Source organism: Saimiri boliviensis, chromosome 2 (genome assembly GCF_048565385.1).
Source record: "Saimiri boliviensis isolate mSaiBol1 chromosome 2, mSaiBol1.pri, whole genome shotgun sequence".
NCBI classification, from domain to species: Eukaryota; Metazoa; Chordata; class Mammalia; order Primates; family Cebidae; genus Saimiri; species Saimiri boliviensis.
The window spans coordinates 179258499-179330587 of record NC_133450.1 but is presented as its reverse complement, the minus strand read 5'-3'; positions in this window follow the sequence as shown (position 1 = coordinate 179330587).

The following is a 72089-nucleotide window of genomic DNA, read 5'->3' as shown; positions in this document are numbered from 1 at the left end:
TTAAAGAGGTCAATGAATGCTAATGTAACAAGAACCTAATATTAATCATATGAAGATTTAATATTTGTATAGAGTTGGTATGAATTATACAGAAAGATTTTATATCTGTTCCTTTACCCTTTCATCTGTGTTTTAACCAGAAGTCTTTGTGCATTACATATTCCCAAAGGATGAATTGACTTGTAATTGCTTTTTTTTCTTCTTCAAGTTAAGTTAAAATTTTTATGGTGAAAAATACATTTCTCTTTATTCTGTATCTTTCCTTATGTCAAGGCTAATTTCTGCCTTGGATTTTAATGGTTATAAAACAGGAGAAAAGTATGTTTTTCATCTTTGTTGTGAAAAGTATGTGAAAGAAGATTTTTGATGCATACATACTGGTCCTTATAAATAAAATATAAGAAATTACAGTATTCTGACAAACCAGGAATTTGGAATGGTTAGAATAATACTGGGCTCTATTTAAAAATTTTGCACTGACACAAAGTCAAAAAGAAAATCAGACCACTGACAATGAAACCTTCAGTGTTCATAATTTTTAGGTTATTTTAGTGATGGGGTGGGGGAAGACATTGGGAGGTGACAAACCTGTTGTAATATTGGCAGGGCAGCTAGAGAAAATATTATCTTTTTTCCTACTGTTTTTGAGATGGGGCTGAGTGGTTTCAATTAGGGTGATAGGTAAAACATTATCAGGTCAATTAAACCTCCCCAACACCACGGATCCAATTGGCCTATAATCTTCCCTGTGATATATAGGATTTGTGTGGTGGGGGTGGAGGGATAGGTAAAGGAGAAAAACCACTGGTATTATTCTGGAATCTATCTCTGCACTGCTTTAGGAGATACTGAAGTAGATATTAGTTTGAAAGTTCTTTGGTAATCTTTTACTCATGACACTTTAGTATAGTAATGTGAAACTGGATTAGTATGTTATCTGTCTCCATGAAATTGCTGTAGAGTTGTGTTCTGGGAACTGAATATATTCTTTATATTCTCTTACATACATCTGTGTGTAAATGTACATATAGATGCACACATTAGTGAAGAGTTACAGGTGTTTTATGCCACTGTTTAACTTACACATACGGTAGTGACTTTAGAGATCTAGAGATCTCTGTCCAGAAAATCCCATTTAACAACGAGGACTTCGACTTCCCAGGAAGGAACACAATGGTAATTGTAATTTGCATTACAGTATGGGAAGGCAGGGCTGGAACTACAAGCGCAGTTCTCATTTTTCCATACAACACTGTGTGTGCAAGTTCATGGAGGCAAGGGTACAGGCAGATACAGGTATACAGCTGTAACACAAAACTGATTGGTAGTAATTGCCAGTCAATCTACTATGAAATGAGAACCACTACTTTTAGTTTGAGCTTGAGTCTAGGTGGTTGATTCGTTTTTATTATTTTTCCATGCTGAACACATTCATCCTGTAAAGAAAAGGAAACACTTAAAAGGCTAAATAATCTCAATTATTTGCTATGATAACCAATGAAAAGGCATTTCAATAAGTGCCCTAATTTCATACACTTTGTGTAATAAGACTTTCTAACCTTTAAGCACTTACCACAAAGTTTTTCTTGTAAATAGTACTCAGTAAACTTATGCCAATTTGTTGAAAAGCTGAAATGGAGGCATTTATTGACAGTGAAGAAAAAATCATTTGTCACACAGTTAATGTGGAGCTGCTATGTGGATAATTGTATTTCTATGTATGTACAGGAAAAAGAAAATAAGATATGTTATAATGTCGTTTTCTCATTTAATCCTCAGCACACCATATTGTCATAAGAATATCATCTCTATTTACAGATGGTAAAACTAAGGCTTATATCAAATAACAAGAAGAGGTATGGTTAGGGTTGGAACCAAATTCTGTCTTATCACAAAGTCCATGCTTTTTCCATAGTAGAGTCAAATCCATAATATCATAAAGAAGCTTTAATGTGTTTTTTTTTTTCTATGGCTAATTGCAAATGTCTAAGTGCTTTTGTGAGGCAGGAGAGAAAGGAAAAGAAAACAGAGTCCGATTTTAAGTAGAAAAAATGTTAATCCAAATGGTATATGCTGTTTTTTGTTTGCATGATTTCAGAATCCATCCAATACTGTGTGACTTTGTTCTTCTCAAGATATATAGAAAGAGTTTTATGTTTTAAACAATTAGATTTGACAGTGGTATTGTTTCTTTCTTATTTAATACCCGTCAAACCTGGAGTCCAGCCAGAATCTGCATTCTGTCTTCAAATTTAATTCTTATTCCTTTTACATATCACTGAGTTGTCGGAAAACAGCAACTTAATGACATTTTCCGCTGTGTCTTAGGATCGTCTGGGTTATGTCACTTTTCAGCTGACCTGCTTAGTTCAGAGGGAATAAAGTTCTCTGTCTAATGATCTTTTGGGGGCTTATATCATTTGTGATTTTACTTTCCAAACCCTATGTTGTTCTGTAAATATCATGAGATGACAAGATTTCTAGGTATTAGTTTGTTTTTGCTCAAAGGAAAAAGGCAATTATAAATATGGAAGAAGCAGAGAATAAGGATATTATAGAAAAGAAACTAGCGAAGTCATATTTGGTGCGTAACGTGCTGGTTTGGCAAGTCCAAAAATCCAGGGGAAACAGAAACAAGGGCTACAGAGTGAGCAAAAATATATCTCTACATTGTTGTGTATCATTTCAATTCAGTTAGATTCAATTCAATTCATTCCAATTCAGTTCAGTTCAGTTCAGGTTCAGTTCAGTTCAACTCGACAGATAGTTCTTTGAGCTCTTTGTAAGGAGTAAGTACTGTCATAGGTGCTGAAACAACATAGCTTTCCTTAGGGATTTGTGTGGTTAAGAAAACAAGACTATTCAGGTGAATAGCTTTGAGAAAGTCATTTCACCTCCTTGGACATTGGTTTCCTTGTCTGTTAAGTGGTGACCTCTTTCTCTACTCACATTTGGTGGCAATCTTCATGGGAAGGCAATATGTTGTAATAGAAGGAGCACTTGCTTTAAAATTGCTGAGGCATAATTCAGTCCTGGCTCTGCTACTATTTAGCTGTTTGAACTTGGTAAGTAACTCAACTTTTGGGGTTTCATCTGAGGTCATATGAACTGATTTTGAAGGTTGCTTTATTGGCACATATTTCTACGAGACTGGATATAATCCCACTTGTACATATTAATGCTTTGCCTAGAGTTGCAATCAAATAATACATATATTTTTTGTTCTTGAAACTAATTTTTGTCCATTACTCAAAAGTGATGTATTGGTATGATCTGTAAAGCATTGCCACATAGATATGCAACTGGTGTCTGGGAGAAAACATGGTTTTGAGACCAAAGGAGAGTGATTATAAAAGTCAACGTTATCCAGAAGTAAAAATGTTTTTAAGTAACAGAGAAGTCTATGGGAAGATTTCAACTGGTGTGGGGTTTATATCTGCCAACTGGCAGCAAAGTAAGATTTCCTTAAACTAACATTTATTGAGATCTGTTTTAATAGATATTACTGTTCATTAAGTATTTTACTTTCCCTCTCTGTGGTATACTTTTAACATAAGAATTTTCTGCCTGATTGACATAAACCTTTGCCACATGACTTGCCTTAGTCAGTAAAGTATGAAGAGTAATTAGATGTGCCATTTCTGAATGGAAACCTTAAGAGGGCAGTGAACCATTACTGTGTTCCTTTTTCATCTATCTTGAGATCAGCAATGTTCCAGAATGTAGGAAGGGAGGCATCAGACTGGGATTCAGCATGAAAACACTGTGATGAACATGTACATAGTATAAGCAAGGACCAATCTTACTTATGTCACTGTAATCTGCTAAAATTTTTTTTTTAGTTGCATTGTAACCCAGTTCACTTTGACTATATTGTGCTTGCTACTGAGAAAATACAGGGCTAAGCAAGGCAAATCTAATCTTAGGTCCTTCATGGATATCTCAGTCAAGTAAGATGTTACAATAATGCATTATATATATATATATATAGTAGAGGAAGTAGGAAATGAGGAATGTATTGGAGGAAGCAAACCCAGACTTGAAGTCAGAGACGCCTTTCTCCACATTATGCACTTAAGCTGACAGTTCATCAATTAATAGGAGTGAGGCTGACCAAGGGCCAGGAGGAGTAAGACGGTATTGCAAGCAGAAAGAAAATCATAGATCAAGTTACAGCAACAAGGAGGATCATGGGGGAGTTGAGAAACGCATTGTTGAGTATGGCTGCCTGACAGAACAACGGGGGAAACGGAAGAGGAATTCAGCTGGTGAGGTGACATTAATAATAATGGTACTGAGCATTTATGGGCTTCGTGCCAAGTGCTTCACATACATTTTCCTCATGATTATTGTCACCACTTTATAGATGAGGAAATTGAGCCATGGAGAGGTTTAATAATGGCCTGTAGCTGCACAGCAGGAATGTGCTCTTATCTGATGGGCAATAGGAAGCTACTGAATGGTGTTACACGGAGGAGCCTCATGATCAGATTTACACCATAAAAAGATAACTCCGGCTCTGGTCCCCAACTCCAAATCCTATTCTGGTTTGGGTGGGTGTGGAACCTCAGTTTCTTCTGTTCTTATCCATCTGACTCCATTGGCCAAGGCAGATGACGGGAAGGAAGATGAAAGTTGTGGTATTGCAGGAAATGTGATGTTTCTGAAGGGCATCGGGATGGTATGTGTAATGAAAAATGTTTGTGGTTACTAAGATCATTAAGATTTGAGCAATAGTTTTAATGACAATATAAATACAATAAAATGATCCCCAAATGAGCTCTTATACCTAATTTAAATAGTAGATGTAATATTACATCAATAATTTGAGCATTTCAATTTTCTTTTGACTATAATGCAGATAATATAGTGGGTAAATTAAAGGCCAAGGTAAAAATCTTTAAAGCAGGCTTTGTTAGTGGTTTGTGTATTCTTTCTTCCTTGTTGACCGAGGTTGAATCACAGGATAATAATTTGTGTTTCTCTTGGTCATTAATAGAGACGTACATAGACTGAGGGAGAAAGAGTTCTTCATAGATGGCTGTGACATCTCTGACAGTTGTTTTCTGCGAGTTGTTTGTCTCATATCCATCAGAGGCCTCTGGAGACCTGGGCCTGACTGGAGAGGTCCCCGTCAAGATGTTAGGGGCTGTGATTAATATGAATGGTATTCAGGTCCTTGTTGGACCGCCTTCTGTTTCACTAGAATTTAAAGAGCAGTTGTAGGTAATTTTGGCATTTAGAGTTTGTTTCCTCATCACCTCCTGTATACATGATCTCCAGACTCAAACTATTTTCCACTTTCCCTTTTCCATTCCTTTGTTCCTTTATTTTCTTTCTTCTTCTCCTTCCTTGCTTATTTCCTTACTCCTCTTTTTTTCTCTTTTGAAAAAGCTAGCGCCTGCAGAACATAATATGCTAGAAATAAGCTAACTGCCAATATGCATAAGAAGATTTATTGCAACAGGGAAAGGATATTACAAGACATTGCACATATTAATCTTTCCTTTCTTGCCTGTAAAGACCTGGGTTTGGCTACTTTTTACTTGTATGCGTTTAAGGAAAGCTGTTGGGTCAGAACAGAAGATTTGGGGGATGATAGAGATTTACAGCGCAAATGTCCAGGAATGCAAGTTGACTCTGCAATTGTGTTTTCTCCCTAACAGCCCCAAAAGACTGCATCCGTTGAAGTATCATGTCCAAGAGGATGACTTGGCGGAGGTTTTCGATGCCCCTGTTCCCAAACAAACAGCCCAGCCAGGGAACTTGTCAGAAAAGATCAGTGCAGGTTTAGGGATAGTTTTTTGAAGTTTTCCTGAAATAACCAATAATGAGTTGCCAGCTTTGATAGCTCTTTTTATAGATCTTGCAGCAGCTGGATCAAAATCGAATGAAGATGTTTGCATCTGACAATGGCAGGCCTGCACATTTCTATCCTATTTCTTGAGTGCACGAATGCATTTCATTTGGGAACATGAAAGGCATATTTAGTGACAACTGATGGTTCTTTGTTTTTTAATTCCCAATAATGTCTTCAGTAAGTGCTTTTGTTAACATTTTTGCATTATACAATAGGTGACACAGGAAGATAATCGGTGTGCTGAAAGCAATTAAAGAGTTTATATCCAACTTGTTCTGCCTATTAAATGGATCCATTCAGCAAAGAAACACATTAGCATATTTACAGTAGAATGATTGTGGAAATAGGATATTCACGGGGCCTGTGCATGTTTCTCCCTTTGCAATAAGACGTATCTTCAAGATTGGAGAAAAGGAATGAGCTATTTTTCTCCCCTTGGAACTGTAAACAGAAGTAAAACTATTAATAGATGCTGTAGCTAATCCCAAGAAGCTGCAACTGAGAGATTAAATAATGTCATGAAGAGAGAAAGCTGGAATGTAGGGAGGGGAGAAACAGAGGGGAGGGTAAAGAAGTGAGTTCCCTGATCTCTGAGTTGCATTAGACAAGGACAAACTGAAGGACTCTAGCTTATCTTAGAATTGACAATTGGTAAAACAGGAGGTATCTGTTTTCACCAAAGTAAATATCATTCCATCTATTTCCTGAGTACTCTTTTAACAGGAAAACTTATGTTTTATTTTTAAAGTAGTAATCAAGATGATTTTAAATGGGGTTTGGATGCCACAGAGATGCAGCTGAGCCTAAAGGGGATGAATGGACTTTGTAAGCCAAAAACTATGTTTTGTGCTAAAAGAAAGGGAAAACTGGGAGGCCTTTGGGTAAGTTCACAGCTTGAGACTGGAACACTAACAAAGACTATAATATAACAAGAGGGATTGGACTATACTGTAATGACATCTTGTACCTGGTCTATTAGAAATGATTAAATTTCTACAAATTTTATTCCTACTAATACTCCTGGACTTTGTTGATGCTTTATTCAGTGTTGACTGAGAGGCATTATGAGTCAGCAGCTCTGCTAAGGATCATCATCTCTCTTCAGAGCTTTTCAGAAATTGTGAGGTCAGCACTGTTGACACAATTTAGTACTATTCAAAGCGTAGCCCAAAATCACGATCATGACGATCATCATCATCACCTGGAAACTTATTAGAAATGTAAATTCTCTGGCTTTATACCAAACCTAATAAATCAGAATCTCCAAGGATGGGCTCCAGGAATGTGTTTTAATGAGATCTATAGGCAATTTTTGTGCCTGCTAAATTTGAGAAGCAATGTCTTTACAGCTGAGAAATCTGAAGCTCAGAGAGTTTGAGTGAAATGTCAAGATCACACAACTTCAGAGAAACATAATTGAATTTTTACTCAGGATTTCTTGTGTTGTAAGGTAGGCTCTTTTACAGCATCGTTGGAATACCTGGTCACTCACTCTTAGGATCAGGAAATTACTTGCTTTCTGAGGATGGTCTTTCCTTAAAGGATTGTGATTGAGGATGCTTGGAATTTATGAGTAATTTGACCTGTTGTTCCCTTGCCACGATACAGGTTCTACTGTGTCTGTCAATGTGACTAATTTCCAAAAGAGGCTAGACTGGGCCACCTTTTGATTTGCAAAGAGACAAGAAAAATATAGACAGTGATAGGTCAAAGGGTGGTAGTGTGGAAAACCCATCTAATTCCATCTACTGAAACACCATGGAGGGGAGAGAATGTTGATCATTTTCAACATTTTTATCCTTATTACATTCTGGGGGAAAGAAAAGATTCTGACAATGTTATAGAAGTAAATCCAATTCATTTGTGATTTCAGGTCCCTAACATCCGCAGTGAGTTGGCCTAGATCAAGGAATTCATTGGGTGCGTGAGAATATGCAGGTGTCCCCAAACTAGGGCCTGTGGGCCGCATGCGGCCCCCTGAGGCCATTTATCCGGCCCCTGCCGCACTTCAGGAAGGGGCACCTCTTTCATTGGTGGTCAGTGAGAGGAGCACAGTATGTGGCCGCCCTCCAACGGTCTGAGGGACAGTGAACTGGCCCCCTGTGTAAAAAGTCTGGGGATGCCTGATAGAGCAGTATCTGGAAAGCAGGCTTACTGTCGTCTGGCCCCATTGACTGTCATTGTCTATGCTTGAGTAAGCATTAGCTCACGCTTTTGACATTCAGGCTGCATTGAGCACTCCGAGAGGGCCGGATACTCATTAGGATATAACTGCTTTTACTGGTATAATTTTGCTTTCACTTCACAAAATTTTTTTTTGCCCTGTTTCATGATAACATTTGGAAGTCCTGACCCAGAGCTTGAAATTTCCTATTCACTCAATGAAGACAAGCTTTCAAAATGAAATTAATGCTGTCATTTGGTAGCTGTTATCTTGAATAAAGGTTTTCAAGGAGGAAGGATGTTAGAGGAAAAACCTTTGGCATCTCATAGACAAAGTTTCCAACCCTGGGTCTGCCTTTTGCTAGTTTGTACATCCTTGGACTCATTATTTTTAATCTCTTTGAATCATAGTTTCCTTCAGTAAACTAGGGACAGCGTTTTATAGCTCATACAGTGACTGTGTGAATTAAACATGGGTGTTCATATGTTTAGTCTGTCCAGGACCATCCGGGTTTATACCTATTGTGTTGATGTAATTATGTATAGCCTTCTCTTTTACTCTGAATGTATCGTGAGTTAGATGATGAATTGTAGAGTCACACTAATTAAATAAGATAACATGAAACATGCTGATATATGTAATGTAACATATCTCATTGGTATTCAGTAAATGAGAACTATTATTTGAAATATCTTATCTTGGAGCCAGTTGTATATCCCCACTAAACCAGATTTAGTTTTCTTCCCTGGAAAGTAAATGTCCAAACACTCATGGCTGTGTATATCTGTGCTAACGGGTTTGATAAACCCGTGCAGCCTCTTTGCCTGAGCCTTCTCTTAGATCAGTAACAGCAAGAGCCTAGAGCAAAATGGACTGCTTACTTCTGGAGAATTGGGTGTTGCTGTCACTTAGGGAGAATTGTCCCATTGGTGTGGGATTTGAAGATTTTAGAGGAAAATTTATGTTACAGCAAAAATGTGTATTACATTTATTGAGTCTCTATTTAACGCCAGGTACTCTACATTTCTGAACTCAAGGTGGGCATTCTTATCTCCATCTCACAAATGAGGAGCCTGAGATTCAGCAAAGGAACAATTTTTAAGATCATGCATCTGAAAAGAAGAAAAACCAGGAGTAAACGTGGCATTTTTTTCTGTCTCCTAGGCACATGCCCTTTCCACAACAATACTCAAATGCCATTAATGGTGACCAGTGCTAACACCACATAAAATGAGTAATACTGATGAGTTTAATATCATTCTTGGCTACCTTTCTTTTACCAGTAGAGTAAAGCACTTTGTGTTAAGGAAGGAAGAAACTTCTAAAGCTAAGCTGGACTTCTTTGATCTCAGTGTTTCTCCTCTATATGCCCATCATAAATATAGCTGTTCATAGATCATTGAGCATCCTGGCTATTAATTGCTGCTATGCTGTAGCTTCTTCCAAACATCCCCAAATTAGGATTATTATAAAGCAGAAGGTCTGATTTGGGCCTGATGTGGGAGACATTAATAGATAAAATGGGAAGAAGAGGAGGAAGAGGAAAAAAAGGCGGGAATGACTGTCAGATTAGGACACTCTCCTCTTAAACAAATGGGGACTTTTTTGAAGAAACCCATTTCTTCCCCATTTCCCAACCATTTTAGGCTAATTCTGACCTGCATTAGGTAGATAAAGATAAATGTGAATTTTAAATTATATTTAATCTTCATTAAAGTAATTATCTCTGTTAATGAAAAATTTGCTGGGTTGTGGTTGTGCAATGGAGTATGAAATCCTAAGTGAATAAAATCAATTTTATTTTCAGGCTAGCTTTTCTGTCCATTAATAAACAAGACACAGAAAATATATTTGCTCAGAGTCATGCAGCCTGCTCATAGCTCACAAAAAAAACCAATACCACTTAAAAAAGCAGGACAGTTGGCTCTCCATTTCTCACTCTTCATTTTCAATCTAAAGGAGAGGTTTCATCCTGTGGAAGTTCCTTGAGTTTCCACACTGGCATTGTTTTACTGGGCTCAGCCATGAGACAACTCTGGGTGATATCTCACACCCAAGCGACTGCTCTAATGGAATGGTGTTTGTGTGGTGCAGTGTATTTCATGGAAGTGCTTTGATTTATTAATCACATACGTATGAATTAGACTCTGGCATGCTTATGTTTCCTAATGTATGAAAATTGCTTATTTATTTCCCTACTGTTACAATGGAAAGAAACAGACTGCTTCTAAATAACAGTGTTCTATAGTGTGAAGCAATTAAGTGAGTTATGCATGCCCTTCAGGAGGAGGATAATGGGAAATTGGTGCCAGCTAGGTCTCACTGTTGCTGGTGAAAAAGAAAAGGACATGTCACAGAGGAACAGAGACTTGTCCATATTTCAGTGCAAACATGAGGGCGTATTATTGTAGCTAAACCCTAAGATTGATTTAGTTATTCTGTTTTACTTTATTTTTTTGAGACAGGATCTCACTCTGTTACCCAGGCTCGTGTGAACTGGTGTGATCATGGCTCACTGTAGCCTCAGCCTTCTAGTCTCAAATGATCCTCCCACCTCAGCCTCCTGAGTAGTGGGTATTACTGGTGCATACCACCATGCTCAGCTAATTTTTGTATTTTTTCTTGAAACGTGGTCTTGCCACGTTGCTCAGATTGGTCTTGAACTCATGAGCTCAAGCCATTGGCCTACTTGTCCTCACAAAGTTCTGGGATTGCAGGTCTGAGCACCTGCGCCTGGCCTAAACCTTAAGATTGAGCTTCCATGACTTGCTTAGTTAAAACTTTTGAAAAAAATACAAAAGAACTGACAAGAGTACCATCTTCAGAAGGTAAGAGTTAAAGATGTCAATGACAAATTTTCCCTTTATATCTCTTTCTTTTACACCCTCCAAACTTAACAATAATGACACAAACCACCCCTAAACCAGAATGTGCATATGACAGCAGCCCTGCTAGTTGTGGGTGGTGCTATAGTGCAGTGAGAGGAGGAGCTCTAAGTTTCCTTCTACGAAGTATGAATTTCTATGTATTGAGTTCGTGACATATATGCTACTTATTATTCATGAAATTACATAGTGCTTTTATGTGCTACATTTTGTTCCAGTTGTTCACTTATTTAATAACAACACTATGAGGTGGTTTCCCTACTATTCTTATTTTACATATGAGAAAACTAAGCCACAGAGAGATTAAATCACTTGGTTAAAGTTACACAGTTGGTAAGTGGTAGGGCTGGAATTTGAACCTGGGCAGCCTGGCTCTAAAGTCAATGCACTTAATTAACTGTCATGCCTCCTTGATTCTCTCGTTTAGGTGTGACCAGAGTCACATTACTGAATCACTCGGAACTTTGTAAATGAGAAAGGTAACATTTACTGAGGTTCTGCTTACGTACTCTGTTTGACTCTATGTGGATATCATCTCATTCACCTTTTGTAATTACCTATAAGGCAGGCAAATTTTCTTCAGTTCATACACAAGGAAAGTGGCTCAGAGAAATTTTGTAGGCCACAGGGCACATAAGAGATGAAGCAGTTCGAGGCTTAGGTCTGCCTGTCCTAAAGCTCACATTTCTTCTGCTATGTGGTGTTCTAGGGCTCTTAGGGGGACACTTAATAAATGTGAAAGTGCACTTCCTGGTACATTATGCACTCAATAAAAGTAAACTCTGTAAGTGCTTGGCAAATTGCATGGAAATGTTTATCATTATTGTCAGTGCCTTGGTCTGATGGTAGCAGAGGAAAGTGTTCTTAATGGAAGGGTGTGCCTTCCAGGATTCTGATCAATCAATAGTCAATGGTGATGTTTACTGCACTTATGGCTAGGAGATTCTCGCTTAGAGAGTTCTAAAATAGAAAAGACTACATGAATTGCTTAATTACAAAATGATAGGCTGCATTCCTCCTAAACTCTCTGCTAAAACTCAATTTCGGTGGCTATCAAGGAGCTGAATAGGCAAACTGCTTCTTGAAATTTTTGTTTTAGAGTAAGAAAATAACATACTCTACAAAGGATACTACTGTAACAAATACTATGTCCTCTACCTCAGGATGAGTACGTTATAGGTAATAATGGCTTCAGATTATTCTTTAAAGAAATAAGTCACTACAGTTAGATCAGCGTCTCCTATATTCCTCTTAACAATCATGATCCTTTTTCTTTCTTCTTCCCCTCCATCCAGTCATCATCATGAATTTTGTGAATATCTAATTTACGTATTTTACTTTTAAACTAATATACATGTAATCACAGTGATGACATTGTTTTAAATGTAAATATTTACATAAGTAGTTATTTAACTGCTCTTTTCATAATGAATCTCATGTGATATTTAATGATGTCAATAGAGATATCTCTAGTTCATTAATTTTTAGATGGTATTTCATCTTCTAAATACACACAAATTTATTAATACCCCTATTTTTTTGACATTTAAATTATTTACAATTATTGTCATGCAGAATTGAACACTGAACTTTCAGCTTACATTGTTAGAATTATGTAAGTACTGCCCACAGCTGACGTCATAGGTTTCCATATCTTTTTCTCTTGGTAATATCGTTCCTCAATTCCTTAACCCTCTTTCTTTGATCTGTACTAGACCTGCTGCTTTGCTGTCCTCCCAGATTTTTTTTCATTATCATCCTATCATTCCCTTCTTTCTGGTTGGTCTGCTTCCGGACCCCATTAAAGAGGATGTTATTCCTGATACTTGGTAAAGATGGTAAGAAAGACTGTGCAATAAGGACTACTACAATGGGGTTTTGTAGTAGGGAGGTGAAGTTAGGCTCAAAAGGGAAAGGTGGGAATTTGTAGACAAGGAACAAGATGGAGTCAGTGGATAGAAAATTGCTGAGAGGAAATTACATCAGGGGCAAAAGGTGATTCTGGATAAACTGACCTAACAAGATTCTTGCTGAATGTAGGCCAGGGTGATAGAACATAACCTGGAAAAGGTGGAGAACTAGGAACCACAGAAGACCTCAAATAGCCAAAATAATTCAGGGAAAAGAAGAAAAAAGCTGGAGGCATCATACTACTTGATTTTAAAATGTACTACAAAGCTATTCTCACCCAAACAACATGATACTGGCATTAAAATAGACACATAGACCAGTAGAACAGAATGGAGAATCCAGAAATAAATCCATATATTTAGAGCCAACTCACTTTTGACAAAAGTGCCAAGAATTTTTAGTGGGGAGAGGACAGTTTCTTCAATGAATGCTGTTGGAATATGAATATTTATAAGCAGAAAAATGAAAGTAGACTTCTCTGTTGCCATATACAAAAATCAAATAAAATGGATTAAAGCACTTAAATATACAACTTGAAACTATGATACTACCAGAAGAAAATATTGGAAAAATGCTTTAGGACATTGATCTGGGCTAAGATTTTTGGTTACGACCTCAAAAGCACAGGCAATAAAAGAAAAAATAGACAAATTGGATTACATCAAGAGTAAAGCTTCTGCATAGAAAAAGGAAACAATCAACAGAATGAAGAGAAAACCTATGAAATGGTAGAAAATGTTTGCAAACCTTCAGAAGCGATTAATACTCAGAATATATAAGGAACTCAAATGAATTAATAGTATTAAAAAAATCCCCAAATAATCTGATTTTAAAATGGACAAATGATCTGAATAGGCATTTCTCAAAAGACATGCAGATGACCAACAGGCATGTGAAAAAATGTTCAACATTACTAACCATCAGGGCAATGCAAGTCAAAAATCACAATAAGCTGTCATCTCACCACAGTTAAAATGGCTTTTATCCAAAAGATGGAAAATAACAAATACTGGCAAGGATTTGGAGAAAAGGGAATGCTAGTACATTGCTGAGGGGAATATAAATTAGTACAGTCACTATGGGAAATAGTATGGCAGTTACTCAGAAAATTGCAAAGAGAACTACTGTGTGATCCAGCAATCCCACTGCTGGGTCTATATCCAAAAGAAAGAAAATCAGTTCATCAAAGAGATGTCTGCATACTCACATTTATTGCAGGGTTATCTATGATAGCCAAGATGTGAAATCAACCAAGTGCCCATCAATTGATGAATGGATAAAGGAAATGTGGTATATATGCACAATGGAATACTATTCAACCATAATAAATAGTAAAATCCATTATTTTTAGCAACAGATGAATGGAGGTCTTTATTTTAAGTGAAATAAGCCAAACACAAAAATACAATTATCCTATTTTCTTAATCATATGTGGGAAGGAAAAAAGTTGATCATAGAGGTAAACATAGTATCGTGGTGACCAGGGGCTGGGAAGGGTGAGGGATAATAAAGAGAGGTTGTTGAATAGATAAAAAACACAGTTCAATAGAAAGAATAAGTTCTAGTGTTTATTATTACAGTAGGGTGACTACAGTTAACCTAAGTTATTATATATTTAAAATAGGGGAGGATCTGAAATGTTCTCAACACTGAAAAATGATAAATGTGTTAGGTGATGGAGATACTAATGGCCTTGATTTGATCATTATACATTTTGTGAATTTATCAAAATATCACATTGACCCCATAAATATGTACAATTATTATGTATAATAAAAATTATATAAATGTATGGTGTGTAACATATTTTGTAATATGTGTATATTGTATACATATATATTATCTCAAACACATCATCCATTTGTGGTGAGAACACTTAAAATATACTCTCTCAGCAATTTTCAGGTATATAATACAGCATTGTTAGCTGTAGCCTCCATGATGCAAAATAGACCTCTTAGCCAACATCTCTCCAGTCTCCTTCCACCTCATCCCTGGTAACCATCATTCTATTCTCTGTTTGTGTGAGTTATACTTTTTTATTTTTCTTATATGGGATCATGCAGTAATGTTCTCTAGTTTTATCCATGTTGTTGCAAATGATAGGATTTCCTTCTTTTTAGAAGCTGAATAGTATTCCATTGTGTATATATACTACATTTACTTTATCCATTCATCCACTGAAGGACACAGGTTGATTCCATATCATGGTTATTGTGGATAATGCTGCAATAAATGTTGGAATGCAGATATTTTTTGACTTACTGATTTCATTTCCTTTCAACTCAGCAGGTGGACTACTGGATCGTATAGTAGGCCTATTTTTAATATTTCGAGAAACCTCCGTACTATTGTCCATAATGTCTGTACCCATTTACATTTCCTTCAACAGTTTACAAGAGTTCTGTTTCCTCCATATTCTCACCGACACTTGTTATCTTTTGTCATTTTGACAATAGCCATTCTAACAGGTGTGAGATGATATCTCATTTTGTTTTTAATTTGCATTTTCCTGTTGATTAGTGATGTTGAGAATTTTTTCCTTCACCTGTTGGTCATTGTGTGTCTTCTCTTGAGAAATGTTTATTGAGGTTCTTTGCCCATTTTTAAATTGGGTTATTTATTTTCTTACTAATGAGTAGTTTGAGTTCCTTACATATTTTTGATTTTAGCCCTTATTGCAAGAATAATTTACAAATATTTTCCTCCATTCCATAGGTTGTCTCCTCATTTTGTTGATAGTGCCTTTTGCTGTGCATAATACCTTCTAAGCTTTTTTTCTTGGTAATTGATTTGAATGCTAAATTCATTATATATATATATATATATATATATATATATATATATATATACATTTAGAATTATAAATTTTCTCCAAGACTTGTTTGGGTAGCATTTTGGTATACTGATATGTGGGACTGTCCTTTTTAAACTAATTTCAAAATATTTAAAAAGTTTTCTTGTAATGATCACCTTTGACTCCTAATTTATTCAGAAGTTATTTTTAAGATGGTTCCACAGTGTAATGGTAAGCACTCTGGACTCTGAATCCAGAATATATTTTTAAATATCTAAACCTTTATTTCAACTTTTCTAAAAGTGTGTTTTTATTATTATTCTTATTAAGTAGCATTTAGAGTTAAAATATTAAAGTATTTTAGTTGAAATTATATGATCTATTTTTAGAAGTGGTCTATAAATACATTTATTAGATTAACTTAATAATTGAGCTATTAGATCTAGTAGATATATTTAAAAATATGCCATTACATTTGTGGATTTAATGATTTCTTCTAGTAATTCTTTCAGTTTATGCTTTACATATGTTAAAACTATATTAATATTCTTAATTAGATGTTTATCAGTTTATAGTTATATTTACTTTGTGGCTTTCTATCTTTTATCTTTATGCCATGTTACTCTTAATCTCTGTTAATGCATTTTGCCTTTAATTTTGTTTTACCTGACAATAATATTGCTTTGCCAGTTTATATTTATTTATTTGCCTATTTATTCATTTAATTACTCAGTAGCAGGTTTAGTGAGGTAAAATACACATAAAATAAGCTGTATATATTTAAATTATACAATTCAACATATGGACCTCAATCAAAAGAATAAATATATTCATCATCCCCACAAGTTTCCTTGTGCCTCTCCTTTCTCATCCTTTCTGTCCCCTCCTCTGGCAACTACTGCTCTTATTACCATAGATGAACTTTTTTAGAATTTGTAGAAGTTTAAAGTTTTATATAAAATAATTAAAAAAACAATTTTATGTAAATATTATCATACATAAGTACTCAATTTTGAGTGCTTTTATTCACATAGTATAATTATTTTGAGATTCTTATTTGTAGCGTGTGTATTGATCTTGCTTTTTCTATTTAATCTGATAATCTCTGTCTGAAATGGGGTGTTTAGATTATTTACATTTAATGTAAATATTGAAAATGGTTGCATTTAAATTTACTGTGTGGATATTTGCTTTCTCTTTGCCTCACCTAGTCTCTTTACTTTTTCTCCTTCACTGGCTTCTTTGGATTAATTGGACATCAATTATTATTTCATTTGATCTCTTTTTTTTTTGGCTTATTAGTTATCAATTCTTTATCTATTATTATAGTTATTGCTTTAGGGTTTATATTATACATCTTAAATATTTCACAGTCTACTTTGAACTGATATTATACCATTTCATGTGTAGAATAATTATTTAGATGCATTTCCTTTTAAGTTATTAAAATATCCATATTAATAGTAGAATTTCTAATGGTCTAATTTTTATTTTTTCTGTTCTTAACGTCTGCTTTTTTCATTTGTAATTTCCTTGTTCTATATTCTTTTCTTTTTAATTTGAAACCCTAAATATAATTTATGTTAAAGTTATTTTGAGATTTCTTCATTACTTCCATCTTACTGTGGCTGAATTTATCTTCCTTATTGTTAAGTTTGTGGTTGTCTTTCTACATACTCGGTTTTCCCACCCTTTCTTCTCTAATTCTATACCCTTCATTTATTTAGCAGGTGAGTATTTGCATCCACCTGGTTTACCAGGTGTCATTTTGATAGCTCCCACTTTCTTTTGATTTTGGTCTTAAGGAAGATATAGCCTTGGACCAGAAAGCAGCTTGGCTCACATACTGTTTGCTGCTGCTGCTGCTGCTTCCTCTCCTTCTCCTCCTCCTCCTCCCTTTCCTCCTCCTCCTCCTTCTCTCTCTGTCTGCCTCTCTCTCCTCTCTCTCTCTCTCTCTCCTATTTCTCTCTCTCTCTCTCTCTCTCTCTGTGTGTGTGTGTGTGTGTGTTTTATTTTTAGTACCGTGGTTTTCAACTACCTTTAGACCTGGAAGCATCTGCAACTTTTCTCAGCCTGTTCTCCAGGAAAGCCTGCTTTAGTGATGAATTCAGTCAGCGATTTTCTCTCTCTTCCTTGTAATGAAAAAATGACCTGTTGTTCCCTGTTGCTCTGCAGGAGTTGAGTATATGGTTATTTTTGTCTGCTTATAGACCTGGAGTACAGTAGGCCATTGGCTTCAACCCTGACCATCATTGTGAGTTTCTATTCCATTTCTGATGCAATGGACTATATATCTTGTTTGGGGGCCTAAGTATGTCTTTAATTTTAAATATTTTATTTTTCATTTTTATTTTGGTGCGGTACAAGAAGCTCAAAATACAAACTCATAGAGCCATATTTATTTGGAATCTGCTCTTTATCCCCAAGACATTGATGATAAATTGTTTTATTCTCATTACCACAGCAGAAAAAGTACTGAGAGAAAATCCCACCAAAAAGTGGCTGTAACTCTCTCTACTTTGTTCCTAAAGTCTCTTGCTTGTGATGCAGATATGCTTAGTCCTGTCCTCAACTCCATTCAGATTTACCTTTTGGTGTAAGAATTAGAGAAGCAGAAAATCAGTTATTGGTCTGGAAGACTGTAGGATCATTGGTAGTTTTTTTTTTTTTTCCTTTCTTTCTTTTTTAACAGTTACATTTTAAATTAAAAAAAAATGAACAGGAAAAAATGATTAAATTACAGAGACCTCCCATTCTCTGTGTAAGATAAAGTTGTTCAGTTGAGTTAGAAACAAATCCAGTTTTTCCTGGGTGTTCTGATCCTCTCTCTGGAATTGGCACTTTACATCTTATGATTCCTGTTGTCAATCTCTGCTTTCCTGTACCAAAAGGGAATCTCACAATTATGTAACATTTTCTTTTTAACCTAACAGAAACAGTTTATTATCTACTTTCATCATGTATAGTACTGCAATGTGGTTCTCTTTTTCTCAGATAATCTGGAGATGGAGGGAAAGAAACACCTCATTTTTATTATTATCTTTCTTAGCAAACTCTTACATTCTCACTAAAGCTCCACAAACATGACAACACATGCATCAGGCCACCTGCTGCTGTTTGTGTGACATAAGTAAATTTCTCTCAGTAGTAACATTGCAGTTACTACAAAGCATCTGAAATTATGAGGAATTCTTCATCTGGTTTCTTTTGGAAACTGATTTGCTTGCATTGGTAGAATTTATGCCTTGATATTTGAATTTCTAATAATTTAAGGAAAAAGCTTAGATGAAAGGGAAGAAAAAATCTTCATTGAAACACAGAACTGTTTAGCAATGATTAATAAGTGATTTTCTATGATCATCTAGCTATTGAGCTGTTCTCTCTTTTTTTTTTTATAATTTCTAAGAACCTAGATTCTGGAACAAGACTAAGTTCAAATGGTTCTTCCATTTATTAGCTATGGGGCCTCAAACAATTTACTTAACCCCTCTGTACGTTGCTTTTCTCATCCATTAAATGGGGCTTGAGATTGTAACTACTTCATATAGATATTGCATGTATTTAATAAATTCAGACATGCAAAACACTTTTAACTGTGCCGAGAGCATAGTTAATGCTTAGTAAATAATGCTAAATTATTTTTTATTGTCTTCTATATGCAAGACTTTATTCTAGGCAATAAGGATACTTTGGTGATCATGACAGAAAAGTTCTCTGCTATTAAAGAGCTTTAGTGGGGAAAAACATAGTAAATAAATAAAACAAATTATTGAGATAATTCTAAGTATTAATAAGTACCATAAAGAAAATTTAAAAGTTTATAATTTTCAACACTGGAATTGAAATTGCAAACCAAACACTTATTTTATGGTTGAGCCAAATAGGTAAGCCCAGTGATAGATAGTATCACAATTTCTCAGAATTGTACATAATTTGACCTGGAACCATATAAAAGATATGAAGAATGGGTCTAGAGCATCAACCTAATTCTGTGTGTGCCAGATACTTGTATCGGAGGCTTATGTCTTCATCTTTAGCGGATCCTCTTCTATTGCCATGGGCCTCTCTCCCTGCAAGGATTTCTCCTTCCACTGCTTACTTTATTATTCTAAGTTTAACCATTTACATGTAAATGGGATCACTTGCTTCCAAATTCACCATTCCAATGGGTTGCATTCCAGATGAGGGCTGAGTCAATAATCGTTTTGTTTATCTTGTGCTTTATCTTGTAAGATACTTGATTCCAATGGGTGTATGTCATAACTGATTAGTCCACATACAGGAGTAGCAGAAATTGAATTACTGTAGGAAGACATTGAGGATATAAAAATCTGTAGCAAATAAATGATGGGACAATTTATTTTGCCTATTGTTCATTAGGTTGGACTCATTAGGTTTCATTAGTTAGAATCATAAGGCCCAAAATGATACTTCTGAATCTGCAGTTTATTGCCAGAAGAGGACACACGACGGCAAGATCATAGTATATTAGAACACTGGTAAGCAGTAGGGATATTCATTGCAGCCAGAGGCTACCTCACAGCAAAGGGTCTCGAGAAGCCAGTAGTAGCTTCCTGTCATCCTCTCACAGCAGGGCTGTATCAGACGCTCTTTCCCTTTCAGATTACCAACAACTAACGTGTGCATGGAACACCACAGGACCAGAAAGCCCAAGACTGAGTTTCAGCCCAAGACTGAGTTTCTCTTGTACTCCATTGGGCATGTAGGCACTTCATTGCTATGTGACCAGAGCCAAAGTAGGAGTCCTCTGGGGGTCTCATTGAAACTGGGTGCACACCATCAATCTTGCTGATAGGCTAGTATAAATTAGCCCCAAACAACACTATTAAAAACTGCATTTCATGCCTTGACCAGATGTCAGTATCCTGCAGGTAAATCTTTGATTTCAGAAAAGCAGCTCAGGCCAATTCCAGACCTCCTGGGATTAACCCTCTTAGCACACCTATTTTAATGATGAATTAAATCTAATCCCTTTAAGGTTTCCATAGTTTCCTCTATATTTGGTATAGAAAAAATTACTACAGATTTCTGGGTAAGGGTATTGTATAGAATGTTAATGTAGCATTGCTCTGATGAATGTGGATAGTAGAAATGCAGAGTGGTGGGTTTCGACTGATCTCTAATAAACTTCTCAGAGTATTAAGAGATTTGGGAAGACTTAAAACCTAAAGCACTGATCTCTAGGTATCATTAAGGATTCATTAGAGGAAGTCACACCACAGAAGTTAATTTTATTTTCTGATATCTACATAACACAAAAATGTTCTGCATTTTTAATTTCAAAGCATTCGACAAATGCTTTAGTGGTGTTTTTGTGGATAAGAGGAAGGAATATGGTCCAGACAAATGGGACTTATATCTAGTAGTACAACCTGAACCTACATTGTTCTTGCTAATGAATTGGTGCTAACTTGGGGGGAGATCTCAAAGAGGCATCCCATTTAATGATTATATCTAACAAGATACAAATCTGGAAGACACAGCTAACACATTCCAACAATGCAAAGAGATGGTGATGAGCTATATAGCTGGGCCAAAATGATTAAAATGGAATGTAAGTGAAGTGATGTCCACCTCTCATTTTACAATAGCTAATATTCATCAGATACTTACGAGGTGCTAGATACTGTCAGGCCTTTTCGAGTATCAGCTCACCACGTCCTCACCACCTGATGAGGTCAGTATTTTTACTGCCTCCAGCACTTAGATGTGCTCACGAAGTTCAGGGAGTTTAAATAACTTGCTCAAGGTTTCAAAGCTTTTTAGTGATGAAAGCAGGTTTCATAGGCAATTTGACTCTAAATCTCATGTCTCAGTTAGATACAGGGTAAGGATTGGGGAAACTTAACTAATAATCTTAGTAAAATATTTTAAATAGCCAGCATGCTCACTGTAAGCCCTATGAAATAGCTCCTGCAGCTACTGGAAAACAGATTGCATTAGTTTCCATCTCTTTTTTTTCTCCATTCCATTGACATTTTTTAAAAAGTAGGTAATAAAATCTGGTTCTAATAATGGTATTCCTTTGCTGAAAATGTTTCGATAGCTCCCTTTTACCTAAACTCTTTTGCTGAACTTGCATTCATAGCTTCACCTCACACTACCCTCCCCACACTACCCACTAGTGGCTTTAGGCCGCTTTGCACAAACTCATTCTGAATGTCCTAATTTCTCTGCAAATTAAATTTTTGACACCTTTCCCAGGTGAAATGCTGCCTCTTCCAGCAGTAGCTAAAAGGCTGAAAGAACTTTCTAACAAGAGTAAAAATTATTATCATGATTATTTTGTATTAATTATTCATGTACCAAAGGATACCACACACTGGTTTTTTTAGTTCAGTCACCTACTGAGTCTCATTCCTGCTTTCTCCTGAGAGAAATTGGACTCTCATAAGCTGACCTTTTGTGCGAAACTAGATAAAGCATGAGCACAATCTGTCTGAAGCTCTTGCAAGAAAGCCACCCATAAACAGCTGTTTGTGCTGTGATAAAGCTTCCCTGGTGTACTGTGGCTCTCGGATGGGTCTACATAGTCCTGTGTGATTTTGTCAGAGATTCAGAAGTGAGATGGATTGAATTTAGAGTCTGGTCAGAGTTGTCAATAACCTGTGACATGGTTTGGCTCTGTGTCCCCACCCAAATCTCACCTTGAATTGGAATAATCCTCACATGTCATAGGAGGGACCCAGTGGGAGGTAATTGAATCATGGGGGTGGGTTTTTTTCTTTGCTGTTCTCATGATAGTGAATAAGTCTCATGATATCTGATGACTTTTTAAAAGGGAGTTCCCCTGCACAAGCTCTCTTGCCTGCTGCCATGTTAGATGTTCTTTTGCTTACCCTTCATCTTCTGCCATGATTGTGAGGCCTCCCCAGCCATGTGGAACTGTGAGTTCCTTAAACCTCTTCTCTTTATAATTTACCCAGCCTTGGGTATATCTTTATTAGCAGCATGAGAACAAACTAATACAACCTGTTCCCAAACACTGTCTACAGCATTTCTCCCAAGAAATTTTTTAATCTTCCCTGATGCCCCGTTCATGTATGTACTTTTGTCCTCTGTTTCTCATTTGCTTCAAAACATGTGGTGCTTATCAATGAAGGAATATTTGACACTATAAGAAAATTATAGAAAACATTTTCCCTGTCTCAATTCCAAGGATAGAAGTAATTCTTTATTTTTAATTTTTTTTTTTTTACTACAGCATTTATCAGGGATCTTCTTAGATTTGACCAAACATTAAGACACACCACACTCTGGTTTGCTACACTTGACATCAGTCCACTCAGAGGACACAGGACAAGAACCAGAGCTGGTCCACAGGGCAGCTGTAGATAGTTCGCTCCACAGCAGTCCTGCAGCAGTCTACACAGCAGAAGGCACAACTGCCCGTGGTCAACTCACTTATGAAAAAGTGAAATCCACATTGGACAGGTGCAGGGGCTGCCCTGGTCTGAAAGCCTCGTGCCTGACAGGAGCCAGTATCTGTTGTGATAATTCCATAGACAGAGCTTTCAGAGTCCCTACTCAGGGCAGGCCAGTTATGAGTCAGCAAATTTAGAGAAACTCAAAGTTTGGCCTCACATCAAGGATATGTAGCTCTCCCAGGTTGGATACAATCTATCTATCAAGGGTCACTTCTTTTCAGCATAATCAATGTTGTTTAATAACATAGTTGACACCTACCATTTTTATTTCTTTCCCAGGTAACAGCTAGGATGTGAACCAAAGGTCATACCCTCAGAAACAAAAAGCATTTTGTTAACACTTTTGCCCAAATAATATTGTAAATGTTATGATTACTTTTATTTTTTTTGGATTGGTTGCAGGAAGTTTGAAACGTGAATAGCAAACAAGGGGTGAGGGAATCCTAATCACAGAGCATTGATTTGCTCAGACAATAGTTGGATTATCTTGGTTATCACTTACAGCTTTTTGGGGTGGTGTAAAGCAGTAGCATCACAGTTTTAAGAAACTTTAAAAAAGATGAATACTATATTTCCCCGAATTATAATAGATTTTTTGAGCAATGACTATCAGTCAATACTTTAATTATGCTAGCTCAAGGAATCTTTAACATGATATGAAGTGTCTCTATTTTGTTAATGAGAAATTAGGACTTGGAAGATTAAACCATTTGGCTGATTCCACGAAGACAAATCCATACATGTTATCAATCAACTGATTTAAGATATTGCCTCTAGAACTTACTAATGAGTATTCACAGTTTTTAAAAGCTATGTACATTTTGTCATGTTCACTTAAGATGTCATAAACATTTCCAATAATTTTACCTAGTCTTAATGGTCACCATATATAAATATGAGCATATTGTTCTAATATACTGAAATATAATAATTTACTTAACAATACTCTCTTCTCACAGATATATTTTGGTTTCATTATTTCATCTCTGTAATTAATGTTGCCAGGGCATCTTCTTGCATGTAATTTTTTTGGAGGGGTTCTCTGGTTACTTATCTCATGATTTCTTCTGCTGTAAGGAGGACAGAGTGATCATTTTTTCCCCAGATCTGATACATCCAAATTATATTCTGCTAATTTTACTATGGTTTGATTTTATTTACATTTTTATTCCATATGGAATTATTTTGACTTTTAGAGAAGGATGTGGATTCAATTTGTTTTTTTTTCTAGTTGCTAGCCAGTGTTCTTATTCCTTATTTAAAATTATTCTGTAATATTGTTTGTAATATAGTTGTAATAGAGGAAGTTCCTAAATATTTTGAGTCAATTTCTGATCTTTCTCTTCAAATTCACTGAAAGATATATCCATTTGGGAAGTAGTATCACGGAGTTTTAATTATTGTTTCTGTGTAATACATAATTCGCTTTCCCCTTATACTCTGTTGATGTTTTGTGGCTATTGCTTGATATTTTCATTTGTTTATTTTTCAGAATAAATTTCAGAATCATTTGGCTAAGTTCCACAACATAAGAAAATCCCGATGAAATTTTAATTTGATTCCTCTAACTCTATAAATTAACTAGACTAGACATTTTTGCAACATTTTGTCACCACTTTCTGAAATACAGTACACTTATCTACATGATTCCCTTACTCTCTCTGTCTCTATATACATATAAACCTATATATGTCTTAATTTTATTTTGTCTTTTTTTAAAGCCAAGTTGGTTTTATATATACATATGAACATACATGCATGTTCTTTAATTATTTCATTTTTCTCTATACCAAATGAAACATTTCTTTTTTCCATTGTATTTTAAAAATTGTATAAAATACAACTTTTGGCATAATAATATTACATGCCTACATTTAAATGTCTTATGTTTCAAAAATTTTAGCAGTTTTAAAATAATTTTTAGGTATATAATATTGATTTCAAAAATAATTACTTTGTAACCTTCCAACAGTTAAACAATTACTGAATTTCCCAGAACTTTCCAAATAACACCATATAATAACAATATCCTTAATTTGTTCTCGATTTAAAAGGATTCACTTTAAAAGTAAATGGAGAGATATGTATGTTTTGTTCAATAAAAAAGTAATTTGTAAAATTAACATAAATAATATTTTATCATTAAATTATTTTTTGGGACAAGATACTCTGCAACAAATACAATAAATTATTCCATTTTTTCTATTTATTAAAATAATAAAAATTTACCAAAGATATTTTGTATGTATTGAAATGATGATGTGATTCCTATTTAGCACATTTATATTATATATTACAGTTATAGATTTCCTAATGTTGAGCTATGCTCTTTAATACTCTAAATTAACATTTCTGATATTATACTATTTGGTCAATGTATAAAAACAGTGTTTTAAGGGGCTTCTTAACAAGTGAGAGTTAACTCACAAGTTGGCCATTAGGGTGGCGAAAGATGTGGAGAATGGCATAATATGAGAACTACAATTTTTAGCCTGGAGAAGAGAAAAATGAAATTGTCTGCTTTAGAAAGAAAATCATGGTAATTTTTTAGTTTAAAGGACTTTTATCAGAGAAGATTATTTTAATTTAAAAATTTTCCGGAGGGAAGAACTAGTTAAAATGGGGTTAGAGAAATACAGATTGAAAATATTTTCTATTAACTTCAGAGTTTTAAAATTTAAATATCCCAGTTCAAATGATTGAGCCTCATCATCAATATAAATGTTGAAGCAGAGGGTGGATGATCTTTGATCTGTAGAAAATCTTCGGCATAGGTTGAATGGTTGGTCTGGATAACCTTTTTGGTAGTTTCTAATTGCAAAGCTATGAATCTGATGTTTTGCCTAAATAACACGTTATGTGTTATTATTTCTATTCTATAAATATTTTTTGAAACCAATATGGTAGGCAGAATTCTAATATGGTCCCCCAAATTCCTGGCCCCTAGTATATTTGTTTTTAGATAAGAGGGTAGAAAAATCACTCTATCATAGGCCTCTTGTAAGTAAGGAGGTGTAAAGTCCCTCAAAAGAGCAGAGAGAATAAAAAAAACCTCAGAAACTTAGATACCTGGAGACTGTGAATAATTTAAATTGAGAAAAAATGAGGATTAAATGTCTTAAAGAGAGTATTAGAGTTGGTAGAAAGGTACATTCGAGAAGGTAATTAAAACTAATGTAACAATTTTATTTATTTATGTATTTATTTTTATTTTTATTTGTTATCGTACTTTAGGTTCTGGGTACACATATAAATCATGCAGGATTGTTGCATAGGTACACACATGGCAATAGGGTTTGCTGCCTCCATCCCCCATCACATATATCTTGCATTTCTTCCTGTGTTATGCCTCCTCAACCTCCCTACCCCTAACTACCCCTCCCCTAGTCCCCCCACAGATTCTAGTGTGTGATGCTCCCCTACCTCTGTCCATGTGTTCTCATTGTTTGACACCTGCCTATGAGTGAGAACATATGGTGTTTGATTTTCTGTTCTTGTGTCAGTTTGCTGAGAATGATGGTTTCCAGATTCATCCACGTCCCTACAAAGGACATGAACTCATCTTTTTTTATGACTGCATAGTATCCCATGGTGTATATTTGCCACATTTTCCTTGTCCAATCTATCGTCAATGGGCAATTGGGTTGGTTCCAGGTCTTTGCTATTGTAAACAGCGCTGCAATGAACATACGTGTGCATGTGTCTTTATAACAGAACAATTTATAATCCTTTGGATATATACCCAGCAATGGGATTGCTGGATCAAATGGAATTTCTATTTCTAGGTCCTTGAGGAATTGCCACACTGTCTTCCACAAAGGTCGAACTAATTTACACTCCCACCAACAGCGTAAAAGTGTTCCTATTTCTCCACATCCTCTTCAGCACCTGTTGTCTCCAGATTTTTTAATGATCGCCAGTCTAACTGACATGAGATGATATCTCAATGTAGTTTTGATTTGCATTTTTCTAATGACCAGTGATGACGAGCATTTTTTCATATGCTTGTTGGCCTCATATATGTCTTCTTTTGAAAAGTATCTGTTCATATCTTTGCCCACTTTTGAATGGGTTGGTTTATTTTTCTTACAAATCTGTTTTAGTTCTTTGTAGATTCTGGATATTAGCCCTTTGTCAGACTGGTAGATTGCAAAAACTTTCCCCCATTCTGTTGGTCACCAGTTTACTCTAATAATTGTTTCTTTTGCTGTGCAGAAGCTCCGGAATTTAGTTAGATTCCATTTGTCTATTTTGGCTTTTGTTGCCAATGCTTTTGGTGTTTTAGTCATGAAGTCCTTGCCTATGCCTATGTCCTGAATGGTTTTGCCTAGGTTTTCTATGGTTTTTATGGTGTCAGGTCTTATCTTTAAGTCTTTAATCCATCTGGAGTTAATTTTAGTGTAAGATGTAAGGAAGGGGTCCAGTTTCAGCTTTCTACACATGGCTAGCCAGTTTCCTCAACACCATTTATTAAACAGGGAATCCTTTCCCCATTGCTTGTTTGTGTCTGGTTTGTCAAAGATCAGACGGTTGTAGAGTGTGGCGTGGCCTCTGAGGCCTCTGTTCTATTCCATTGGTCTATATCTCTGTTTTGGTACCAGTACCATGCTGTTTTGATTACTATAGCCTTATAGTATAGTTTGAAGTGAGGTAGTGTGATGCCTCCAGCTTTGTTCTTTTTGCTTAGAATTGTCTTGGCTATGTGGCCTCTCTTTTGGTTCCATATGAAGTTTAATGTGTTTTTTTTTTTCCAGTTCTGTGAAGATGGTCATAGGTAGCTTGATGGGGATAGTGTTCAATCTATAAATTACTTTGGGCAGTATGGCCATTTTCACAATATTGGTTCTTCCTAACCATGAGCATGGAATGTTTTTCCATCTGTTTGTGTCCTCTTTTATTTCCTTGAGCAGTGGTTTGCAGTTCTCCTTGAAGAGATCCTTTACATCCTTTGTTAGTTGTATTCCTAGGTAGTTTATTCTCTTTGTAGAAATTGTGAATGGGAGTTTGCTCTTGATTTGATTCTCTGTTAGTCTGTTATTGGTGTATAGGAATGCTTGTGATTTTTGCACATTGATTTTGTATCCTGAGACTTTGCTGAAGTTGCTTATCAGTTTAAGAAGATTTTGGGCTGAGACGATGGGGTCTTCTAAATATATAATCACATCATCTGCAAATAGAGAGAATTTGATTTCCTCCTTTCCTAATTGAATACCCTTTATTTCTTTTTCTTGCTTGATTGCTCTAGCTAGAACTTCCAGTACTATATTGAATAGGAGTGGTGAGAGAGGGCATCCTTGTCTAGTGCCAGATTTCAAAGGGAATGCTTCCAGTTTTTGCCCATTCAGTATGATATTGGCTGTGGGTTTGTCGTAAATAGCTTTTATTATTTTGAGATACATTCCATCAATACCTAGTTTATTTAGAGTTTTTAGCATAAAGCATTGTTGAATTTTGTTGAAAGACTTCTCTGCATCTATTGATATGATCATGTGGTTTTTGTCTTTGTTTCTCTTTATCTGGTGGATTACGTTTATAGACTTGCATATGCTGAACCAGCCTTGTATCTCTGGGATGAAGCCTGCCTGATTGTGATGGATAAGCTTTTTGATAACAACATTTTAAGTAGAAGTAAAAGCTTAATAGAATAAGAGGTAGAATAAGTTCAGTTTAGAATATAGGCCAGAATCTATAAGATAGTTTGTAGCAGCCACTTATTTGAGGGTAGGGGTTGAGGATGGCAGATGGTAAATGAACGAGGAATTCTGACTCCCAAATTCATGAAGGAGCTCTTAAATGTGTAATAGGAAATATTATTTTTCCAGATTTAACAGGGTTGTTGCAGCTTACAAACAACAAACGAAGACAAGAAATATATAAAAAAATATATATATATATACACATTTGAAAAATATTTGTGTGTATTTTATTGTATGTATAATGCAAAAATAAAATACATACTTTTAATTTTTAAAAGAGTATTTGAAAAAGTATTGAGTGATAACCACTTTATTTTGGTTATTCATACCTATTGAATAAATAATCACAGTAACTTAAAATAAGGCTTTTGAATAATCTAATAAAAGCTTCATTAGAAGGCTTGGTTTCATGAAGGTAATTGGGAAAATATTTCTATGACATGCTATGAGATCTCAGGATAGAGACCGAAACATCACAGTGTCATACAATGGCTAATTTTAATGACTACCATTAATGAATAGTGTATAAGAGAGTATTCATTCATAGCTGTTTTTTTCCTGTTTTTGGGGAGGCATGGATTCCCTGTGCGTGGAATATATTTCACTGCCACACTGACTTTGGGTTACCCATGTGGCTTGCTATAGCCAGTGGAAAGTGAGCAGAAGTGATAGTATGTAAGGTCCAAGTAAGTTTCCTCAGCCTTTTTGCATTTCTCTTATCCACAGTGAAAAGAGCATACCCAATGTAAGCATTGTTCTTTCATCCAGAATCCTGGGCAAAGTGACTTATTGAGCAGGTCTGAACCTACTCTGCATACTGGAGCCACATGCAGCTTAACTGGCCAGGTAAGCTCAACTGCTCCCACCAGAGCCACAGACAAACTGAAGATTGCTGAGTGAGAAACAAATGTTTGCTGTTGTCAACCATCAAGATTTTGAGGTAGCTGGAGCTTCTTTACTTAAGCAAAGCCTGATGGTTACAAATTCCCTATATTTTCTAAGAACTGTGCTAGGTGCTTAAGTTTTGTGATTTCAAACTTACAAAAAGCATTATAAAATTATCATCTCATATGAATATTATAATTATTAAAAAGTAAAGTGATATCAATATCTCAATTTTGTAAATGAAGAGACACACTCAAAGATTTTAAAAATTAACTTATACAATGCAGGTAATCAGTGGTTTAACTAACATTGGAATCTGACTGTGGGTCTAAATCCAACAGCAGTGTTATTTCTAGTACTTTGCATAAATTAGGGAAGGGGCTCTTAATTACTTTTTCTTGTGCACATTCAAAAGCCATGGTCAAATATGCTTCATGTTGTAAGGACCAGAATATATTTGGAAAAAGAGAGTTTAGCTTTTTGAATCAAGCAGTACCTCTTGAGTGTCTGTGGATATGAAGGTATGTGCAAATGCATAAATTTTGGCTGTTGATGAATTATAAAATAAAAACGTACATTGAAGTTACTCAGAAAATGCAATCTATGTTAGAGAATAATCTGTGGCAACCATATGCAATAAGTAAAGATGAGATGAGAACATCATTCTGTTACACTTACATTAACTCTAATCACATTTTGTAGCTGATGCTCTTATGAGGGCTGCCAACTAACATTTTAGGTAAATGAAGAGCTAGGATATATAGCCTTCAGAAAGCAGGCACCTCTCCTGTCAAATAGGTAATTACAGAGGCTATGACTCCATTAGGAAAATGGTGGCCAATCAATGTAAGCCCTAAAAGCTTGGATCCTTTGTAATTGATTGAGAGATTCAGTGACTTTGATGCAATTGAGTTTCAAATGTAAGAAGCCAATATTTGGCCAGATGGCTGCCATGAATTCCAGAGGGAGTTTATGAATTTTAATAAGAGCAGTAGCTGCACAATTTAAGTCACATGTACTGATGCTAAATGAAATATGCAGATCAATATTGAAACTGCAACCTGGGGTATCCAAACTTCCATTTGTTGTATTTTAATACTGCTATTTATTTCTGTGGGTATGCAATGGCTTATTGCATGAGGTCTGGAGGAACTTGTTAATGCAACTCACAATTGATGTTTGGGACTATAGCCTACTTCTTATTTCTGCTGTGATGATCCATTATGTAGTTTAGTATAATGTAGAAGTTCTATTTCAAATGCGTCCAGTTGTGCAAACAAGAGACATTTAGGCTTATTCAGTCACTTAGTTCCTGCAAGACAAATGCGAATCACATACAAGAACTGGGAAAAGTCATAAATAAATCAAGCATGGTTATTAATTTTGTCATAGAAAAACTTAAAAATTGAAGGAGGAGAGAAATATTTTTGAATCATTATAGTACAAGGTTGGAAGGGATAAATATCATAAGGAAGTTATAAAGTAGTAGTTTTGTTCAGTAGTTAGGTTGATTTATTGTGGGTAATTAAATAAATACAAGTAAGAGTAGAGACTTTCATTTTGGATAACTGATAATTCTAACAAACAATCTAAATAAAAATAACAAGAACAGATGAGTGACAATAGGAAAACATATACTTGAAGGTACGAAATAGTAAAAAATATACTGAAGGATTATGGAGCTAAGGATTTGACAAGAATAGATTTATAGAGAGGTGAGCCCAGCATTAAGGTTGCTTGTGTTTGCTGATTATTGAAAAAGATAATCAAAATGCTGAGAATTATTTTTGATAGCCTTGTGTTACTAAGGAGACAAAAGTTGGGGTTGAAGGCCTGTCCAAAGTAAGAACCCTTGTAAAACTCCCTGTCTATGATTTAGGTTTACACTTTGAAGGGCCACATCCTAAGATTAGGGATGATAAGTCCACCAGCTCAGGCTCAATCCCTATAAAAAGATGAGAGTGATTTCTGATGCCTCACTGGCTCAAACAACAATCTTTTCATTGTTTGTTGAAGGTTTAAAATTATTTGTAACAATGCAAGGTCTGTTGCATGTTACAAATTGACCTGCCACACTGAGAGAGAAACTGAGATGAATGAGACTGTAACCCAAGCGGGGCACAGGAACTCAGCTCCCTCCTGCCCTCCCTCCTGCCGGGGTGTCCCAAAGATGCTTCTAGTTCTTTGATCTGATGTTTTCCCCATGTGCCCAGGTCGTTGGCCTCTCTCTTCCCAGGAACAGCGAAAAGGCCCTGGAGGCCCGGTGAGCTACCATTTGAATAAATATCATGGACCCAAAGAGTTTTGCAAAGAACGGTTTATTAGGCAGAGAGAGCGAAAGAGACAGAAGGAGACAGAAGGAGCGAGAGCTCCCATGCTGCAGTGGGAGGGGATCCAAGGGAGGAATCAGTATAGGGAAGGAGTAGCAGGTTTTTAAACTTGGAGTTATTCCCGTCCCATTCTTGTTCTCGTCCAATGAGATGAGTTCTTTCGAACTTCCACTGGGGTGATTGATCTTTGACTCTGATACCGATTGGCTGCTAGATCTGCAACAGAGGCCCTTCCTCCCAGAACTTTTCCCAGGCTTTTTGAACAAAGAAGCATACCTGGAATTTCTGCCTAGCCTTGGAATTTCTACCTAGCCCGTGGGAAAGTCAGCAAAGAACTCCAGGTTTCCGGATGGGGGCGTGGATAGAGGCGTGGTGCTGGGAAGCTCCTGCTTTCGAAACCGCACCCCTCATGGACTCCTCAGGCCCTCAAGACTATGTAGAATTATCAAAGACTTTAAAATAACTGAGTTTAGTATTTCAAAATAATAAAAGGTAAGGTGGAAAATGTTAACAGAGAAATGGAAATGATTTTTTTAAAAAAAGAAATTCTAAAAAGCCAAGAATTATACAATTAAAAGATTTAAAAAATGAATCATAGTATTTACTTTAAAATAATTTAACTGTCATTTATATTTCATGAACTTTTCTATAATTCTGTCATATTTCACAATAAAACTTATCAAAGATGTATAAAAGCTAATACGTTTTTATCAGATTCCAAAGAGTATGTGAACTCTTCGAATCTATAAATTTACTCAAAAACTTTCATAGCAATTTTTTGAGGTAGACATTATCATTTCACCAAACAAGTGGGAAAAGAAGACAGCTAAAAAGGGCTTGGGGTCACACATTTGGGGAATGGGGGGCCAGTTTACAAACCTGAATCTGCCTGACTTCACCTTGTGCTCTTAACTCTATGCTGGGAAAAGCTTGAGAAGTCCTTGCAAGAAGAAATTGTTTCTGAAGGTTACACACAAAGTGATGTTGCTATGGCTAAACCTTCTGCTTCAGCTACTGACCCTTCTACTTCTGGAAGAGATGATGATCCTACTTTGTTATTGTTATGTTCAGCCAAGCGGCTTCCATGACAAATTGATTGCGGCTTCTAAAATGACAATTTCTTAGATATGCCCACAGAGCTCCCTCTTTAAAGCCTAATTGTGTTCCTGGAGTCCAGGAGCGGGTACTGGGTCCTAACAAATGAAAACTTTCATTTCTCTTTTTCTCCTTTGACTGCAAGGAGGAACCAGCCTTCTTGTCCTATTGCTTTAACCACCAAGGTTACTTTACTGCAGGAGGCTGGTAGCTTTGTTCTGCCATGAGGCCCTTTGTAGTCTAGCTCCTTTGTAGTGCGAGTCCTTTCCCTCCCAGAGGCCTTCTCCCCCAGTTCTTTATGCAAATTGCTTCCTTCACATCCCCCATCAGAGCTTGGAACTCAAAGGGAAGTTGGGAGAAACAAATTTGGCCAAGCTACAGAAAAACAGATTCTTTTATACTTTTCTCCAGGGTGATGGGCATCGATTTGCCTTGCAATTGTGTAACTAGTGTCGTCCAAATGATTCTTCCAGAAAAGAAAGATTTATTCAGAGGTCGTTTGTTGGTTCCATTTCTAGATATAGAAGTGGCTGGTATTTTTAGTTCTTGCCTCTTCTGGTTGGTTTCCCTCATTAGGCACACTGCCACACATCATAAACAATGAGACTCTTTTCCAACTCAGATAAGTTCCATCCACAGCTGTTTGTGTCTTCCAGTGACTTAGTATTCAGCAAAACAAAGTAAAACCATGCTGTCCAGGCCACAGGTAATCAGGCACCTACTGTGCCAGCCACATGTGTCTGATTCTCTCCAGCTGTGCCCGTCATATTACACAAATGACATTAAAAAGGAAATGGTGCATATTCAGGGGCGTGAGGGCTGAAATCCACATTAGGAGAAATGATACGAGGAATTAGGCACGTTTACAGTGAAGTAAGGGCAAAAGAAGCAGGATGGCTCCTGGCTATGATGGGAGTAATTGCCAGGTGGGAGGTAGATACAGGCTGTAGCTCAGTGTAAGGACATTTTGGCTAATGCACAAAAGGACTTACCCAACAAGAGAGATGAACTATCTTAAAGTTGTGAATTTTATCAGTAAAGGTGTTTAAATACTGGGTGAGCAGGCGGTAGCCTCTGTTAGGGAGGTTTGATACAGGGGTTTTTGCAATATACATGTGGACTTGTCTCAGAAGTCAACAGTTATTCCTTCCAAGAAAAATGTGTTCTAATCTTTATGGAATTAATGGACAATTTTTAGACCAGGGTTCTGTATGTCAAGCTACTTACATAATCTTTTGTGTTTTCTATTATTAGGAAAAAATGGAAAGAACAGTACAAATTTTGGACTAATCATATGTAATGCTACATCACCGACCTAGGAATGAAACAGAAGGCAGAACTGGTAGTTTTCTTACTTTATAGGCATCATAAAACAGGAGGTTCAGGAAAGAGCATGAAGTTTTTATTTGTTTTTTTTTTTATTTTTTTTATTTTTTTTATTTCCTTCTCCTTGTTAGGCAAGTGTCTTCATTTTTTGTTAATTCTCTTGTTAAGCTATGTAGCTGTCATGACATGCCATGTGGGGTCTGTAAGAAGTCACTTTACAGTTGAGTTAACAGGTGACATAGCACAGGTAGTATATACAGGTTTAATCCAGAATTTGTTCAAAAATGTGTGCTCTGAGTGTTGTGTGTGGGGAAGGAAAGAAAAGATGCTTTGAGGCATTGTTTTCTGAAAACTGGTATTGAGTAAACAAGGCTTTCACTTACCAGAGTGTCTTTTAATAATATAAAAGCAGAAAGAGCTCCAAGCTCTCTGATTTAGGATTTTCTGACCTATTTGGCATTGAAAGTTAGAGAGCCTTGGCTTTTCTAATCAGTTTTATCTCAATAATGTCTGACTTCAGAGACAGCAGTAGCAGAAGTAACTGGGCAGAAAAAAATTCCCCTGAGAGCCATTTCAATTTGTAAACGTTTGGTAAGCAGTTTAGCATGAGGATCTTCAACCCTGGAGGAATCATATCAGGGTTTAATAATCCTAAGCCAAAAAGAGACTGTTAGATATACAAGATTTTATTTGAAGGTAAAAGTAGACCTCTGGTTTCAATTGTAGAATAAAAACCATTGATGGTTTTATTTTTAAACTTAATCACAGCTTAAAAGAGTGGTAATTCACTTTAGGTATTAGGATTTTTTTTTTTTTTTTAACATTTTTCTGTGCCTGAAGGCCTGATCTCCTTATGATCTTAATCATATGCCTCTGAGTAGGTGGACTTGCACAATGGAAGAGTAATTTCTTCCCAGGACAGAAAAAAAAGGAAAGTCGGATATGAAAATGTGTACTCCTTTAACCATGTTACCCCAACCCATGCTTCTCTTGATTGAAAGATCTATTTTTCACATGTGCAAAACACAAAATTTTCAGATCGAAGTCTCTCTTAAAAATATTTCTTGAATCTGTTTGCTAGTTTTTTTCCCCCCTCTCTGAAATTTCTACTATCTATATAATCTGGCTTCAAATATTACAAGCTCTGGAATGGCTGCTTTTACACTTGGGTTTTGGATGTGTATTTTTTTTTTTTTTTACTTGTATATGCATTAAGTAATACAAGCAATTCAAAATCTTGGCAAAGGTTTCCTCTTAAAATTATTCCCCAGAAGTAAGGTATAAATAAGAGAGGAGGATGGGAGAGAGAATATGGTGATGGATAATTCCAAGGGAAAAGATAGAGGTGTTTAAAAATAAATTGCTACTTTGTTGCATTTTAGGGATTAATCAGTGTTGCTGAACTACCTCTTGACCATAGCCATTTTACTCAAGCCTGTGGCTGTATCATTGTCTTAATTTTCAGCAAGCTTGTCAGCTGTGAACCTACATTTTATAAACAATTTATTGTTTTGCAGGCTCCAGGAATGATTAGATTCAGGGGTATTTTTTTTTTAAAGACTCATTTATATAGACGAGGCAAGCCAAAGTGATGGGAATTTATGAAAGCAATAAGACAAATGGTCCTCTGTTTTAAGCACTGGATGGTCCTTTACAAAAGTAGTTTATGTTAGTGAATTTATAGCTGGCATCAAAAAGCTAGTCAGCCCGATCTAATCACTTGAATGCTTTTTAAGATGTCTCCTTCCAAAATAGGGCTATTTTGGAATCACATCTGGTATAGGTATAGCAGTCCTACAACTACTATTGAGTTCTTATGACATGCCAGTTAACAGGCTAAGCACTTTACATGCATTACATCATTCATTCAGTCCTCATAATAATCACATGTGGTAGGTTCTATTATTATTATTTTTTAAATGTTATGGATAAGGTCATTGAGGGTTGGGCATTACATCATTCATTCAGTCCTCATAATAATCACATGTGGTAGGTTCTATTATTATTATTTTTTAAATGTTATGGATAAGGTCATTGAGGGTTGGGGAGGCTAAGTTGCTAATGATCACTGAGGAGCCAGGACCCAACGCCAGGTAGTCTAAGTTCAGAGCTTATACTTTCATCACCCAGATCAGTTATTTCAATGAACTATTAATGGATAATGGATAAAGGGAAGGTTAAGTTATATATCTTTACACAAACACACACACACACACACACACACACACACGATAACATGTATAATGGTATATATACATACACAAAAAGAATACAATCTTCTATAAATGACATTTTCTGTCAAAGCCTGTGACTGCTTTTGAGACATTTTTTTTTTTTTGGTGATAGGCTATATGCACTTTTAAATGAAACTAGACAAATAAACGTTGTCTAGATCTCCCTTCTGGCAAGTGTATTTTATAAGGTTAGTTCAGAGCCAAAACGAAGAGTTGTTTTATCTTCCTTATACACCCTTCATATTTCCCCAGGGGCTATGTCAGCTTGTTCCTACTATCACTGGCAAACATGGGAAGGGAGGCTGTATTAAAGACAAAAACAAACAACTTTTAATTTTGAGATTGCTGATGAACTAGGAGTAGTTTGTGCTTTGGCAAATGCATTTGTGTTTGTGTGTGCATGTATATGTGAATGTGGGCATATATATTTTCACATAGTTCTATGGTTTGAATGTCCTGGCCGAAACCCAGATTGAAATTTAATTGCCCTTGTAACAGTGTTAACAGTAGGGTCTTTAAGAGGTAATTAGGTTATGAGGGCTTCACCCTCATGAATGAATTAATGTGGATGGGGTTAGTTATTGTGGGAGTCCCACCCTCCTTTTTTTTCTGGCTCACATGCTTGCTTCTGCTTTCTGCCCTGCCGTAGGATGACCCTTGTCCGATGCTGGCACCATGGTCTTGGGTTTCCCAGCTCCAAAGCTGTGAGAAACAAATTTCTTTTTAAAATAAATTACCCAGCATTAGGTATTCTGTTACAACAGCAGAAAAGAGAGTAAGACACATAGGAAACATTTTGCATATTTTCTTGGTTCCAGGAACACTCAAATAGTATATAACATGCATTTTTTTAGAAGCTTATTGATGAGTATGAAATCTGTTCATTTTCTGGAATTCTGTTGAACTACACAAACTCAAAAAACAATCATTGCACCTCCCAAGCATTTATCTAAATACCTAGTTTCTAGAAGATTTTGTCTCTCTAATATGACCCCATTTTTCTTACCTCCTAAAATTTCTATTGTTTTTTGCTTGAATTTTTCACTCTTATTTGTATTTAACTGTTATTTTTCCCTTTATTCATGCTTTTACAATGCTTTTTGAGCAATTTTTTTCCTTTTTATCCTGGATAACTGTTATTTACCTCTTAAGACTCAGCTTGGATAGTCCCTTTCCTAGAGATCTTCCTACCATCCTCTACTATCAGAGTAGGTTGGTAGATGCTCCTATCTGGATCTTACGGCATTCTGGACAGAGTATCCTACACACATCTCTGTTGTAGCTATTCTTATACCATTTGAGTTGTCTGTCCACATGTCTGATTCCCCCTCTAGACTCTGAGCTTCCTGAGTGCTATGCTGTGTTCTGAACTCTGTGATATCTGTGTGCAGCTGAGTGTCTGATACATGATGAGTGTTGGAAAATGCTTGTTGAATTAATAATTTTTATTTTTAAAATTTCAGTAGGGTTTTGGGGGAACAGGTGGTGTTTCGTTATATAAGTAAGTTCTTTATAGTAGGGATTTCTGAGATTTTGGTCCACCCATCACCCGGGCAGTGTACACTGTACCCAATGTGTAGTCTTTTTTACCTTACCACCCCACCCTTCCCCCTGAATCCGCAAAGTACAATGTGTCATTCTTATGCTTTTGTGTCCTTATAGTTTAGCTCCCATATATGAGTGAGAACATATGCCATTTGACTTTCCATTCCTGAGTTACTTCACTTAGCGTAGTCTCCAGTTCCATCCAGGTTGCTGTGAATGTCATTATTTCATTCCCTTTTGTGGCTGAATAGTATTCCATTATGTATGTATATATATATACCACAATATGCCACATTTTCTTTATCTACTTGTTGATTAATGGCATTTGGGCTGGCTCCATATTTTGGCAATTGCAAATAGTGCTGCTATAAACATATCTGTGCAAGTATCTTTTTTGTATAATGATTTCTATTCCCCTGAGTAGATATCTAGTAGTGGGATTGCTGAATCAAATGGTAGCTCTTTTCGTTCTTTAAGGAGTCTCCACACTATTTTCCATGTACTAGTTTACATTCTCACCAACAGTGTAAAGGTGTTCCCCTTTTACCACATCCCTGCCAACATCTATTTTTTTTTTAAATTCTAATTTTTATAAGCATTCTTGTAGGAGTTAGGTGGTATTGCACTGTGGTTTTGATTTGCATTTTCCTGATAATTAGTGATGTTGCGCATTTTTCCATATGCTTTTTGGCCATTTGTATATTTTCTTTTGAGATTGTCTATTTATGTCCTTAGCCCACTTTTTGAAAGGATTGTTTGTTTTTTACTTGCTGATTTATTTGAGTTCTTTGTAGATTCTGGATATTAGTTCTTTGTCACATGTATAGATTGTGAAGATTTTCTCCCACTCTACATGTTGTCTGTTAATTCTGCTGATTATTTCTTCTGCCAGGCAAAAGCTTTTTAATTTAATTAAGTCCCATTTATTTATCTTTGTTTTGGTTGCATTTCCTTTTGGGTTCTTGGTCAGGAAATCTTTGCTTCAGCTAATGTCTAGAAGGGGTTTTCTCATGTTATCTTCTAGAATCATAAAGATTCTAGGTTTCAGGTATGAGGTTTAAGTCTTTGATTCATTGTAAGTTGATTTTTGTATGGGACTGTTTTAACTAGTTCTCTGAAGAATGATAATGGCATTTTTATGGAATTGCATTGAATTTGTAGATTGCTGTTGGCAGTATGGTCATTTTTACAATACTGATTCTACCCATCCATGAGCATTGGATAGCTTTCCTTTTGTTTATGTCATTTATGGTTTCTTTCAACAGTGTTTTGTGGTTCTTCTTGTTGAGGCCTTTCATGTCCTTGGTTAGGTGTATTTCCAAGTATTTATTTATTTATTTATTTATTTTAATTTTTTTTTTTTTTTTTTTTGCAGGTACTGTGAAAGAGTTAGTCTTTAGGGTTTTCTAGGTATACGATCATGTAATCAGCAAACAGTGACAGTTTGATATCCTGTTATCAATTTGGATGCCCTTTATTTCTTTTTCTGATTGCTCTGGAGAGGACTTCCAGTACTATGTTGAATAGAAGTGGTGAGAGTGGGCATCTTTGTCTTGTTTCAGTTCTCAGGGAATGCTTTCAATGTTTCTCCATTCAGTATAATGTTGACTGTGAGTTTGTCTTAGATTGCTTTTATTACATTAAATTATGTTCCTTTCATGCCGATTTTGCTAAGGGTTTTAATCATAAAGGGATGCTGGCTTTTGTCAGATGGTTTTTCTGCACCTATTGAGATGATTATATGATTTTTATTTTTAATTCTGTTTATGTGATCTATCACATTTATTGAGTATGTTAAACCATCCCTGCATCCCTGGTATGAAACCCACTTGATCATGGTGGATTATCTTTTTGATATGTTGTTGGATTTGGTTTGCTAGTAGTTTGTTGAAGATTTTTGCATATATGCATCAGGGATATTGGTCTGTAGTTTTCTTTCTTGGTATATCCTTTCCTGGTTTTGGTATTAGGGTGATACTGCCTTTATAGAATGATTTAGGGAGATTCCCTATTTCTCTGTCTTTTGGAATAGCATCAATAAGCTTGGTACCAATTCTTCTTTGAATGTCTGATAGAAGTCAGCTGTGAATTGGTCTGGTCCTGGACTTTTTTTTGTTGGTGGTGATTTTAAAATTACCATTTCAGTCTTGGTGCTTTTATTGGCCTGTTCAGAGACTCTAGATCTTCCTGATTTAATCTATGAGGTTTGTATAGTTCCAGGAATTTATCTATCTCCTCTAGGTTTTCTAGTTTATGCACATAAAAGGGTTCATAATAACCTTGAATAATCTTTTGTATTTCTGTGGTATGAGTTGTAATATCTCCTGTTTGATTTCTAATTGAGTTTATTTGGTTCATCTCTCTTCTTTTACTGGTTAATCTTGCTAATGGTCTATTGATTTTACTTATATTTTCAAAGAAGCAGGTTTTTGTTTCATTTATCTTTTGCATTTATTCAGTTTCAATTTCATTTAGTTGTGTTCTGATCTCCATTATTTCTATCCTTCTGCTGGGTTTGAGTTTAGATTGTGGTTGTTTCTTCAGTTCCATGAGGTGTGACCTTAGATTGTCTATTTGTGCTCTTTCAGACTTTTTGATGTAGGCATTTAATGCTGTGAACTTTCCTCTGAGCACCACCTTTGCTGTATCCCAGAGGTTTTGATAGGTTGTGTCACTATTATCATTCGGTTCGAATAATTTTTAAATTTCCATCTTGATTTCATTGTTGACCTAATGATCATTCAGGAACAGGTTATTTAATTTTCATGTATTTGCATAGTTTTGAGGGTTCCTTTTGCAGTTTATTTCCAATTTTATTCCACTGTGTCCTGAGAAAGTACTTGGTATAATTTTGATTTTCTTAAGTTTCCTGAGACTTATTTTGTGGCCTATCATATGGTCTGTCTTGGAGAATGTTCCATGTGCTGATGAATAGAATGTATGTTTTGCAATTGTTGGGGAAAATGTTCTGTAAATATCTGTTAAGTCCTTTTATTGTATAGTTTAAGTCCATTGTTTCTTTGTTGACTTTCTGTCTTGATGACCTCTCTAGTGCTGTCAGTGGAGTATTAAAGTCTCCTACTGTTGTTGTGTTTCTGTCTATCCCATTTCTTAGATCTAATAGTAATTATTTTATAAATTTGGGAGCTCCATTTTTAGGTTCATATAGATTTAGAATTGTGATATTTTTCTGTTAGACTAGTCTTTTTATCATTATGTACTGTCTCTCTTTGTCTTTTTTTACTGCTGTTATTTTAAAGTTTGTTGTGTCTGATATATGAATAGCTACTCCTACTCACTTTTGGTGTCCATTTGCATAAAGTGTCTTTTTCCACCCCTTTATCTCCACCCCTTTAAGTTTTGTGAGTCCTTATGTGTTAGTTAAGTTCCTAAGACACCAGAAACTTGGTTGGTGAATTCCTTTTTTCTTTTGGTGTTGTTGTTTTGTTTTGTTTTTTTGAGATAGAGTCTTGCACTATCACTTGGGCTAGAGTGCAGTGGTGTAATCTCAGCTCATTGCAGCTCAATCTCCGCCTCCCAGCTTTAAGCAATTTTCCTGCCTCAGATTCCCAAGTAGCTGGGATTACAAGCACCTGCCACCGCACCCGGCTAGTTTTCTCAGATGGTAGGCAGGGCCATAGAGCTCCCAAGAGATTGACCTTTGTCTTTCACTATGAGGGCAGGTAAAGAAAGACCACCAGGTTTGAGCAGGGATAGGCATGTCTGAGCTCAGCCTCTCCTTGGATGGGGCCTGCTGCAGCTGCTGTAGGAGATAGGCATGTGGTTCTTAGTCCAATGGAGTTATATTCTAAGGGAAATTAGGGCTGATCTTGGTGAGTCATACAGGTTGCTAGGGAAGTGGGGGGAAGCCAGCAGCCACGCCCACTCCCTCACAGTCCACAGTCTTAAAGGCCCATCTCACGTCTCACTCCCGTCGTGAGCAGCAGGGTAGCACCGAGTCTGTTACCAGGAAGCCAGTGACCAGGGCAGAGAATTTGTCTCAGACTACAAGCCTCCCCATTGAGAAAGACTCAACAGTTTTTCGGCGTCTCAGGGAGGCAGCAACAGTGATCTACTTCCTTCAAAGGGTCTGTGGATTCTCCCGGCTTTCCTGGTATGTTTCTGTGGTAGTTGCTGGAACAAAAGTTTATGATGTGAATCTTCACCTGCTGCTCTGTCTGTCCAAGTGGGAGCTGCAAGTGAGTCCTCCCTCCTATCTGTAGTCTTAATTCCTCAACCAGTAAATGTTTAAAAAACAACTCTTATGCTCTCAGTCTCCACTCTTCAAAAATCCTTCCTTTCCTGACTTTATGTGGCAGGTACAAACTGTATCACTTGTTTGGGAATTAATCAGATGTGCTCTGGGAGTCTCTCTTATATTACTGCTATTTAAACCTTATAATGGTATTTAATTTTTTCTCTCTTTCCTCAGCTAGATTTTGAACTCCTTGGAGATAAGAGGAAGATTTCATAATTTTGGGTGTCCTCAGTACCCCAAATACTATTTTCCATGTATTACCTCCTTGATAATACTGGCTCATGAATTGTTAAAACACTTCAAAAAGCATTAACAAGAGCTCCTTCCAGAGCGCAGGTTTCACTGCCATTGCCTTTTCACTCTCCATTTCCTCAAACATTAGGTGCATTGTCTAATAACAGAGACTTCAGAGAGGTATTTTATTTCTCAAAGAAATCACAAGAAACTCTCAGGGAGAGAGAATGGAAGTTTTTTTTTTTTTTTCCTTAGGGAAAGATGAAATAGAGGGATTTTGGAAACCTTTATTTTTGAGCCCTCAGTTTATTTGTAAACTTAAGGTAATAGATTTTCCTGATAGTGTTGCGATAAATGGTCAGTGAGAAAATGTTTGCAAAGCATGTGACAGTGCCTTGTACACAGTGAGTCATAGCAGAGGTTAGCCATTGTCATTTTGAGCATTCGGTATGGACTTGATAGTCTGAAGGAATTTCATAGAAAAAAACACACTTGGAGTATATTAAATTGGTTTATCTATTCTTTTTAAAAATAATAATAAACACTTATACGGTGTTAATATTTCTATGCTTAAGTAGTGTTCTAGGTTCAAACTCATTTGAACCTTTAAACGCCCCAGTTAAGTACATGCCATTATTGCAGGCGTCCCCAAACTTTTTACACAGGGGGCCAGTTCACTGTCCCTCAGACCGTTGGAGGGCCGCCACATACTGTGCTCCTCTCACTGACCACCAATGAAAGAGGTGCCCCTTCCTGAAGTGCGGCAGGGGGGCCAGATAAATGGCCTCAGGGGGCCGCATGCAGCTCGTGGGCTGTAGTTTGGGGACGCCTGCATTATTGTCTTCATTTCACAGATGAAGCCAATAACACATAACAAATTAGCCAGTCACACACCTAATAAGTGGTAGAGCTGGAGTTTTAACCCATGTGCTTTGGTTATAGAGTCCATGCACTTAGCCATTATAAAATAGAGGGCATCTTCTAGAAACATCTATTCAATGTCTAATTTGTGCTGTTCACTGAGGTTAGAGAGACGAATAAATGCAGTCTCTGCTTTACTGGCTTTCACAGACTAAGGTGGGAAATAGACAAGCTAGTACACAATTACTGATTAATGTATTAGGAACAGTAATTAGGGTTATCTTATGTCCCAGTGTGCCTGAGATAGTCCTAGTTGATACCTGTCATTCAGCATAATTATTAGCAGTGTTTTATTTGACATTCAGCAGTGTGTTGATTTAGATGATCAATTACATAGTCTCTGTTAATTCTACTAAGGGGATGCATGAGGTGTCCTCGCAGCTCAAAATGGGAAGGACTGACTTCCTGGAGTAGGCCTTCGCCTGACCGAGTCTGACAGGATGAGAAGCAGTTTTTGACAGGTAGGCAAGGGATATTTGAAGTCGAAGGACGGGGCATAGAAGTGTGAGAGTACTGGGTGTGTTTAGACAAAAGCAAGTGGATTGGGACTGCTGTGATCAGGTGATTTTAAAACCTGGACGCACATTAGAATCACGTGGGGAGTTTAAAAAAAAAACCTCCATGGCCAGGATGCACCAATTAAATCAATCTCAAGAGCTGATTGTTAAAGTTCTCCAGGAGATTGCAATATGGTTTGATAACCTCAGAGGTAGAGAGCCCTTGAGAGACAGCAAGTATATAATGGTAGATGGGCGAGGGGAAGTAAGCGAGGATTCCCGCCTGGAGGAATATCGTCACCATCAGTGGTGCTTCAACTCCTCCGTGAATACAGTTTCTGGCTTTCTGCAGAGCTTCAGTCTGGTGGGTGCAGGTATCTTGAAGCCCTTTCACTACTGGCTGTTTTCTGTTAGGGCAGCAACATGAGTGGAAGACAAGCTGTGTATAGTAGCTTATACCTTGTACTCACAACCCTCTAAAAGTGAGTGTTACAGCCTAATTCAGCTGGTAAAGGGTCTCTCCATGGCCCAGAAAATGTTTTAGCAGTGATAAGACTGCCAAATATTAGACAATGTGAGGTAGAACAGACTTTTATATAATAAGGATGGGCATGAGAGTACCTTTGAACAATTCTTTGAAAAAGTACATGTATGTGGACATATGTCTCCACAGGTTTCTGAAGAAAATTGAAGTTATTTTTTCCTATCTCTTGATTATTTACCAGCCCAGCTAGTTTCAAATGGAACATGTTATTATCAGGACTGATATAGTGTATAAAACTGAACTTAGAAGGGTTAATAATGATGTCCACACTTTACCTTGCAGAAAGAAAATCTGCCTTGCAACAAGTTTATGGATAGTATGGAGTTTCCCTGCGATGAAAATGTGAACACTCTGTTCTTCTGGATGGCACTTGGGATGATGACGTGGAGGTAACCTCGATTGGGTGGGAAGGTTTTACTGAGCCAGAGCAGGAGAGCCCCTCGTTTTGGGCTCCATGCAGTACAGGCTTAGATATGGTTCTCTGGCTTTACCCCTGTGCATGGTGCAGTGTGTCTTCAGAGCTCCACGGAGTCCTCACGGCCACCTGCAGCCTGCCTCCCTCATTTCTGGGGCTGTTTTGTGTACCTGAGACCCTCGAGTTCCCAGCCTCAATAGTCCTAAGCCTGTTTCTAGAACTAACAGAGTCCCCTTCCTTTGGTATTTTCTCTTGGAAAGAACCAATCATGAGGTCTGTGGATACACCAGTGGGCTTGATGGGTGGTTTAGGGGTGGTGGGTGGGGATGGAGCTTGGATGTGAGTGATCCACGTGCATAGACTGATGACTTAATTGGCGCACACGTGTGCAAGTCCTCTCATTGTATGGGTTACAGCTGGGGTGGAAAGAGAAGAAAGAGCTGTTTTTTCCCATGATGCTATGTTCTTGCACAGAACTCCAAGTACTCCTAGAATCATAAATTTGAATCTAGGCTTCCAGGTCATTATGAAGGCACTTCTTTCTAGGTTACAAGAGATAATCTATAATGTTTATTTAAATGTTGTCAGGTGTTTTATGCAATTCAAATATTTAGGAATAGGCATTTTTGTTGGGACCTGGACCTTTCAAAAGTTAGAGACAAGCCTAAAGACAAGTCACAAAAATGGTACATAGAGAAATTTGAGTCACCTGAGAGGAGGGTAAAAAGCCATGTACTTGCTTGTTTCTAATTAGCTGAATCTCATTGTTCCAATATTCTATATAACATCAAATTAAAAGATTCATCCAACTATTGTCCCAGCATTGGAATAGGTGAGAAAACTATGTCAAAATCTGTGACTAGATCAGACCCCTCTATTGCAGAACCAGAAGGAGAAGACCTCCTTTGTATCCTGAGCCTTGCTGGTGGATCCTGTAAGGGGTGAAATCAATAGTAATTAGGTACCTCCCAAGTGTCAGGCACTGTATTAACCACTTTGCTTTTGTTACCTTTTCATTCCTTGCAAAGCAGGAATTATTATTCAAATGTTAAAAATGTAGAAACCTTTTTCTGGGTTATTAAACAACTTGTCCAGGGTCCTGCAACAAATAACAAGTTTTTAAAAATTGATTCCTAACCGGGCTCAGCTTCTAGAGGCCAGGCTTTTTCCTAAATCTGATTGTCCTCCAAGACAAAATTACAAGCAAAGTCATTTTTACTAAGAAGTTGAGTTTGGCTTTTTGAAAATGACTTTTATTTTCTTCCTCAGATTTCAACACCCTCCCTACCACCCAACTGTCTCCCTTCCTCCTTTGCCTTTTGAGTAAAAATCACTCTAATTATTAACTTTGTAACTGAAGCTCTAAATAAGCTATTTAAGTTTATTCCTATTCGATGGGACAACAGATTAGAAATCCACTGCCCCCTGGGGTGGGAATGTGTTAGATTTCCATGCTAATGCCTCATGCATGTTTTATGCCTTAGATTAGTAGCTAATGTGGTCATCGATCATCTCATGTCATATGAGCTACAAACCTGCTGCTTTGAGCTAATTCTTTTAAAAACTTGTTTCCAAATCGGCATTCCAAGTCCAGACCAAGGTTTCTGGTTTGGAAAAGAGGTTATATTTGCTTTTGGTGAGGGGTCAAAAACATTTTTCTACCTATTTATCCTCTTTGTAGATAATAAACAGCGTAATATATCATTGGAATAAGTTAAGTTTGAGAACCTGCCAAAGCAAAAATGTTCCCTAAAATCTAGACCTGAAAGCACCTTTATAACCTATAAAGTTCATTTCTGTGCTACTTATAAGTAAAGAAGTTAAAAATCTATAATTGAAAAGTCTATTCAATTTATATTTGAGTTGCTTAAGCATTTATCCTATTAAGTAGGAAATTGAGAGCATTTTTACTTCAAGTTACATAGCTCTGCCATTAGAGAGGTCAAATTCAAGTTCTGCTTCAACCACTTAGTAACGGTGTGACCTTAAACAAAACTTTTTGTCCTCTGTGAGTCTCTTTTTATTGAGAAAGAAGCCAGCTGGATTATTAATAAACCAGCCACAACTTAGTTTATTGGAAACATGAGAGACATGATAATGATTTCCTCATAGGGTGGTTATCAGGGTCAACTGAGGCAATGAATTTAATGTATTTACTTAGTAACTACTAATGTAAATGGTTGTGATTATTTGAATCTTCCATATAGAAAATCATCTTGGCTAAAATACGATAAATAAAAATGTAACTGATGAAATGAGGGGAGTAGTATCTCATCTTTCCTCTTTCCTGATAAGAGGTAGAAACCAGCCACAAATCAGTCCTAGGCATTGGAAAGCTGGTGGTAGAGTATATGTTTACTCTTCAAGAAGGATCCTTTTAATCTTTGTAGAATCTGAGTTGATCCTATAGCTAAGTGAATAGTAGAGGAGGAAGTAAAGAACACTGAACAATGCCAGCTTCGAGGGGAGCCATCTCAATACCGGGCAGGAAAACATCCTCAGCAGCCTAGAAAGAGCAAGTTCACAGTGAGGTTGACACAACCGGTCATGAAGAGGTATGCTACCACTGTTAAGAGAAAAAGCTGAAAGCTGACTGATGCCAGTGCTCTTCCTTGTTCTCTTGATGTCCTCTTCTTTCTATGCATACTTTTCTGAAAACTTCCACATTAATATATTCCTAAATGGACAGGGATAGCATTTTTGAATTTCTGGGGGAATTTCTCCAGGAGCAATCAAGAGGGAGCCAGCACTGCTCTGGTGTTGGCCGAGTGCTAGATCTGTGGGGCTCTCAGTTTGGTTCGCTGGGAAATTCCTTAGATAGTCTTGTTTTTGGTTATTTAAATGCCAAGGGAATTGGGTTGAAGCTGTCATAAAATCTACAAACTTACTGCAGAATTCAGTTAGTTTTGCTTTTTTCGTTGTGATCCTTTGCAGTATATTTTAAATTATAACAGAATCTTTCAAAGACAATTACAGGGTAGTTTCCTGGCAGAATACCTGCAGATTTCCTGATCCCTTTTATTTCTATATGCAGAGTAACTTTAGACATATAAATATATGTAGTTTGTTAGGCTCTCCTCTTTTAAGTGGAGATCAGATAGATAACTTTCTAATTCATTGAACAATTTTGTTTAGATAATTTGTCTTCCCTGTTGAATGTGCGATTAGGATTTTTAACAAATCAAAACACCTTTCACATTTAGCTTAAGCCTTACCCAGGCTCTTAGTGTAATGAAGAGAACATGATACATGCTTAGCACATTGACAACTGAACAAGCTTGAACTTCAGTGAAGAAAAATACAGGTATTAAGCTAAAGAAGGAAGTTTTCAGAGGCTCAGGATGGTAGTGGGCTTACAAGGTTATAGAGGTTTAAATGTTCTAGGTATGTTAGCAAAAATGAATTGGAATAAAACTATGGTGGCAACAGTTATCAGGAGAAAATATAGAAACTGAAAATTGCTTTCTGTATTAAAGGATAGAATAATAGTGTCGAAGAATGTCATAGAGTGCAGGCTCTGGAGACAGACAGCTGGATGCAAATCCTGAGATTGCTCTTTAGATCTATGGGATCCTGGGCAAATAGCTTAGTTTCCTCTTCTGTAAAAGAGGCATAACAATAATATCTGCCTCAGTGGGGTGTTGGTAGGATTTGAAGAAGTAGCTCACATGAATGTCTTGGCCAAGAGTAAACACGTAATAATGAGGACCATTATTATTACTACCATGAATTATTCAGGAGCATCGTAAACGTTTTACTAGAACATCTTGAGATTTGAATGTTCTTCTTGGGTTTCTGATTTTTGAAATCTGATTTCTTAGAGATGCCAGAGACAGAGAAAATGAAGTCAAAGGTAACAGTGTCTGTAATGCCCTGATTATGTATTAGATTTCCAGCTGGGCTCCAGATCCTGTACTGATGTTTCTTTTCTTTTCCTTTACTATGCTGTTCTGCATCCTGGTGACTTTGCTGGGCTGAACCAGTCGCTTTAGTGGCATAGCCAGAACTGTGAGATTCATCCCGCTTCCCCATTTCTTACCAGATTCTGAAAATGATAAAGATAGCATGATATCAAATCTGAGGATACCATTGCTCTGAGAGGAAGAGCTAATGCCTGGATAACCAAGCAAGGAATCAGAGGTCACAACCAAACTAAAAGATAAAATTTGCTAAGTTAAACATATTGTTTATTTTTTGAATTTTAATATAAACTATATTCAAGCAAGGCTTGGACAGAGTTGACTCAGTCTAGATAATTTTCTTCAAGGTCAGAATGAGACTGAAGTAAGACCTGGTGCCTATTACATTCTGTACCACAGCTGACTATTGCTGTGCATGCAGGATTTGGTTTAAATTTCTCAAGTCCCTAGATCTAAAATGACGTTCACTAACATGGGAAGACTAAGCAGCCATCTAGACTCACTCACTAGGCAAGTGGCTTACTGGTAAATACTAATCTTGAAGTGCATGTGTTATAAATTAAGCCATGATTTTATCTTCATTATTTAATAAAAGCAGACTAAAGAACACATTCATATTCTCATTATTCTATGCATTTCATGGATTTGCTCATGGCTTACAAAAAGTTAGAAGTAACATTTAATCAGAAATGCTAAGGTTCTCTGGTCTACCAGAGACAAAGGCAAGGGAGGGTAGAATCTCAGTACTATTTCTAATAGTCAGCTCATATCTGAAGTGCTGTTCTTTAGCTTTGGTGCCACAACTTAAAGTTGTTACTGACAAACAATTGTAGTTAGGGGAGAGAAATCAGAATGTGATAAGAATGGGAAGTATGTAATAATAAAAAATGTTGAAAGAACTGGTGTTTGGTTTGTAAAAGAAGATGCGAAGGAAATGTGGTGGTTCTTTTCATATACTTGAAGATGTGTTATGAATAGAGGCATTTGATTTATTCTGAGCTGCTCTAAAGTTGATCCAGGACCAAGAGATGTAAATATCAGTTATACTGATTGAGTAGAGAAAGGACTTGCAGAACAGGAGATGTTCAAAAATACCATGGGCAGCCTGGAAAGAAAATGAGCATCCCTCTTCATAACTGCTTAAGCAGAGACTGTCTAACCACAGGTATTGAAAGGCTCTCAAGTGTGATGGTTAAACACTGGAAATCTCCCACTAGCATGGATGCTCTTCTGTGCTCTGTCTCCGCCTGTTACTAGCTAGGAGATGACAGAAAAGTTATCCTAAGACTTTTCGTCTCAGCATCTGCTTCATAAATCCTCATGGATGTCCATGGGTGTAAAGTAACACATAGAACACAGCAAGTGTTAGCATTTCATATGATTGTTTTCTAGAAATGCCATAGAGAGGATTTCTGTGAAAAGTAAAAGGTTTGTTAGAGTTTTTCTATTTTAAACCTTTTGCTGCAATTACTTGTAATGATACAATCAAACTCTGTTAATATTATGGGTAGATCATGGAGCTTATAAAATACCATATATCTCCAAAGAGGGACAATATGATAGATTTCACTTTACTACCATAAATACAACCCAAGTACAAAGGGAGAAATACAGATAAAGTGAAAGAGATGGGCATATATTTTGTAAGGCTGTACGTTGAAAGCTATTCCGAAGAGACTGGTTTAAGCGCTAATTTTGGCAATTTATATTGCCCCTTCTATCTATGAGTTATCGTGTACATAAACAGCATAAGGTATTTTATGTTAATTCTTGAGAGCGCTTTTTAAAATTTCATGTGAGTAAACCGGGCATATTGTTAACAATATAATTTGGGTTAAATTGAGCTCCTAGTAAATTGTGAATGGTTTATTATTATTCACTGGAATACATTTACCCTGCTAATGCAGTATTGCAGCTTTTTTATTATATGTTAATAGTTTAACAGCCAAAGTTAAATGCTGTTAATAAAATGGTGCAACTAATAGATCTCATTTGTAGTAGTCTATGGTTTTTCTTCAACAATTTATTAGTAAAGTTGAAAAATGTGATGTGAGAAAGAGTACTAAATGAAAGCAATTATTAGACTCAATATAGAAGTTGGAAAATTGAATTGCATGCTCTGAGCTAAAGCAAAGCAAGGTGTGGCACATTCCTGGGACGTTGCTCTACAACAGCTTATGCATACCGGTTGGTGAAACAATTCTACCGATGTCTTTATTCCCATAAATTAGAATTCTTATTCTAGGTGTGTATATATAGGTAAACTGAGCACAGAATTAATATTTGTTTGGTAAATTAAGAAAAAAAGTATATGAATACTGTATTCTTCTCTCCGTTTTCTAGTGTAGTAGATGATTTTTCTCCTACAGATAATTTATACTAGCTTTCTACTTTATATTGTCTACATAGAAGTGGATGGTATGATCATAATATATAACGGAGCAGAAATGTGGGAGCTTTTACATTTTTGCAAACATGAGTTAGATGTTCCTAAGCAATGAGTACACCCGTATTAAAAATAACTGAGATAAATTGAGAGTTCAGTTGTCAAGTCAAAAAGCATAATGAAATAGTTACAGAGTCGAGGAAACAAAACTTCAAGTACAAGGTTTTAGGGGATTTCCTCCACAGTACACTCAATGTCAGTCAATAATGTGATCAGACCTCCAAGAACATAAACACGGGGCCAAGACCCCTGTTGTACCCAGCACTAGTCAACAACCGGGAGTATTGCACATAACATTCTAAATCTAAATCCAGGAGTCAAAAAATCTGTTTTCTGCCAGAGGTCTTCATTGTCTTTACAGATGCACCAGGACTCTTCTGGCTTGCATTTCTTCCCATCAAAACTTGCCTGACCTACTTTTTTTCTTTGAGGATCCTCCTAGGGAATTGGCTAATTACCTGGATTAATTACAACCAAAGAGCTGGTGGCTTATAACTTGCTCTATCAAAATCACATTTCTACTTCAATAACATTCACTTACCCGTAGCTTTTCCCCCCAAGTATATATAATGTTGGTGAGTTCTCACAGTAGATGAGAAACAATGGGTGAGATATGAGGAAGGCGTGTTAGTTCCTGCCTTTCACATAATGTGAACACTAGAATGTTTACGTTCTTTTATTTGTTGATCATTTAATCGCAAACATTTATTAAGCCCCTACTATTTTCAAGTCATCCTGAAAGCTTCTAGATGGAATACAGAGATGAATGACACAGATCCCTTGAGGATATTAGAGTTTAGTAAGATAATAACAAATAAATGACTTAATGGGATAAGGACCATAAAAGAAGAGGGTAGGGAAAAAAGTAGCATGGACTTTAAGAGAAAGGGATCTCTTGGAGATTCCTTCATAGATGAACTAGCCTTTCATTTAAGTTTTAAAAGATGGTTGGAACTTCTAATAGGGATATATGTGAAGGCTTGAAGGGTTTTCTAGATAGAACATCATCAACAGATGTAGGAAATGTGACAAGTACAGAGAAGTCCTGTCACAGGGTATAGCTTGCAGTAAGGAAGCAGAGGAAGATCAGTAACTTTTAAGTGACTTCTGAAGCATTGAAGATTAACTTTGGTTTTTTGTAGTGATTAGCTTAACCTCAAGTGTTGTTGAATATCAACAGGCACTGTCCTTTGAACTGAGGATACGTTGCGTCGATAGTTGATATTTTGGAGCTCCCTGTCTAGTAAGAGTTAATTACAGTATTTTGTTATTTACTATAAGGTGAAGAGAAAAATGTGCTGATGGAGGTGTGAACAAACTGGTATTCCACCTAAGAAGGCCCTCTTGCCCAACGGGTTTTCCTCTGATTTCCAGATCACAAAAATTATAAAATGTTATTAGCATTATGCAATATTTATAACCTTTGTCTGATTTATCTGTGCTCCTAGACAAATTAATCTTAAGATTTTTAAAAGTATATCTTCATCTTCATCTTCATTGATATTACCATTATTTAATCTCTGTCTCCCTCCCTCACCCCCTTCCCCCTTTCCCTCTCTTTTTGCTTCCACTAATGTTTACTGAGTGGATCCAATGTGCTAGGTACTGTAGTGGAGGCTGATCTGGTGATAGATGAGGCATATGATGACATCAGCCTAATAAAGCTGATAAGTGGCTATACTCAAGAGGGCAGCAAATATATATGGAGCAAGGCATTCATTCTTTTAAAGTAGCTGAAGGTAGATTCCCATGCCTTTACAGTGTGCAGATAGTTTCTGTGAATGCAGACTCTCTGAGAAGGCTTCTTAAAGTACCTATTAAATCCTCTCTGTGTCTTTAAGTTTAGCCTATCCATGTACCTGCCAAAAACAAGGAAGATGATTGAAAGCAAAATTCCCATACCTCTTATTTAGAGTGTTAGGCTTATTCCAAAGTACAGCCACTTAATTTTCCCTGTGGTCTGAACTCCATTTCTCCTCGTATCCATTTATAAGCCATGTATAATGAAACCCCAGGCTTCTTTGTAGAAGCTTTATTAGTAGTAGCTAAAACCTGGAAGCAACTTGGATATCCACCACAGGTCAACAGAATAACACATTGTGGTATATTTATACAACGGAATACTATTCAGCAGTGCAAAACTAAGTGTTAACATACACAACAACATGGATGATTTTTAAAAAGTTATGCTGAGTGAAAGAAGCCATATAAGTAAGAATACGTACTATGTGATTTTGTTTATGTAACTTAAAAAATGCCAACTAACCTGTAGTGATAGAGAACAGATTAATGTTCGCCTGGTGGGAAGGTGTATGGCGACACTCAGGAAGGAAGGATTAAAAAAGAACATGAGAAAACTTTGAAGTGATGGATGTGCTCAATATCTTGAGTGTGTAGTGATACTCTCATCGGTATACACATGTGTCAAAAGTTTATTTAATGTCAATTATGCTTCAACAAAGCTGCCAAAAACAAAACAGAAAGCTCCTATTGTAATTATTTGATCTCTGATTCTCTTAATAGACTCTAAGTAGCATGATAAGAGGGAACAGGACATCTTCATTTGATTATACGTCCCCAGTAGATGGTCCAAGGTGGATATTGAGCAAATACTTGTCAAATGAATGAAGAAGTTGTTAAAATAAATTGCCATTCAGCTATATATTTTTTTTTTCTTTTTTTTTTTACTATTGCATTTTAGGTTTTGGGGTACATGTGATGAACATGCAAGATTGTTGCATAGGTACACACATGGCAGTGTGCTTTGCTGCCTTCCGTCCCCTCACCTGTATCTGTCATTTCTCCCCATGCTATCTCTTCCCACCTCCCCACCCCCCACCCCTCCCCCATTTCCCCCCAACAGACCCCAGTGTGTAGTGCTCCCCTCCCTGTGTCCATGTGTTCTCATTGTTCAACACCCGCCTATGAGCGAGAATATACGGTGTTTGATTTTCTGCTCTTGTGTCAGTTTGCTGAGAATGATGGTTTCCAGGTTCATCCATGTCCCTATAAAGGACGTGAACTCATCGTTTTTGATGGCTGCATAATATTCCATGGTGTATATGTACCACATTTTCCCTATCCAGTCTATCATCGTTGGGCATTTGGGTTGGTTCCAGGTCTTTGCTATTGTAAACAGTGCTGCAATGAACATTCGTGTGCACGTGTCCTTGTAGTAGAATGATTTATAATCCTTTGGATATATACCCAGTAATGGGATTGCTGGGTCACATGGGATTTCTATTTTTAGGTCCTTGAGGAATCGCCACACTGTCTTCCACAATGGTTGAATTAATTTACATTCCCACCAACAGTGTAAAAGTGTTCCTATTTCTCCACATCCTCTCCAGCATCTGTTGTTTCCCGATTTTTTAATGATCGCCATTCTAACTGGTGTGAGATGGTATCTCAATGTGGTTTTGATTTGCATTTCTCTGATGACCAGTGATGATGAGCATTTTTTCATATGTTTGTTGGCCTCCTGTATGTCTTCTTTTGTAAAGTATCTGTTCATATCCTTTGCCCATTTTTGAATGGGCTTGTTTGTTTTTTTCTTGTAGATCTGCTTTAGTTCTTTGTAAATTCTGGATATCAGCCCCTTGTCAGATGGGTAGACTGCAAAAATTTTTTCCCATTCTGTTGGTTGCCGATTCACTCTACTGACTGTTTCTTTTGCCGTGCAGAAGCTGTGGAGTTTGATTAGGTCCCATTTGTCTATTTTGGCTTTTGTTGCCATTGCTTTTGGCGTTTTGGTCATGAAGTCCTTGCCTACACCTATGTCCTGAATGGTTTTGCCTAGATTTTCTTCTAAGGTTTTTATGGTATTAGGTCTGATGTTTAAGTCTTTAATCCATCTGGAGTTAATTTTGGTGTAAGGTGTCAGGAAGGGGTCCTGTTTCTGCTTTCTGCACATGGCTAGCCAGTTTTCCCAACACCATTTATTAAACAGGGAGTCCTTTCCCCATTACTTGTTTTTGTCAGGTTTGTCGAAGATCAGATGGTTGTGGGTATGTTGTATTTCCTGTGAGGCCTCTGTTCTGTTCCATTGGTCTATATCTCTGTTTTGGTACCAGTACCATGCTGTTTTGATTACTGTAGCCTTGTAGTATAGTTTGAAGTCCAGTAGTGTGATGCCTCCCGCTTTGTTCTTTTTGCTTAGAATTGACTTGGCTATGCGGGCTCTCTTTTGGTTCCATATGAAGTTGAAGGTGTTTTTTTCCAGTTCTGTGAAGAAGGTCATTGGTAGCTTGATGGGAATAGCGTTGAATCTGTAAATTACTTTGGGCAGTATGGCCATTTTCACGATGTTGATTCTTCCTAACCATGAACATGGAATGTTTCTCCATCTGTTTGTATCCTCTCTTATTTCGTTGAGCAATGGCTTGTAGTTCTCCTTGAAGAGGTCCTTTACGTTCCTTGTTAGTTGTATTCCTAGGTACTTTATTCTCTTTGTAGCAATTGTGAATGGCAGTTCGTTCTTGATTTGGCTCTCTTGAAGTCTATTACTGGTGTATAGGAATGCTTGTGATTTTTGCACGTTGATTTTGTATCCTGAGACTTTGCTGAAGTTGTTTATCAGTTTCAGGAGATTTTGGGCTGAGATGATGGGGTCTTCCAGATATACAATCATGTCATCTGCAAATAGAGACAATTTGATTTCCTCCTTTCCAATTTGGATACCCTTTATTTCTTTTTCTTGCCTGATTGCTCTGGCTAGAACTTCCAGTACTATATTGAATAGGAGTGGTGAGAGAGGGCATCCTTGTCTAGTGCCAGATTTCAAAGGGAATGCTTCCAGTTTTTGCCCATTCAGTATGATATTGGCTGTTGGTTTGTCGTAAATAGCTTTTATTGTTTTGAGATACGTTCCGTCAATACCTAGTTTATTGAGGGTTTTTAGCATAAAGGGTTGTTGAATTTTGTCAAAAGCCTTCTCTGCATCAATCGAGACAATCATGTGGTTTTTGTGTTTGGTTCTGTTTATGTGGTGAATTACGTTTATGGACTTGCGTATGTTGAACCAGCCTTGCATCCCCGGGATGAATCCTACTTGATCATGGTGGATGAGCTTTTTGATATGCTGTTGCAATCGGTTTGCCAGTATTTTATTGAAGATTTTTGCATCTATGTTCATCATGGATATTGGCCTGAAATTTTCTTTTCTTGTTGAGTCTCTGCCGGGTTTTGGTATCAGGATGATGTTTGTCTCGTAAAATGATTTGGGAAGGATTCCCTCTTTTTGGATTGTCTGGAATAGTTTCAGAAGGAATGGTATCAGCTCCTCCTTGTATGTCTGGTAGAATTCAGCTGTGAACCCATCTGGATCTGGGCTTTTTTTGGGTGGTAGGCTCTTTATTGCTGCCTCGACTTCAGACCATGTTATTGGTCTATTCAGGGTTTCGGCTTCTTCCAGGTTTAGGCTTGGGAGGTTGCAGGTGTCCAGGAATTTATCCATTTCTTCCAGGTTTACTAGTTTATGTGCATAGAGTTGTTTGTAATAATCTCTGATGATGGTTTGGATTTCTGTGGAATCTGTGGTGATATCCCCTTTATCGTTTTTTATTGCATCAATTTGGTTATTCTCTCTTTTCTTTTTTATTAATCTGGCTAGTGGTCTGTCTATTTTGTTGATCTTTTCAAAAAACCAGCTCCTGGATTTATTGATTTTTTGAAGAGTTTTTTGTGTCTCTATTTCCTTCAGTTCTGCTCTGATCTTAGTTATTTCCTGTCTTCTGCTAGGTTTTGAGTTTTTTTGATCTTGCTCCTCTAGCTCTTTCAATTTTGATGATAGGGTGTCAATTTTCGATCTCTCCTTTCTTCTCATGTGGGCACTCATTGCTATATATTTTCCTCTAGAGACTGCTTTAAATGTGTCCCAGAGATTCTGGTATGTTGTGTCTTCGTTCTCATTGGTTTCGAAGAACATCTTTATTTCTGCCTTCATTTCATTGTTTATCCAGTCAACATTCAAGAGCAAGTTGTTCAGTTTCCATGAAGCTGTGTGATTCTGAGTTAGTTTCTGCATTCTGAGTTCTAACTCGATTGCACTGTGGTCTGAGAGACTGTTTGTTATGATTTCTGTTCTTTTGCATTTGCTGAGGAGTGATTTATTGCCAATTATGTGGTCAATTTTAGAGTAGGTGTGATGTGGTGCTGAGAAGAATGTATATTCTGTGGATTTGGGGTGGAGAGTTCTGTAAATGTCTATTAGGTTTGCTCGTTCCAGGTCTGTGTTCAGGTCCTGGATATCCTTGTTGATTTTCTGTCTGGTTGATCTGTCTAATATTGACAATGGGGTGTTAAAGTCTCCCACTATTATTGTGTGGGAGTCTAAGTCTCTTTGTAAGTCATTAAGAACTTGCCTTATGTATCTGGGTGCTCCTGTATTGGGTGCATATACATGTAGGATCGTTAGCTCTTCTTGTTGCAGTGGTCCTTTTACCATTATGTAATGTCCTTCTTTGTCTCTTTTGATCTTTGTTGCTTTAAAGTCTATTTTATCAGAGATGAGAATTGCAACTCCTGCCTTTTTTTGCTCTCCATTTGCTTGGTAGATCTTCCTCCATCCCTTTATTTTGAGCCTTTGTGTATCCTTGCATGTAAGATGGGTTTCCTGGATACAGCACACTGATGGGTTTTGGCTTTTTATCCAATTTGCCAGTCTGTGTCTTTTGATTGGGGCATTTAGTCCATTGACATTTAGGGATAGTATTGTTATGTGTGAATTTGATGCTGTCATTTTGATGCTACCTGGCTGTTTTGTTGGTTAGTTGATGCAGATTCTTGATTGTGTTGCTGCTTTTTTACCATTTGGTGTGTTTTTGGAGTGGCTGGTACTGGTTGTTCCTTTATATGTGTAGAGCCTCTTTCAGGAGTTCTTGTAGAGCAGGTTTGGTGGTGATGAAATCTCTGAGTGCTTGCTTGTTCACAAAGGATTTTATTTTTCCTTCGCTTATGAAGCTGAGTTTGGCTGGATAGGAGATTCTGGGTTGAAAGTTCTTTTCTTTAAGGATGTTGAATATTGGCCCCCAGTCTCTTCTGGCTTGTAGGGTTTCTGCTGAGAGATCTGCTGTGAGTCTAATGGGCTTCCCTTTGTGGGTAACCCGACCTTTCTCTCTGGCTGCCCTTAGCATTTTCTCTTTCATTTCAACCCTGGTGAATCTGACGATTATGTGCCTTGGGGTTGCTCTTCTTGAGGAATATCTCTGTGGTGTTCTCTGTATTTCCTGGATTTGAATATTGGTCTGCCTTGCTAGGTTAGGGAAGTTTTCCTGGATAATATCCTGAAGAGTATTTTCCAGCTTGGATTCATTCTCTTCATCACATTCAGGTACACCTATCAGACGTAGATTAGGTCTTTTCACATAGTCCCACATTTCTTGAAGATTTTGTTCATTCCTTTTTGCGCTTTTTTCTCTGTTCTTGCCTTCTCTTTTTATTTCATTGAGTTGGTCTTCGACCTCTGATATCCTTTCTTCTGCTTGGTCAATTCGGCTGTTGAAGCTTGTGCATGCTTCACGAAGTTCTCGTGTTGCGTTTTTCAGCTCCATCAATTCACTTATTCTCCTCTCTATGCTGTCCATTCTCGTCAGCAGTTCGTCCAATCTTTTTTCAAGGTTCCTATTTTCTTTGCGATGGGTTAGAACATGTTCTTTTAGCTCATTGTAGTTTCTTATTACCCATCTTCTGAAGTCTGATTCTGTCATTTCATCACCCTCCTTCTCCATCCGGTCTGGTTCCCTTGCTGGTGAGGAGTTGTGATCACTTTTAGGAGGAGAGGTGTTCGGGTTTCGGGAGTTTTCATCCTTTTTACGCTGGTTTCTACCCATTTTTGTGGGTTTATCCACCTGTTGTCTGTCTCTGTCCCAGGGAGTTGGAGCTTTATGAGTTTCCCTTGCACTACTGCCTTTTTTGATTTTTTTTTTTTCAGGTCGGACCCGCCCAGCTAGCAGCACGCCTAGCCTCTGCCTGCCCGCAGGGGCTTTGCTGAGCTGCTGTGGGCTCCGCCCAGCTGCCCTGAGCTCTTCCCTGTAGTCCTTTTTATATGGGCGTAGTTAGAACTGTCTGGGCAATGGTGGCCCCGCCTCTGTTATGGTGGACTCTCTCTGTTGTGGCAGGTTGCCTCGGCAACGGCGGGTTGCCTCGGCAACGGCAGCCTGCCTCCGTAGTGGTGGAGAGTCTCAGTAATGGCGGAAGCCCCTCCCCCACGGAGCCGGACCGTCCCGGTTCAGCTGTGCTTGGTTTGAAGGGCTCAACCCAGAGGGTTTCCAATTACTGTTTTTGTTTTCGTTGTTGTTGGGGGTGGAGGGGTGGGACCAACGGAGCCCGATCACCTGGCTCCCTGACTCAGAGTCTTTTCTTTTAAGTTGAACGACCCCGCGTTCTGGTCGCTTGTTGAAAAGGCGCCGGGATCTCCCGTGCTGCGACTCACGGAGTCGGCTCGAACCGCGGCGCCGGCTCCTGGCGGATTTTTTGCCTAGGAATCTCCTGGCCTGACTCGCTATTTCAGATGAATGGGCTATTCTGCCGTCTCAAGGCTCTGCTCGCCAGCTAAGAGGGCTCCCAGACCAGTGGCTTTTTTACGGAGAACGGCAGCAACAGGGAGTGGTCACAGCAGCCGCGTGGGCGGAATCAGCCCCGCGGGGGCCAAAACAGCCGCACCGGCTGGGACTGCGATGCTGGCGACCCCTCTGCCTGGGTATCTCCTGGTCTGTGGACAATAAGAGTTCGTCTGGAAATGCGGCGTCCACTCACCCTCTGCACTTTCACTGGGAGCTGAAGTCCTGAGCTGTTCTTAGGCGGCCATCTTGAAAGTCGGATCAGCTATATATTTTGATCTCGCTTTGGTTCACATATTAAAATGCTGATCATGTCCGAATATATTCATTACTCATATTATTTCTCTTGTTGTAAAGTCAACTATAATATAAATGTCCTTGAAGTAGATTTTTTTTAAAAAGGCAACTTTATTCCCAATCTACAGTAAGCCCAAAGTGAACTATCAGTTTTTTTTTTGGGGGGGCAGTGTCGGGGGATGGAGTTTGGCTCTTGTTACCCAGGCTGGAGTGCAATGGCGTGATCTCGGCTCACCGCAACCTCCGCCTCCTGGGTTCAGGCAAATCTCCTGCCTCAGCCTCCTGAGTAGTTGGGATTACAGGCACGCGCCACCATGCCCAGCTAATTTTTTGTATTTTTAGGAGAGACGGGGTTTCACCATGTTGACCAGGATGGTCTTGATCTCTTGACCTCGTGATCCACCCACCTCGGCCTCCCAAAGTGCGGGGATTACAGGCTTGAGCCACCGTGCCCGTCCAAGTTTTAATAGAAATTTATATTAGAAATTAAACCCACAAAAGGTTAGTAAATACTAATACTCAGCTAAACATGTTGCCTATAATATTTAGTATAAGTTAACGCTAAAGGAATACCATAGTGTATAATCCCGTTTGGATAAGTGAATTAATATTATAATAAAATCACTAGTAACTTTTTCTTTGCCAGATGTTTATGACTATAGATGATGTCCATCACGTGAATTCACTTTCCTTAGTTTATGAGTATAGTTTCTGAACAGGGAAGGGAAGCTAACGTCTGGAGTCTATGTGCATTCTTTTTATTGCTTTCAGAGTCATCATTTTTAAACTCTGATTTTCTTTTTGGCTTAGAGGTTGTTAGTCATTCAGAAGTAACCTCTACAAAATTTTCAACTCTGAGGCATTTGAGAAATTATGAGGGAGTTAAACCTGGAGTCTGTCTTGGAAACTGGTCTATCATTTTCTTCCTACTACCCTGAATGGCAACATCATTACACATTAAAATGGTAAAAGCATACATTGCAACAATCCCATAAACAGCCTTCTATATAAATGTAAACACAGAGGCCAAATTGCCTCAAATGTGGCAGCTCTTACTTTTTAACAGTGTTTTATATTCTCCATACTTACTCATTTCACTGACTCCCTACTGCAATACTCACTTTGCCTGCCAGCTTCCCTCGCCTTAAAATAGTTGTTTGAGCAGCTGTGAATGTTCTCGATGACAATTGCTTTTGTGATTTACTCAAAATCCTGACAATTTTTAGGTCTGGAAGAATAAAAAGCCTAACATCTCTGGGGATTTCACTGTTCAAGATCATATTTAATCTTCCTGTACTGTCTTCCCTTAGTACTTTTCTGTTTCAGTACAATGCCACGGGAGTTGTGAAAGACACCCTCTCCCATTTCCCCTCTTCTGCCAGGTATTATCTAGAAGCTCTGTTCTTTTATTTCCTTTGGTGCCAATAACAAAAATTTTTTTGGCTGCATTCACCAAGAATAATAGATACTCGCTCAGCTTGCAGGATATAATTTGTTCCCTAGCATTCATGTTCTAAGTTGATATTAAAATAAACTGTTGAATATTTCAGGATTACTTTTTAAAATGTGGTCATTAGCACTGGTTCATCTTTGGTTGACAATAGGAAACTGAGAAAATTAAGAAGAATTATTTGGTCTTGGATCTGAAACGTCTAAATTCATTACAAATATAAAGAAACTCCTATTTCCCATAAAGAGCTTATCTTTATGGTTTTAAAACATTTTGACAAGAAAAATTACGTTGTCTAAGTTTAAAAAGTCAACACTTTTCCACAGGCAAATTAATGAAGAAAAAAGTCTGTTGTGACTTGATGAAAAGTCCACAGATATACATAGATATTAGATACTTGACATTAGCATAAAGATAAAAAAATGGATCCGAACCAGTCAAGTGTATATTCCCCATTTGCATGATAATAAACATTTCTTGTATCTTTCAAATTGTTCATTTATATAGATTCCTTTTCCTTATGAGTTATGAGATTTTTGCAACCCTTTTAGGATATTTCTCAGTTAACTCCTATAAAAATATAATTGACACTAGGTATAGTTGCTCTAAAAAATTGGAAGAGATAATATCTACAATTTGTCTAAATGGTTTACATATTTTGTTTTGCTACCAGCCTCCCTTCCCCAAAACCTATTGAGTTTGTATCATAATGACCCTCATTTCACAGATGAGAAAGTAAGAAAACTGAAGCTTGGAAAGTGTTAAAAATTTTCCCGATGACTCATGCTTAATAACTGGAAATCCAGACTGAATTCAGGTTATATCCAGTCTAGCCACAATATCCCTGAGATGTGCCAAACTTCCCTTAGGATGCTGTGGAAAGAGAAAAAAGTGTGTTTCCTCTCCAGATTGGATGTCTGCCATAAAGCAAGCCGTGAACCATTAGAATCAGTTTTCTAGTGAGTTTAAATATAGAATTGAACTGGGAGGGGCACTGTTAAATTACTTTTGTGTTTTTAAGTTTAATTGTGAACAAAAGTAACCTAGGCATTGTTTTAGTCTGTTCTGGCTGCTAAAAAGATCAGAACCTGGTGGCATATATACAACAACATTTATTTATCACAGTTCTGGAGGAGGGACGTCCAAGACGTTTGGTGAAAGCTTGCTTCCTGTTTCACAGACAGCTATCTTTTTTTGCCATGTCTTCATGAAACAGAAGAGTAAAAGGAGCTCTCTGGAGTCTGCTTTATGAGGGCACTAATTTTATTTGTGAGGGCTTGTCCCTCATGACCTAATCACCTCCAGAAAGCCCTACCTCCTAATAATATCACCTTGGTAGTAAAGATTTCAATGTATGAATTTTGGTGGGGACACTAATAGCCAGTCTGAAGCAGGCATCTTTGGAAAATTTTTACTTAGGCTCATGTTTGAAGATGATGGTCACTAGGATTTAGGGCCCAGAGGGTAAAGGGTGATTTAACATTTTTCTTCAGGTGATTCTCATGGGAGTTATTGGGTTAGATGTCTTCCAAGAGATCCTATAACCTTGTGATTTTACTGGCATGAGTTGAGGATTCCAGGAGTAGTTCTCAACTCCTCATTCTGCACCCTCTGTACCATTTCTCAAAGGCAGGAAAGCATTCCTTAATGTGGGGTGCTTCCTGTTATTCAGATGAAGAAATTGCTGGGAAGGTCACATTTTGTTAGCGAGGTAGTGTGGTGTCTGAAAGATAGCACTAGGTTAAAATTCAGAAGTGTTTCTTTCACCATCGCAAAATGACTTTATTTTATTCATTCTTTTATATCCATTACTTTCACAAATCTGAAGAATAAAGGATACCCAACATGTTTTTTTCTGTAAAATTGGCATATGACCTACTGTTCCCAACACTGATTCAACAAACTTTATTGTCAGCTAGTCTCCCAAAAACAAACAACAACAAAACCAGACACTGTACTAGATGCTTTGAATACCTTACGTGAGCAAACCAAAGCCAGCTCTTGTCAGGACAAGATACTATAATCCAATGAAGCAAATGGACCAATGAGACAATCTGGGAATATAGACTTAACATCAAATGAAATCTGCTTGTCAAGTGTAGGCCCTGTGGAAGAGACTACTAATTGTTCACTAATATTTGTTTTCCACATCATCCATGTAAGAGAATTTGAAGCTGTATGCAGGTTCGTGTTAGTTCTGATCAACAGGATAACTATGAAAATACATGTGGCAGTTTCTAGATACCTGATGGATATTCTTTGTCTCTTGTTTTAGTCCCTTTCCTCTGTCCTGGTGATGGGAATGTGGACATTGGCCAGAGCTGCATTTTGGATCAAGAGAATGAGGGAGACTCCCTAAGCCATAGTAGACCGAAAGACCAGAGAGGGCCTGAGTCCCTGGGAAGTTTGGGAAACAAAACCACCATCCCTAGACTGTCTTCCTTGGGAATTTTATGTGGTATTCTGAGAATAAATTATGGGAAGATGGGGATCTGATCTGGTCTGGGAATCGGGAAAACACTTCGCAGAAATGGCGACACTTCAGCATGTGTTTGAAGGTTAGGTGGATGAAGTTCTGAGGATGAGATGAAATGGTGGGGGAATAGTAAGGGAGGATTTCAATCTATAGAAGGTTTTTTTTTATGAAAAAATAATGCATGTGAAAATAATTTGCAAAGTAACATTGTTCTAACTGTAAGACATGCTTATTATGAAGTCTGTGCTGCTCAGCTCATGCTTCAAGGACTGCTTGGAATTAATTAACTGCCCACATCCCACCACTTTGATCTCTCATTAACCCCTGCCACAGACTTCAGACTAGGCTCATCAATTTGTAGTCCCCTTCTTGCATTCTTCTCTACTAACCCTTGCCATTTTCAAATGACCCTTTAAGCTCTGTCTCCCTCATGGAGAATGTTCTAAATGACCCTATTCTCCTCCCCAGAGCTCTGATACCTGCAGTCTCTTCATCTGTTTTCATCTGTACTCATTCTTAGCTATATGACTTTTGCTGTACTTCTATATCTGTTTTCTCCCTTTCCTATGCGGATTATCCAAGAGCAAGGATTGTTAGCATATTAGCTTCTATATCCTGGAATGCCTAACTTAGACCACTGGCCCAGTACATTTTGTTGACTGAATGGCTTGAGCCTGGTTGAAAGTCCTTTCCAGCTGTCTTGCCCATAGATGCTGACTGTCTGGGGACGAGGCACTTTGAGGACGAGTTAAATGTAATCGTTCTTCATCTTGAAAGCTTTAATATTAAGGGCAGCCCTGAAAAATTCATCAGGGGAATAAAGTTTGGCTTATCGCATCTGCTGCCCTGAAGGCCTTTGAGTAAATAATGACGGATGGACTGGGGCTATAATGGCCAAATGCAATATTAAATCTACTTTCTGTCTCTCTCTGGTCTGCCTGGTAGATTTTGATGTATTGAGTTTTACATTTAGGAACTAATTTCCTTTTGATAAATTAATGCTCCAGGCTGTACAGGGTTGGCCATTGCATTAGAGACATTCAGACAAATGATCAGGTATGCAGGCAGAGTGTGTCGTCCATGAGGTGGGTGGCTTCTCCTGATGTCTTTGATCATGGAGCGCTTTTGACTCTTCTTACTTAATTGTGGCACTGCTGGCTATGAAAATAGGTGGAGAGTGTGTGCCATCTTTGGAGACTTTTCTACTTAACCTTCATTAAACCTTTGCACTTGACTCCTATAAAAATTCAATGCTAACACTGATAAGCAAAATCTCAGCTGTACAGAGCCAGGGGAAAATTAATTACTGCAGATAGTTGAACTTCCTTATTAATTGAAAGAGCTGACCTAGCTAATGTAAGTATATTTTTTCATTGTAAATATTTTTGAAGAGACTTTCTTTAAATTTTTCCATTTGCCTCTTTGCAAATGAAAGGGTCATGCAGAGGGTTGGCAAATGCATGACCAATAAAATATGCAAATTATATTCATTTTAACCTTTTTACCTATAAAATATGCAAATTATATTCATTTTAAAAAGATCAATTCAAATATTTGTTGAGTATCTATTATATACTAAACACTAAAGATAGAAGTATAGAAAGTAAATTGTCTCTGAACTCAAGGAACTTACAGTCTAGAAAGTGATTGGGAAACCTTTTCTGTAAAGGGGCAGATAGTCAATATTTTTGGCTTTGCAGGCCATATATTCTGTTTCACAACTAGTTTGCCATTAGAGTACAAAAGCAGCTATAAATCCTAAGCTCATTTTACTCATCTGTCAAACACCTATTCATCATTAAAACTCTCAGACTGTTCATAGGAAACTTTTCTTAACCATGACAAGTAGAAAAAGTGACTCCCTCATCTGCGTCCTGGTGTATTCAGCACAGCTCTTAATCAGAGAACCTCTGACTCTCTCCTGTGTCTATTTTCTCTTTGTAAGAGGAGTCCAAGCAGAGAACACAGTCTCAGCAGAGCCATATAGTCATGGGCTGTCCTGGGATATTTGCTGAACTCTCTGGCTAAATCGGGTATGAAGATGAGAGGTCTAGTAAAGTATGGGATGAGGGTATGATCACTAGGGCTGCGCACTGGCCAGCCCATTTGGACTTGATTAAACATAGATTAAAGGTCTCCTAAAGGGCTTGTTGAAGGGGAATGATGTGATCAGATTATTGTTCAGAAAGATGAATAGTCTTCACCAGTAGCCTGGTGAAGTGGGTTAAGGCTGTGGAGGCAAGACCAGATGGATGGCAGCCAGATTGCTGGGATGATTGTCAGAGAAGTCAGAATGTTGCTTTTGGTGCAGAGTTCTTGCCACCCTTAGGTAAGATCAAATTGTGCAATAGAACCATGAGCGTGGGCCCTGAATTGGAATTGGAAATCGTTCTAGGATATAGTCTTAGCAATTCTCAATTGTGTGACTCTGGAAATGCCATTTACCCTCTTTTGAGTTTGTCATTAGTTGAAACATGAAGTGATTTATATTGATTTCTAAGCTATTTTTTAGCTCTAAATATCAGCAAATTAACTGCTTGACTTCCAGTTAGGATTTTTCATGTAAGAGTTGGTTTCTATCCTCTGCCCCTCTTTGGCTTAATTTGGGAAATCTTAAAATTAACTCCTAATATTTTTGGAGAGTATCATTTAGGGCTTAGTTTTATAGAAGTTATGTTGAAGAAACTTTGAAGACACCTTAGAATTTTTCTCTTGTTATCCTTCACCCACCCCCTGCTGATTCTCCCTGTGAAATATTTCATGGACCAACCTACCTGCTTAACTACCTTCCTTCCTTCCTTCCTTGTTTCCTTCCTTGCTTCCTTCCCTTCTTCCCTCTTTCCCTCCCTCCCTCCCTCTCTCTCTCTCTCTCTCTCTCACACACACACACACTCTCTCTCTCTCACACACACACACACACTCTCTCTCTCTCTCTCTCACACACACACAAACTCTCTCTCTCTCTCTCTCTCTCTCACTCTCTCATTCATTCATTCATTCATTGATTCCACATCCAGCTCCTCGGTCTTTAGTTCCTTACCCTGCCTTTTGTGGTCCTTTACTATGGCCCTATATTATTTTTCCATGCTCGTTTTCTCTTCCTTTCCATGCTTTAGTAAAAAATGTGCCTCTACTTTGAGCCTACTTCTTTAGTAGGTATCACATAATACTATGATAATGAGCTTACTTGTCTGTCTCCTCATTAAGGCTGGGACTGTGACGGATTTATCCTTGTGTCTCCAGAGACCAGCCCAGTGCCTAGTACACACAAATAACCCAATCAGTGCCTGAACCCAGGGAAGCACTGGGTTTCAGTTTATGTCAGTTCTCCTCTCTCCCTAGATTATCTTTCTCTTTTTTCCTGTCCAGTTCATGTTATGTATCTCCTGGCTTCAAACACAACCCTCTGCATGACCCTTGCTGCATGCCTCAACAGGGTGTGAATTCCCCTTCTCAGAATTTTTTGTAGTACAGTTTTCTTTACTTCACTTTTCATTTGTCTCATTTTTGCTTATCTTTTAGTTATTATATAGGGAACTCTTCCCGCTACAAGACAGTATTTGCTGCACAAAGGATCACTATGTTATTTCACATCTCCTCTAGCATCTGTTGCAATGCTTGTCATCAATAGCTGCTCAATTCACAGTGAAATGAGGAATCAATCTTACCGCAACACGGACATTATGAGAATTGGGCCGTCTCTTTCATGCCAAACAATGATGATTTCTGTAGAAATGGACAGTATCAGCTCTCTTCTTCTACTCTGGTTTGATTCTGATAACCTGGGAACAATTGAAAGCAAACTTCCTAGAGGGCAAAAAAATACCTTCACAATCTCTGCGTTATAACTACAAGGGATTTACCTGTGGGGTCTACAAGCAACAATTTGCATCCTGGTTTATGTGAAGGATAGAAAGCTCAAGCATCTGAGCTGGGCTGCTGACACAGCAGGGATTCAAGAAGCAGCCACAGGAGCAGGAGCAGGGGCTCAGGGCCAGGATGAAGAAATTAATAATCCACTTATTATTCAGAACAGTGTATGGCCGCAGGCTATTGGCAAGAGGTTTAGCAATTATCTGATTAACTGCTAATGTTACACCAAGAAACCTCTTCAATACTGCACTTATTTTGTTAAGTGACACAGAATGGTAAGAAGCTGCTATTTTGTGCAAAAAGCTGAGAGCCGCAGGTAGGTGGGCCATACTGAGACCCTGGTGGGCTGTCACTCTTTCAAAGTTAGAAGCAAATGGCTGTATTTGCTGCTGTTATAACTCTTCCTGGAAATATCATCTTCTCTATGGCACCATAACTCAAATTTAATATGAGAGCTGAAGTTGTTTTCCTTCTCATTTTGAGCTCTTGCTTGGAACAGGAGGACCAGGTATCTATCTTTTCAGTGGGAATTTAGAAAACAGCTTAGCATATCTCTCCTTGTGACACCTAAGCCGTACCAGGGCAGGAAGACATCTACCCTTGCTGTGTGCTGTTCGTTCAAAGTTCACCAGTCTGCGCCATGTGCTCTAGTTAGTTTCAAGATAATGTCCTTATTTAAAAATAAAAGCCAAATGCCACCCCTGTGGCATACAAGTCTTCTCTTTGCTCCTATTCCTGCTTTTCTTTAGGCTACTGATCTATTTGAGTAGTGAAAAAGCATTGCAAAGCCCACACTGTCTTGAGAGGAAAACTTGATTAAGATTCATCAAGACTAGACTGTGTGGGTTGATAGTAAGCCACATTCTCCAACATTTAAAAATAAACTAGTCTTCAATCGTATAAAAATAATTGTTAAAGTACTTCTTTTTAGCCGACAGTGACAACTAGAAACATCATCACAATTGACCCCCTTTACTTTGTGTTCCTGATGATTCAGGATTCTGTAGGATGTGTCTGTAATAATGGTGAAAAGTAATTTCCTATTTCTACTGATAATATCCTAGAGTATTCTCAGCAAATCCCACTCTACCTTTCAATTCCCAACTGTAAATTCCTCCTACTCTCCCCTCCAATCTGTGGGGAGAAATTGACTTCTCATATGCAAACATTTGATGTAATTTTTCAGTGGGGTAATTATTGATGTCAGTGTCAGACAAAGGTTAAGCCAGAGAATGTTCATGTACAAACTTTTCACTTTGTAACAGTTCATGAAATGGAGGTGCTCTGAAAGCGAAGGCATTTTGCTACTAAAAAGGCATTTAAGTGAGAAAATCAAATCCTCTATAGAAGTATTACAGTAGCTTTATTTCTAAAATTGGTTAATGGAAAGTCTTTTATGAGGCTATCAATTATAACATGGCTAAAAAGTCAATTATCTAGTAATTGGAGGATAAAATAATGGATTTACCTTAGGTAAATTCAAAGTCATGTTTGAAATGTAGCTCTTCATTATTGCATCCTTGACATATAAAATTAATTTTATCTATATAATGGTATTCATGAAATGCAAAGGTTTCATGATAAATGTCTTAAACCAATTTGAAAACCACCATATAAAAACAAATGGGGTTGATTTTTTAACCAATTATATTGTTTTTTTTAAAAAATGACTAATCCCACTTTTCCTTATCACTTGCTTAAAATAAATTACATTTTTAAGTTTCAAATTTACATTTTCTTAAGAAAATACATTAAGGATAATAAATCGATTTCTACATTGTCATTATTCCAGGCTTGTTTTGATCTTAGTGAGTCTTCAGTGAGAACAATAACAAGTAAGCCTAGCTGAGAACTTGGGCTGTTGTGTGCACATCATTCTTGTGCTGCTGCTTCAATGCTTCTTTTTCTTCTCTGTGTAAGTACACTGTCATGCAGAGGCAGCACTGATTTTTTCAGAAGATCAGCAGGCTCAGTAAGGGCTGTTTCCTGCACTGCTTCCAAAAGAAGAGAGCCCCTCTAGACACCTGACTGATGGATATCTCCAGGTAATCAGAAAGTGGTAGGAAGGACTTTCCAGGGCTTAGACAGATTGACTAAGTGACAGCCCAGTGCATCTTCCTCTGAGAAGTAATCAACTTGTGTTCTACCCCAGTAATCCTCCTTCCTTTAATCCTTGAAACCTAGAATCTTGAATTTATTAAATCTCTTCAGTCATTGATTATCCTTAAGTCAAAATCAGCTTCCAGGCATGGAGTCTGACCATCCTGAATTTTGTATCACATTCAATTATTTATTCATTCAACAAATAATTATTGAACACCTGCCTAATGTTTCAGATACTGTTTGTGAAAATCTTGAAATTAACTTGTATGTAGAAGATTAAAATGTAAACATTTGAAAACTTCTCTACCATACATATTTTATATCATTCACTTATTTTAAAAAGAGATAAAAGTAGGAAAAAAAGGAAACATTGAACAGTTTGAATGTTAACCAGGTAATCAGTTTCTAACATCTAAGCTGCAATTCCAGTGACAACATATGTTGTAGACAGTGTCATATTAAAACTCTTGCCTGTTTCCCCTTCTAGGTTGTAAGTACACTTTTGCCAAAGTGCTGATTTTATAGTTATGAGTTTTGCAGACCTAAGAAATTACATTGCACATGGTAGACAGTGCATAGGGTTTATTGGATTGGAAGGGAAAGAGTTTACAAACCTCCTTCAAGGTTTTAGTTTCCTTTAAGACTACTTTTTAAGTGAGCTATATGCCAAGCCCCTGCTCAGTATAATTGCTGAAGAAAAAGAGGCAGTAGGAAAGCCTCTATGCATGGAGGATGTGAACTGGGATCAGTGGGACAGGACTCATGGCATGGAATGATTAAAGACACTAGTCAACTTGTGAGTGAAGGGAGAGAATAGTGTTCCACAGTGTGACCCAACATGAAATTGCTTGAATCTTGAGACATATTCTTTGATGCGTTACATCTGACAATTGCTCTCATGTTGAATTACCGAAGTTATAAAGTTAAAACTCTTACTCCGTAGTGATATTTTACAAATTATAGACAAGTTAGTAAAATGCAGCTTCAGTTTCTCAAGACAGAAAATTTGATAACAAAAAACTTGCAGACCTGGAGAATATGATTGAGAAATACTAGAATGTAAAAAAATTTGCCTGTGCTGTGTTCTTGCCCAATTCTGAGACTGTCTTCAGTATCTATTGGACAGATCTCTAACACCTCTGTAAGTCTCTCACTTGTAAAATGAATATCCCAATTCTGGGGCAAGTCATTCTGCTTTTAAATGGAATGGGGTCTCATTTTTGTTTTTAGATTGATGACTTACGGAGACAGAGTGAACCAGTACAGAAAATTATTTATCCACTTTTCAGAACATTCCTCGAAATAATCAATAAAGGCTGATACTTCACACTGATCTAGTGGGATGCCTAAATCTATTATTTTAGGACAGCCAAATGTTAAAAGTGTTTTATGTGCCTATGGTAATAAATTTAACCTTTCTTTCCCCCTGCTAACTTGCCAAACAGATTTAATACCTGGTTTGGGGTGTCTTTGCAAGTCCCTGTGTGTTTTAAGTTTACCTGTTTAAAGAAGGATGAGGAGCTCTTCAATATGGAATTGTAAAGAGCCAAAATGTAGCAAATTGACCATGAAAAGTGCCTCCAGTTGTGTTATATAGACCTGAAAAATAGTTATTTTGTAATTATAGAAGGTATATTATGTACTAAGTAGAATATACTTAGCTTCCTTGTCAGGACTTCTCTGTAGTTTTTCAAAGTGATAGGCATTTGGCTTAAATATTGTTGATGGAAAATACGGAGTTTGCAGTCATTGAACAATACAAATAATATAACAATAAAGATACACATAAAAATAAAAATAAGTTATACACTATGATTACATTGTATTATGTATCATAAGTAACTATAGATTATTTAAATAGGTAAAATTGTACTTGAAATTTAAATGTCCAATGCCACTTCTCAAACTGGAATACTGAGCT